Here is a 72,089-nt window from a genome sequence, read left to right as displayed (position 1 = left end):
GATCCAGCAAATTAATCAGTGTCCGGAGCAGGCGCAATATCACCAAATACAGAGTGGCAGAGCAGACGTCGGCCGACCTCGTGGTGCTACAAGGCTGCGCTCGTCTATTCACTCCTAGCTATCTTGCTCAGTACACAGCTGAACCAAAACTTCCTATCTCCAAGCTCAATCGTTCCATTTGCGAAGTCCTAAACTGCAGAGATGCTCACTCTTTCTCAGGCAAGCTGAGTAAAGAACGACACGGCCGCACTCTAGGCAAGCTGGCAACGGAAGTCCTCTAGGAAGACTTCTCACAGTCCGCTCTTCGCCTCAGTTTCCCCTCTAGCAAAATCACTTACGCCAATTGCAGCACAAGTCGCGTTAATTATGTGTCGCTTCCCAGCCTGCTCTGGGAGGTGAACAAATTCCCACAAAATTTCCCTTCCTCTCAACTTCTGCTATTTCGCTCCTCCCAGGCCATCCATCAAGGTTAGCATCTGCACAAACACCAATTTTTTCGGAATTCTGACTCCCAGTAGAGTACTTCAAATTCCATGGTCCTACGTTCCCATCGGAAGCCGGTATATTTCATGCTGTCGCTCTTCACCTGATTTACTTCAGGCTCTGTTGACCGTGAATTCAGCGTGAAGTTGCTATAGTCACGAACACACATATTTTGACCTTTGTTGACCACTCCACTGTTGCTTTGCGTGACTTTCTCGCATGTTTCACAGAAAACGGGACGATGGACATTTATCAACAGACGTACAAGTTCTCCGTCTGTTTCCTGGTACACCAGCATGGAGTCGGGGTCAACCCCTCAATCACTGCCACTCATCTTAAGGCGGCTGGAGGCTGCGCCACGTTACCGCTTTCTCAGAGCTTGAGCCGCCCTAAGCTGCCTATTGTCGCTTCCCTTCGCCGTTCCCCAGCCGGCCACAGTCAACTCTAAATGCTTCCCTGGGGTAAACTAGCGTCCAGTAAATCGACTCGTTTCCACAAAGTTTTCATGTCATGTGAATTACTTTAAAACCATCACCCGACATTAATTATTCCAATACGTCCATACTATACCCTCTACAAGATGCATTGGGCCTTGTCAGTCATTTTGTTTGTTCAGCCCTACTGTTCACTCAACGTGAATTAGGTGATCTTTAATGACTTCATGTAAGGGGCATAGTTCTTGCCATCTTACAACTCATATCAATGAGTTTTATTACAACAAGACAATTACAATACTTAATTTTGATAGATGTGTCTCAAGCAAAGGGCGACATACAAATAATGTCTTCTTCAGAACAGACAAACACAAGTCTGTGCCACACAGGGATGGCTAGCGAGGTGGCTAACACTGCAGCTGCTATCGAAGTGGACCGCCACCAGTCGGCTGCGGTGTTTATGTCCTCTTCTCCTAGGGGTCGCTGCTATCGCGTTGTCGTGCGATTAGCTGACCTATTCTCACAGCTGTGTCCTCTCTGTCGTTCCTGACTGGCGTGCCAGCGCTGACTTGACCCCGTAACAATTTTCGTGTGTCGAATAACATCACAAATTATGTGACCTTCCTTCTGAATCACCCTGTATACCTATATTCTTTCTTCTTATACACAATTTTAAAAACAATTGTATACTCAACTATCGCCATATGATTAGAATACAGCCACAGAAACTTTGTATTCATACCCTTTGGAGATCACAAAAATGCGAAATACTGTCACTGAAGCTACTATCCTCAAAGATCCATCAGCAGAAGACGTCTCTCATACCACCAATGCCAATGATCTCAATCTATTTACCCATTTATATTAATGGATTTCAGTTTCCAATCAAGTTTCTGTTAGTGATAGCAGTGAGCAAGACTCACGATCAGGGAGAGAGAGGGGGGGGGAGAGGGAGAGAGAGGGGGAGAGAGAGAGAAGATGTACAGAAAAGATGGAGGGGGGAGGGAAGGAAATGGGCAGAAAGGGGAGAGAGGTGGATTAGGACGTATAGCCAATTACTACACGTATTTAGGAAGTGCGAAACGTTCCCGGGTTAGATAATTAAATTATAAATGTAAAAAAAAACCTTAGCTCCCGATTCTCTACGAGTCACCGAAACGAGAGAGACTCGGAAATAACATCTCATCATTCCTTCTGTACGGGAAAAATTTTGGGTTAGGTTAATTTTAATTCAAGGCCTTTCAACTGCAAGCAAGATGGTGGTGACAGAGACGCTCCTCGGTTAGAAGAACGCCAAGAGTGCAGAGGTGCCTTCCTTGGGATTGGGGGAAGGAGAGTTGGCAGTTTGGACCAGCCAGGTAAAGGCAAGGATACGCCCATTTTGTAGCAACGGCCGTTTAGAGTGGCATTAGAAAATAGTCCCTACCCTGATAGTCTGCTGCTTTCTTGCTTGCCTAGTTTTTAAATAAGACTCAGCACCGTCACTAAGTCTCACTTCTGTCGGTGTCAGTCAAGACGCAGCGCCCACGTACTCATTGTCCATCAGAGAGGACATCTGGTGGCCAAAGTCTGCCTCTAAGGCCATACACACAGACACACATAAGATTAGTGAGGGCCTTTGCAAATATAACATTCCGTACCTGCGAGACGCAAATGATTTACGGAGTTCAAGCTGTCATACGACGTTGTGTGTGTGTGATGTTCGCGGAGGAGTCTGTCTAGTCGCTTGTGGTGTAACAGCCCTGACTTCATAGCCGCAGCTGCAGCTCGTAAAAACGTAAGTGCTGGTAAGTAAACGAAATGGCTTCTTGAGTCTTGCTACGTAACACCATGAAGTGCTCTGTGTATTTCTGAATCGTGTATTGCATAATGGTAACAACAGAAAAGTCGCGAAAAGCCGGTTGCTAGTATATTTTCCGTTCTGTATCTTATCATCAAATAATGCAAAGAAACGATCGGGGCTCCTTGGACGTGTGAACAAAATTAACGCACACCGCCTAATGTCACACGCACTATGGCAGAATTACACCCAGAATGATTACTTTTGCACACAGAAATGGCGTAAATTTTTGTGAGTTTGAGAAATTTCTCTGAATTTTTTAGGCATAGTTGTGCTCGTCTCTGGCAGGCATTTGTCTCGAGCGCCTGATGTAGTCTCACGCGTTGTTTGGTCACGTGAACCGATTAGAATCGTTACGTTACAGTTGGCTGCCAGTCGCTAAACTGTGTATTTGACGACGCGCGCTCGAGTTTGACGTGCTGTCGAGAACGAAGCCGTAACTAATGGAGCACGTACATGCTGCCATTAAAACTGCATCACCATGAAGACGGCATGCAAAAAACATCACATAGGTATGAAGGTATCAACACCCTTAGATATGGAAATAAACAATACTTCAGTGACAACCTTACGAAGTGGGTAGCAGCAACCAGTGCTTTAACTTCTAAAATGTTCGATGCCAGAATGCAACTCTTCAATGATAGAAACCTCTCCCCCGTCCTGGCCATAAAAATCGCAAGTTTGGTTCTTTGAAAAGTTGTGATAAAACCTACATTGAGAAATCATATTTTTTCACAATAATTTTCTGAACTTCGGTGCCGCGCGTGATTAGCCGAGCGGTCTCAGGCGCTGCAGTCATGGAATGTGCGGCTGGTCCCGGCAAAGGTTCGAGTCCTACCTGGGGCATGGGTGTGTGTGTTCGTCCTTAAGTAGGTTAATTAGTGTGTAAGCTTAGGGACTGATGACCTTAGCAGTTAAGTTACATAAGATTTCGCACACATTTGAACATTTTTGTTTAAAATCCGGTACTTAAAACATAATTTTCTATAATCAAAACAGCAAAGCCACAAATTTAATACGAACAACAGATGCTACCGTCTGCCTCGTAGCAGTGTCACTTTGCTCCCTATTCTGCTCGACACGTATCGGCACAGGTCGGTAGTCTTCGTGACTATGACGTCATGTCTTCAGCTGTTGCCAGTCGCAACGTTCAAACAGGTAACAGAAGATTTAGCAATTAGCGATTGGCGTCACGTACAGTTCCGAGCCGGCCAGTCCGGGACCGCTCGACCGCTACGGTCGCAGGTTCGAATCCTGCCTCGGGCATGGATGTGTGTGACGTCCTTAGGTTAGTTAGGTTTAAGTAGTTCTACGTTCTAGGGGACTGATGACCTCAGAAGTTAAGTCCCATAGTGCTTAGAGCCATTATAGTTACGTTGTGGTGTGCCAGACGTGTACTATTTTAAATCTTCTGCGAGTTAAAAAACGCGTTGTGGTGCGATCTAGCTAACATTAAGCCCTGAGAGTAACGCCATCTACATTCTGTATATAATAAATGATAACGTAGCGACTTTCCCATTCAGAAACCGTAGTTGGATGTATTTTGTTTTTGAGAAGATAGTGCTAGGAAGGAGAAACGTTCATTAGCACACGTCGAAATTCTACAGTGGGAGGATCACGCGTATCGAGTCTGTGGTTTATCGTTCCTATTAGTTTGTTTGTTTGATTGATTTGGGCAAGGGGTCAAACAGCGAGGTCATCGGTCTCATCAGATAGGGGAAGGATGGGGAAGGAAGTCGGCCGTGCCCTTTCAAAGGCACCATCCCGGCTTTTGCCAGAAGCAATGTAGGGAAATCACAGACAACTGAAATCAGGATGGCGGGAAACGGGTTTGAACCATCGTCCTTCCGAATGGAAGTCCAGTGTGCTAACCAACAACTGCACCATATCTCTCGGTATATCGTTCCGGGATATTGCTGTTCTTATTGGCCTGGATACCACGAGCGACGGGTTCAGGAGGGCAATAACGTCGTGCAGGATTTCAGAGACCTCGTGTGACTAGCACTCGAGAGGAGAGAGGATAAAGTGGGTGATAATTAACTACCTATTAAAAATTATTAATAACTTTCTAATACTTATCCAGTTGCCCTGAAATAAACATTTTGTTCCATATAATGGTGGAATTGTTACGTATTCCTAGAATTCAACATAAGCACCGCCACTATCTACCAATTTCCGTAAACGGATGAGGTTGTTTACGACAGACTTCTGCAGATAATGTTTGCAAGAACTTGGCGAATTCGCTCCTGCATTTCATGAAGACACTCAGGTTTTCTGCGACAAACTTTATCGTTTGCGAGCGAGCTGGAATACCAAAACCAATCTTCAGCAATGCAAATGTCCGTAACAGGAAAACGTGGCGCCGATGCCATAAAACCTAGACTGTGGAGAAACGGAAGAAACTCATTTGCTCGGATGAGTCTGTTTTCCAACTTCTGGCCGAGATTACGTCCTAAGAGCGAATCATGAAGGGTATTCGGTGATGGTTTGGACAACCATATCGTAGTATTCCATGGACTCTATGGTTTTACTGCCAAGGATTATGTGACTATTCTGGATGAAGTGGCCCATCTCACTGTTTGTCCCCTAATGGTGATTCTGTATTCCAAGTTACGTGACCATTTTTGTCGAACTGGTCCATCCCACTGTACCATGCCTTGCTCCCCACAAGTGATTCTCTATACCAAGGGCGGTTATTCCCACAGGTAGCGTCGTCCATGATTGGTTCCGTGACTAAGAGGATGAGTTGTCGCATCAGAGTCCCTGAATCATAATATTTTTGAACCTATGGAGAGAAGGGTGCGTGATCCACCGACCTCAGTGTTACCTGAGATTGCCACAATTTTGCAGGAAGAATGAGGAAGAATGTGTAACTATCCTGTTTAGGTTTTTATGTTGGTAACGCCACGTAGTGCTCTGTATGAAAATCGGTGTCTGCGATGTGTGCAGTCTGTGGCTGGTTGGATTCACTGTTGGAATATTCGCTGTTCTAGTGTTGTGCAGTTGGATGTGAACAGCGCGTAGCGTTGGGCAGTTGGAGGTGAGCCGCCGGCAGTGGTGGATGTGGAGAGAGGTAAGCGGACAATCTGGAAGTGTGTCCGCCAGAGAAAGGAAATTTGTAAAGATGGATGTCATGAAATAGTATATATATGACTTTTGAACATTATTACGGTAAATACATTGTTTGTTCTCTATTAAATTCTTTCATTTGCTAACTATGCCTATCAGTAGTTAGTGCCTTCAGTAATTAGATTCTTTTATTAAGCTGGCAGTATTGGCGCTCGCTCTATTGCAGTAGTTCGAGTAACGAAAGTTTTTGTGAGGTAAGTGATTCACGAAAGATATAGGTTATTGTTAGTCGGGGCCATTTTTTTGTAGGAATTATTGAAAGTCAGATTGCGTTGCGCTAAAAATATTGTGTATCAGTGTAGTGAAGTAAAGGGAAAACTGTTTGAGTACGTTGAGTTTTGCTCAGCTGTTTGAAACTAAGATAACGTTAGAGTTTTTCAAGTACTATCATTCATAATTTTTCAAAGGGAACGTTTCATAAATGGTATAAGATTCCCTTGAAAACTATACAGCTGTATTTACCCGTTCCGAGACGCCTGTTTTTGTTTTTCCGTGGTTTTGTTTACGTCCTATACATAGATGTAAATTGGATCCAACACAATCCTCAAAGTCGCTGACCCATAAAACCAGCACAGTGCCCTGCTAAAGAGGCCGCCGCTACCGACTGGTAGAGCGATTGCGTCCGAGACAGGCGCCACGGAGCTGGTGCGACCCATGTCTGCGGCAGCGACACAGCCTGCTGGCCGCGAAATGTCAAGGCGGCCGTGGCGGGCCCGTAGCATTATGTTGCAACCTCGTGGCTTACAGCTTCGGCACGAGGCGCTGGCTACTGTGTACGCTGCGGCACGCCGCTCGTGATTCTAACACACGCGTCTTGAGATAGCAGTCACGCTGTTTACGCAGAGACTTCAGAAAGTAAGTTACTCATATCTGCCAACGCTAAGACCACTGCACAACAAGAACGGCGCATTGTCAGAAGAGAGTACATTATGCGTGTTGCATGCAAACAAAATTAACAGATGTACCACGGCAGGTGGGATAGTACGATTCTTGTGCGCAAAATGCCTAAATCACACACAGACTCGCCGTGAAATTCCGGAGGCATATGAATCAAATGGAATGACGTTTTCAGCCGTAGTGAAATGGTGTCAGCAATTTGAGCAAGGCCGACAGACGTGAGTGATGCTGTTCAGGAAGGAAGGCCGTCGTCGTCGATCACACACGACAAAGTCCACGCAATTGAGAAACTGACCACCAGTACTTATTTTTGGCACTGTCTGAAGAAACAGATGTTGGCGACGATGTTGCAGCTCAAGTACATTTACAAAATTTATTCTTAATTGATTTCTCTGACGTTATTTGCATTAGGAATGAAGATATTAGCTGTTTGTGCGAGTCCCAGATTCGAACTACGATTTCCAGCTTTTCGGTAGCAGTTGCGTTAACAATTTCAGCTATCCGACCATGCTTCCAGGACTGACTGAAACTTACATATGTCACACCGTCCACGAATTCATCACTCGGAGCCGGCCGTGGTGGCCGTGCGGTTCTAGGCGCTACAGTCCGGAACCGTGGTACTGCTACGGTCACAGGTTCGAATCCTGCCTCCGGCATGGATGATGTGATGTCCTTAGGTTAGTTACGGTTAAGTAGTTTTAAGTTCTAGGGGACTGATGACCTAAGATGTTAAGTCCCATAGTGCTCAGAGCCATTTGAACCATTTTCCATCACTCGGAAATTTACTTGGATTCCCGCCACATGTTTTTAAGGACGCAAACCTATTCCGTTACGCCAAACATTTTCAGTTGTCATCAATAGGTGCTTCAAAACTAATGCCAGAAGGATTCCGTAATAAACAACAAGTTTCATAAATTTAGTACAACTGCAATGTCGTCACCAAGGGCTGGCTCTACAGACATTGTTAAAAATAAGTACAATGTTACGAGCCTCGACGCCCGCAACCACGATCGTAATAGTAACGTTAAAATTAAATACAAATGTCGTGTGGCTAGGGCCTCCCGTCGGGTAGATCGTTCGCCGGGTTCCAGTCCTTCGATTTGACGCCACTTCGGCGACTTACGCGTCGATGGGGTGAAATGATGATAATTAGGACAACACCCAGTCCCTGAGCGGAGAAAATCTCACTCCCAGCGGGGAATCGAACCCTGAGCCTTGGGATTGACATTCTGTCTCGCTAACCACTCAGCTACCGGGGGCGGACATAGTAACGTTGAATACACGAGTCTCCTTCAAACCCTATGCCAAGATCCAAGTGAAGTGGCGAGTGATGAGGTCGTAGACAGCATGACATGGAAGTTTGGATCGGTTCTGTAAGCGTGCACGGACAGCCGGAGTGGTTAAGGCGACCGCTCACGACGAGTTGGAAATCCAGATTGGAGTCCTGCTTTCGCAAAACTTTTCGAGTGTCACCAATAGAAAATACCTTCATTTCTAATGTAGCTGTCCGCCCCCGGTAGCTGAGTGGTCAGCGCGACAGAATGTCAATCCTTAGGCCCTCGGTTCGATTTCCGGCTGGGTCGGAGATTTTCTCCTGTCAGGGACTGGGTGTTGTGTTGTCCTAATCATTATCATTTCACCCCTACGGAGTGGCGTCAAATCGAAAGACTTGCACTCGGCGAACGGCCTGCGCGACGGGAGACCTTAGTCACACCTAATGTAGCTAATGTCAGAAGGATTCCGCGAATAAATTTCATACAGATATCAAGGATATCTATCGTGGACATCGCTCAGCAGACGCCCATCTCAACAACCAGTCCTCAGTCCATCGTCCGAGAAGGTCTACAGCACTGAAAATGGTGATCATCCTGACTTCCACTGTCACTTGCACACAAAGGCGCAAGATTTGTGGCGTCTCTGGACTTCCCTTAGAGTTACTCTGAGGAAGACAGCAAATCCCTAAGCCAATCCTTACTGGCGATGAGACATAGGCCCACTATTTCACCCATCCAAGAAAGAGAGCATGTGTGAAATGGAAGACACGTGCTCGCCAGCCCCTGCCCCGGTGTAAGGAATGGGAAGTTCATGGCCACGGTTTTCTTCGGCTGAGAAGGAGTTGTGTACACATACTTTATGGCAAAGGGCACAGCCATTAATTCCGATTCGTACTGTACAACATTGTGCAGAGCCATAAAGAGCAAGTGATGTGAAAAATTAAGGAAACGCGTTCTTCACCTACACGATAATGCAACACCCCACGCGGAGCGCACAACACAAGCTTCATTTCATTGCTCCAACGTTTTCGAAGGGAGATTTGTGAGCACCTGCCTCACAAGGCAGTTCTTGCACCGTGCAGCTTACATCTGTGCGGCAAGATGAAAGAAGAGTTGGGTGGAAAGAGATTTCGAAACAATGAGGATGTTCACATAGCGGGTCTCGAATGGCTCCGTAAATGAGAAGCGGGTTTCTATCGTCGCGGAAGTGCACGATTGGTAGAGCGCTGCGACTGTTGTTTACAGTGACTTGGTAACTAATATGAAAATTGTGGTCCTGTATCTGCGTCACTTTGAAGTGTAGCACACCGTCTGGAACCGCGTGACCGCTACGGTCGCAGGTTCGAATCCTGCCTCGGGCATGGGTGTGTGTGATGTCCTTAGGTTAGTTAGGTTTAAGTAGTTATACGTTCTAGAGGACTGATGACCACAGATGTTAAGTCCCATAGTGCTTCGAGCCATTTATGAAGTGTAGCACAGCATGCAATAATAGTTAATTGGCCTGCCTAAGTAGTGTGTAACTTACTTTTCGAAGTCCTCTCGTACAATAATTACGGCATCGCAATCATCGGATCTGTTTACAAGCAAATCACGTAGTCAGATTTGGAGTCGGCGATGCCAAAACACGTCGGAATGAAAGATGCATAGGCCTTGCGGTGATACGAATTGATCAAATTTTCTCTACTTTCCTGCTGTGGCAAATGGTTACATCACCATCTAAGTGATTACTCCGTATTTCACACTTCACTGATTGGCATAGGGTTCATACATACACTTGCACACTGTTTCTTGACACTTCCACTCTCGAATGGCACTTAGGGAAAATTAACATATAAATATTTCCTTGTGAACTCTGATCTCTCTTTTTTTTGCAACGGATATTTCTCCCTATGTAGGTGGGAGTCAACAAAATAATTCGTCATTTGGGGAAGAAAGACGGCGACTAAAATTTCTTGAAAAGAAAAAAAGTATTGTTTTGATGATAATCACCCCAGTTTTCTTATCATATATGTGAAACAGGTTCCCCTATTTCTCAGTAGTACAAATCGAGCTGCCCTACTTCGAACTGTTTCGGTGCCCTTTGTCAGTCCAATCTGGTAAGGATCTCATACCCCAAAACAGTACTTTGGAAGAGAATGGGCAACCGCTTATGTAGACCGTCTCTACAGTATATTTGTAACACATTCCAAGTCTTCTGCTAATACATACTGCCTTTGGTTCGCCTTCTCCAAAATTTGCTCTATTTGATGGTTCCAGTTTGAGTTATTCATAGCTGTAATCGCTCGATATCAAGTCGAATCGACAATCTTTCAATTTGTGTGATTTATCGTGTAACCGGAAGTTAATGGAATTTAATTGGTACTCAGATGGAGGATCTTACATTCTTTATTGTTAAGGATCAATTGCCGTTTTCGCTCCATGAAGACAAGTAGTCTAAATCATTTGCGATTTATTTTGATCTTAAGATGACTTTATTAGTCGGTAAACGACATCTTCAGCTGGCCTCCTGAGAAATCTGTTAAGAGGTCTCCGAAATCATTCATCTAGACTAAGAAGAGAAGAGGGCATATAATAAGTCCTTAGGGAGCCCTAGATAACACTTCCGTTTCTCTAGATGCCTCTATGCTTAAAAAAAAATCACACATCCAGTCACACAAATGAAATGATAATCTATAGGCACGGAAACTGATTAGAAGCCGCTTGTTTGTCAAAGGCCTTCAGGAAATCTAGCACAATGGAATCAATTAGCGATCCCTTGTGTGTAGGAGTCACTATTTCATGTAATAAGGAGACAGTTCTGTTTCACAAGCATGACGTTGTCTAATCTGTCGTGGTTACTTGTGAATATATATATATATATATATATATATATATATATATATATATATATATATATTCACAAGTAACCACGACAGATTAGACAACGTCATGCTTTCACACGTCACACCAATACACAAGACAGGAAATAGAAGAAATCTACTGAATTATAGACCCGCATCATTGACAAAGATTTGTAATAGGATACTAGAACAAGCCCCGTGCACCAGCGTTATGAAATACCTCGTAGAAATATATATATATATATATATATATTGTAGTATGGGATGGGAGTCTCATGCCGACTGGCTGCAAGTCATCTAGTGTTTCTTCTGTGTGTTATCGTTTTTTTAATATTTGTATGTCGTATTTTCTGAGGTAGGTATTGGGGACCAACCCAGAATTCCTCAAAACGAGCGCGGAAAACCACCTAAAAACCACACTCAGGCTGAGGGCTGTAAAGGCCAATCAACATTAAACCGGCACACAAATTTGATCCAGTCTCCCACTCAAGCAAGCTAGCGCGCGGCTTTTCGAGCCATAAGACCCGGTCGTAGACAGAACTCGAAAGAAAACAGTTATATAAAATATCACAGCCCCATTGACCTTCCACTGACACAGCTATCATTATACGAAATCTAAACACTAGACCTTATTTTGCCTCAGTTACGAAACGCTGTAATTGACTGCGGCGGCCTCATCTGTTGGCTAAACACACACCGAGTTAAAGCAAACAGTCCGTGCTACAGTAATTCTGCCCAATGAGCGAAAGTGGGCCGCGATGAGACGCTGTGTGTGTGTGTGTGTGTGTGTGTGTGTGTGGGTCGCGCTTAGGCCTGCTCATGGCGTTGCGAAGGCCGGCGTTACTGGTCGGCGCAGCTACTGCAGTTTAATGGGGCCGGCGGAGAAGCTGCAGTCAAGTGCGACAAGGCCTGCGGAGCAGCAGCTCAAAGTACTGCTGTGTGCTGGAGCAGGACTCACGTGGCTCGGGAAATCTTGTGCTCTGATCGAGCTTCCGATCGCCTCGTGATCTAGTGACATCCCATGGTACTATCTCGACGATGCTGGTAAGTGCAATATTACATTGACGTGACAAATGCCATAGGATAAGGATATTCACATATACAGAAACAATAGTATCTCGTACACAGGTATAAAAGGGCGGCGCATTAGCGGATCTATCAATCGGTCTCAGGTGATTCATTTGAAAAGGTTTTTAACATGACGACGGGCACATGATGGGAATTAAAAGACTTTCAATGCAGAACAGTAGTTGGTACTAGGCGCGTGGGACATTCCATTCCGGAAACCATTAGAGAGTTTAATATTCCGACGTCCTCACTGTCAAAAGTGCGCTGTGTATACCAGATTTCAGACACTACCTCTCACCCCGGACAACGCAGTGGCCGACGGCCGAGGGCAGAGGCGTTTGCGTACAGTTGTCAGTGCTAACAGACAAGCAACCCTGAGTGAAATATCCGCTAAAGTCAATGAGGAAGGTACCAAGAACGTATCCTTTATGGCAGTGCACTAGGCGCTGCAGTCCGGAACCGCGGGACTGCTACTGTCGCAGGTTCGAACCCTGCCTTGGCATGGATATGTGTGATGTTCTTAGGTTAGTTAGATTTAAGTAGTTCTAAGTTCTAGGGGACTGATGACCTAAGATGTTAAGTCCCATAGTGCTCAGAGCCATTTGAACCATTTTTTTTATGGCAGTGCAGCGAAATTTGGCGTTAATGGGCCATGGTAGGAGACGATGGACGCGAGTGCTTTTGCTAACAGCGTGACATCGGCTGCAGCGCGTCTCCTTGGCTCGCTACCATGTCGGTTGGGCCTTCGACGGCTACAAAACCGAGGCCTGGTCATATGAGTTCTGTTCTCAGTTGGTACGACCTGATGGTAGGCTTCTAATGATTCTGAGCACTATGGGACTTAACTTCGGAGGTCATCAGTCCCCTAGAACACATAACTACTTAAACGTAACTAACCTAAGGACATCACACATATCCATGCCCGAGGCAGGATTCGAACATGCGACAGTAGCGGTCGCGCGGTTCCAGACTGTAGTGCCTAGAACCGCTGATGGTAGGGTTCGAGTGAGGCGCAGACCACACGAAGCCATGGACCCAAGTTGTCGACAAGTCACTGCACTGGCAACTTAATGAGGGGGGTTTGTTTACATGGAATGGTTGGTTACTTGGAGACCATTTGTAGCCATTCATGGAATTCATGTTCCCAGATAACAATGGAATTTTAATGGGTGATAATGCCTCACGTAATGGGGCCACGGTTGTTCACGACTGGTTTGAACAACATTGTGGGCAGTTCGAGCGAACGATACAGCCACTCAGATCGCTCGGCAGGAATCCCATCCCATCAGACCATTATGGGACATAATCGAGAGGTCAGTTAGTGCACAAAGTCCTGCACCGGCAATAATTTCAAATTATGGACGGCTATACAGGCAGCATGGTTCAGTTTTTTTGTTTTTTTCTTTTCAGAAGACTTCAGACGACTTGTTGAGTCCTTGCCACGTCCTGTTGCTGCACAAGGGCGGGCAAAAGGAGGTCCAACACTGCATTATGAGTTATCTCATGACTTGTCGCCTCTGTGTATATTCTCGTGATCGTAATTGGATTCGGAGCTGCTTAGTCCACTATTTGTGAGACAAGGAAGCAAATGCACAAGGGGCGATCAAAAAAATCCATTTGATGGCGTTGCTGCAGTCTATATGCAACGTAGCACGACTCCAGTGTGGGTATATAGGCACCGACATACACTCATGTGATCAAAAGTATCCGTACACCCCGAAAAACATACGTTTTCCATATTAGGTGCACTGTGCAGCCACCTACTGCCAGGTACTCCTCAGTAGTCATTAGACATCGTGAGAGAGCAGACTAGAGCACTCCACGGAACTGACGAACTTCGAACTGGGTCAGCTGATTGGGTGTCACTTGTGTCATACGTCTGTATGCGAGATTTCCACACTCCTAAACATCCCTAGGTCCACTGTTTCCGTTGTAATAGTGAAGTGGAAACGTAAAGTGACACGCACAGCACGAAAGCGTTCAGGCCGACCTCGTCTGTTGACTGACAGAGACCGCCGACAGCTGGAGAGGGTCGTAATGTGCAATAGGCAGACATCTTTCCAGACCATCACACAGGAATTCCAAACTGCATCAGGATGACTGTTAGGTGGGAGCTGGCAAAACTTGGATTTCATGGTCGAGCGGCTGCTCATAAGCCAGACATCACGCCGGTAAATGCCAAATGACGTCTCGCTTGGTGTAAAAAGCTTAAACATTGGACGATTGAACAGTGGAGAAACGTTGCGTGGAGTGAAGAATCACGGTACACAATGTAGCGATCCAAAGACAGGCTGTGGGTATGGTGAGTGCCCGGCGAACGTCATCTGCCAGCGTGTGTAGTGCCAACAGTAAAATTCGGAAGTGGTGTTGTTATGGTGTGGTCGTGTTTTACGTGAGGGGGCTTGTACCCCTTGTTTTGCGTGGCACTATCACAGCACAAGGCTACATTGATGTTTTAAGCATCTTAATGCTTCCAACTGTTGAAGAGCAATTCGGGGATGACGAGTGCAACTTTCAACACGATCGAGCACCTGTCCACAATACACGGCCTGTGGCGGAGTGGTTTCACGACAATAACATCCATGTAATGGACTGGGCTGCACAGAGTCCTGACCATAATCGTATAGTACACCTTTGGGATGTTTTGCAACGCTGACTTGGTGCCAGGCCTCACCGCCCTACATCGATACCTCTCCTGCAGCACTCAGTGAAGAATGGGCTGCCATTCTTCAAGAAATCTTCCAGCACCTGACTGAACGTAAGCCTGCGAGAGTGGAAGCTGTCATCAAGGCTAATAGTGGACCAACACCATATTGAATTCCTGCGTTACCGGTGGAGGGCGCCACGAACTTTTGAGTTATTTACATGCAGGTGTTCGGATACTTCAAGGGACGAGTGTGGTATTCATGTCTTCCTGACGCCTGTGTGGTAAATACCGAAACGTGAACAGTACCGATGTTGCAAAAGGGCCAACTTATTTGTAACGTATGTCTTGTATTCGCTACACGCGATTCACATGTCACGTGACTGTGTCCAGTGGTGCTGTGTATGGGAAATTTTGGGCCCGTTCGAACGCGAGTATCGTCTGACCAGTCCTACTCCAAATGCAGCGCAGGAACCGGAGAGAGCCTGCCGCTTTATAATGTCGCGCGTGGACAGATCTTGCGTCTTCTGGCTGCTGCGGTCGAAGGTCGTTTGCACGCTACGCTGGCGGCCGGAGAAAATGCAACCGCAACGATGGTAATGTCGGCTGTGTCTAGGACTGCCCCGGAGACCTGAACCCATATTTTTTTTTGCGCAACCAAATTCGTGCCGTGAAACCTGAAACATAAATGGCGAAATATCTGGCGATGTTGAGCAGTATCCGCTCTCTATAAGCGATGTAATTCCAGGCAGTCTTCAAGAAAGAAGAAGGTAGCTTGGGCCACACAGTATAACTAAAAGCCCACACATACTGAAGGTTACTTACACTTGGATTTAAATCATTACCCACAACAAAAGTGAGGTGCAATACAAACGTTAGCGGACAGAGCGAGGAACATATGGGAAGCGGAACTTCGGGACGCGGAGCTGGTATATCTCGCCATTGCGTTCCTGAAGAATAAATATTCATTTGCTGAGATAAAGTGAGCATTAAGACAGCCACGAGAAGATCATAACGATGTACTGGCGTCTGAAAAATCCAAAATTTTCCTGCCATTGATTAAAAGTGTTAATTTAGTGCACAGGAAAGACCTTGTATCAGAATATCGCTATAATCTACAAAGCAATCCCGAAGATAGAAGAACATCTGACGTCGGCCTAGGGTGCTCTCGAACCGCTAGAGAAAGCAGGAATTTTGAAGATACCTCTTAGTTATGGGTACTACTAAAACAATGGTCGGAAAATGGCAACACCAAGGCACCTGTACAAGAGGTGAAAGCGGCGTATCAGCTGCAGCGGAACATGCTTTGCACCCGGAAGACTAGGATACAACTCAGGTACTGGCAGCCACAAGCGTGTGCTATGGAGGGTACACAGAGAAGCCATATACACTAGTGACTTAAATCGGAAGGCAGAAAGGGTGAAACTAAATGGTATCTGCTTTCCGGTGCCGAAAAAGACTTGTAGCAGTCTTCCACCATAGAAAGATGTAAAGATAATTTCTGAAGTATCCCACGGAAGCGTGACGGGATCGTTACTGTTTACTATATATATAAGTCATCTAGTAGGAAGCGTTGGAAGATCTTTAAGACTGTTTCCAGATGATGATGTTGTCGCTAAGAAAGGTCTATAATAAAGTAGAAACGAAGGAGAACAGAAAAAAAACAATACTCTGTTAATATACTTTGTAAATGATTTCTTGTAATAAGAAGTGCTTGTGTATTAGGATGTATGTTAAGAAAGTAGTCTTAGATAGAAGTATGGTTTCAGGGACAACGTTGCATGTAAGCCTTGGAAGGACAGATGTGTGGAGGATGGAGGAATGTTATGGAAGCTACAATGCCATAATTAAAAACCAGGAGGAGGAGGAGGAGGAAATTAGTGTTTAACGTCCCGTCGACAACGAGGTCATTAGAGACGGAGCGCAAGCTCGGGTGAAGAAAGGATGGGGAAGGAATTCGGCCGTGCCCTTTCAAAGGAACCATCCCGGCATTTGCCTGAAGCGATTTAGGGAAATCACGGAAAACCTAAATCAGGATGGCCGGAGACGGGATTGAACCATCGTCCTCCCGTCCCGAATGCGAGTCCAGTGTGCTAACCACTGCGCCATCTCGCTCGGTTAAAAACCAGGGAAATGTAGGTGATGAAAAGAGAACAATGATGTGCTGGTGCTAAGGTAGGATAAAATACCATTATTAAATGGAAGGACACAAATCGCAGTGGCTTTTAAAAAAAAAAAAAAAAAAGGTGAGTAAGTAGTTCACTTCGAAAGACCTCCATGAAACATGAATTTAGAAGTTGAAAAAGTTATTAAAATACTGAATTTTTTTACAAAATTTGCGTCAATTTTGTCAAGTAAGAAATGATTTTTCGGAAAGAAATTACAAGATTAGACTAGGTTAGTTGTAGACTGCCAAGTCTGGAGTAAGAAATATGTAATTTTAGTTTATAAGAATGAGAATTTTTTTGCAAGATTTAAAATTTGAAGCCAGGCTCGATAATTTTTATAGTTCTAACATTTTTGGAAAAAAACTTTATAATCATATGGGGTGTGAGACATGGCACCCTGCATCGCTTCTGTCTAGAGCTTGTGTATCGAGAGAATGACTCATGCGTGCACACTGACAGATGGTCTGAATCGGGTTCAGCCGAGTACGTAGTTCTAATTTTCATCTTCTAGAGGACAGTAGTGCATCGAGACAGTCAAGAAACAGGTCAAAAGAATGTTTTTGTGAAGAGTTTCGTTTATTTCTTGAAGTCTTTTTTGTTTATTTATGTTTGTACAGTTCTGTATATGCTTTTAGTAGCGTGAATGATGCACGATTGTGGTCTAAAGTAAATATGTAGATCACTGTTCGACTGATAACTGCTGTACGAACTAGCGTTAGAAATTTTTAAGACAGTGTGAATGCAGACGACAGGGAATTTTGCATCATAATATGTCAAGTAAATTTATGGTAATAGGAAAGCTAATTCGAGGCCAAATGAAAATAGTTAATAACGTAAAGTATAAACAAAATATCAGAATGTTAAATATTTATTTCGAGAAAAAGTACAGTGAGAAAGTGTGTTATTTGTTGATTGGCTAGTCATGAAAAGCGCAGAATAACGCGGGAGAGTAATGTTTTTTTATTGTCCTTAAAGAAAACTGACCAATCAGAACGGAGAATTCTTTGCGCGTCTTTTCTCTTGGAGATATAGAATGTTTACAGCAGTCTAAAGTAGTCGGAGCCCAGTCCGTCAAAGGTACAGTCGTGTGTTGTATGAGCTCCGAAGGAAGTTATAATTTGCCGGTTTTAGTTTGTATACATGTTTCAAAAGTGTTTTAAAGTAAAGGCATATTTATTCTGGTGTGTTTCTTATAGAGTACGGATTTTTAAGTACTTTGCAGAATGACCTGCAGACGATTGACGAATGGTGCAGGCTCTGTACGTAAATAAATGTAACGTCTTGCGTATACAGTACACTTCTATACAATCACACTATTGATGACAAGTTGGTGGGGACCGAATATTCCGCAAAATAATTGGCCACACCAACCTTAAGTGAATGACCACATAAAACAAATAGTAGGGAAATGAGATGCTAGACTGAGATTCATATGAAGAATCTTGAGGAAATTTAGGTCATCCACGAAGGAGGTGGGTTACAAGGCGCTTTCAATCACTATGTTTACACGGGGCTCCAAAAATCGGATTTCGTAAACAGATTTCACAATACCGTTTCTGTTTGGTCATGAAAATATTTCAAAACTGATTCTGGAAATCAGTTTCTAGCTGCCGGTTTCCCACTTCCACAGCCGAGTTTCGCTCCTATCTAAACGCACAACCGCTTTTGAAACGTGCTTTGAGTGACATAGTGTGCTTTCAAAATATTCGACTAATACGGACTGGGCGACTTATAGCACGGAGGAGGAGAAGCAGAAATATTATAATGAGCGTGAAACTCTCTATCTCTAATATTTAAGTAAAGAAAAGTAGTGGTTGTGTTGACTAATTCAGAAACTGGAATAGTTGTTTTCCAGACGCCTTATTTAACCGGGCTAGCAAATCCGCTTCAAACCTTAACATGTGAACACGATAGCGAAATCCGGTTTCAGAAACTCTGTTTCCGTCGTTCGGAAGATGGGTTGCACTTAAACGTAGTCACTAAGAGCGAGGTGTGCCGCAGGAACGGCGCACTACAAACAATTCACTGTCGCTATGAGACGATGCTCATAAAGTGAACCATTAGCAAACAGTCTCTGGGTACGTATTTCAATTCATTAAAATTTCAGGAGGGAAGTAAATTTCTCAATTAGCCACGCCACTCCCTATCCCCCAGTCTACATTAACGGTATTTTCTCAAGTTCCTCTTTCCCGCTTTCTACACCCTTTCTCTCATGACGATTTATGATGATGAAGAAAGAAGGGAGAGGGTAAAACTGGTGATGGCTCACGTCACCATTCGAAGTACGGATACTGCATCAATTTTGTCACATGCCCTCATTTCATGAGACACTGTGGAGAGGTGCGAGGACTCTTGGTCAGGGACTTCATGCCACCACCTCTTCTCTCCTCCACCGTAAAGTACTGGAAGGGTAAATTTCATAAAGGATTTCGAATCAGATTACTTCAAAATCAGGCGTTACAACACAGGCGTGCGTTGACGACTTTGCCCACTGAGTATAGTGTGACTGGAACAGTAGTTAATGTAGTCAGCAAAACAACTGTCGATGGCCGAAGCAGAGAGGATATAAAATGCAGACTGCTATAGCACGAAAAGTACCGGGTGATCAAAAAGTCCGTATAAGTTTCAAAACTGAATAAATCACAGAATAATGTAGATAGAGAGGTACAAACTGACGCACATGCTTCGAATGACATGGCGTTTTATTAGAACAAAAAAAAAAAAAATACAAAAGATCAAAAAATGTCCGACAGATGGCGCTTCATCTGATCAGAATAGCTATAATTGGCATAACAAAGTAATACAAACCAAAGATGATGTTCTTTACAGGAAATGCTCAATATGTCCACCATAATTGCTCAACAATAGCTGTAGTTGAGGAATAATGTTGTGAACATCACTGTAAAGCATGTCCGAAGTAACTTTTGTCGTTCGTAGGCGCCGAATGACGATACCGTCTTTGTGTTTCTTATAAGAGTAATACAGCAAGCTAACATGTATGTGACATGATTTGGTCAAATAGTATCAAGATAACAGCGCCGCAAACCATTGTACTGCAGTCAGGAGAAGAGGTCCACAAAAGTCTGCCTTGTCATGCCAAATGTAAGAGAACCAGTATCTCTGCGATGGTTCTTGTATCTACACTCCTGGAAATTGAAATAAGAACACCGTGAATTCATTGTCCCAGGAAGGGGAAACTTTATTGACACATTCCTGGGGTCAGATACATCACATGATCACACTGACAGAACCACAGGCACATAGAGACAGGCAACAGAGCATGGACAATGTCGGCACTAGTACAGTGTATATCCACCTTTCGCAGCAATGCAGGCTGCTATTCTCCCATGGAGACGATCGTAGAGATGCTGGATGTAGTCCTGTGAAACGGCTTGCCATGCCATTTCCACCTGGCGCCTCAGTTGGACCAGCGTTCGTGCTGGACGTGCAGACCGCGTGAGACGACGCTTCATCCAGTCCCAAACATGTCAATGGGGGACAGATCCGGAGATCTTGCTGGCCAGGGTAGTTGACTTACACCTTCTAGAGCACGTTGGGTGGCACGGGATACATGCGGACGTGCATTGTCCTGTTGGAACAGGAAGTTCCCTTGCCGGTCTAGGAATGGTAGAACGATGGGTTCGATGACGGTTTGGATGTACCGTGCACTATTCAGTGTCCCCTCGACGGTCACCAGAGGTGTACGGCCAGTGTAGGAGATCGCTCCCCACACCATGATGCCGGGTGTTGGCCCTGTGTGCCTCGGTCGTATGCAGTCCTGATTGGGGCGCTCACCTGCACGGCGCCAAACACGCATACGACCATCATTGGCACCAAGGCAGAAGCGACTCTCATCGCTGAAGACGATCGTCTCCATTCGTCCCTCCATTCACGCCTGTCGCGACACCACTGGAGGCGGGCTGCACGATGTTGGGGCGTGAGCGGAAGACGGCCTAACGGTGTGCGGGACCGTAGCCCAGCTTCATGGAGACGTTTGCGAATGGTCCTCGCCGATACCCCAGGAGCAACAGTGTCCCTAATTTGCTGGGAAGTGGCGGTGCGGTCCCCTACGGCACTGCGTAGGTTCCTACGGTCTTGGCGTGCATCCGTGCGTCGCTGCGGTCCGGTCCCAGGTCGACGGGCACGTGCACCTTCCGCCGACCACTGGCGACAACATCGATGTACTGTGGAGACCTCACGCCCCACGTGTTGAGGAATTCGGCGGTACGTCCACCCGGCCTCCCGCATGCCCACTATACGCCCTCGCTCAAAGTCCGTCAACTGCACATACGGTTCACGTCCACGCTGTCGTGGCATGCTACCAGTGTTAAAGACTGCGATGGAGCTCCGTATGCCACGGCAAACTGGCTGACACTGACGGCGGCGTTGCACAAATGCTGCGCAGCTAGCGCCATTCGACGGCCAACACCGCGGTTCCTGGTGTGTCCGCTGTGCCGTGCGTGTGATCATTGCTTGTACAGCCCTCTCGCAGTGTCCGGAGCAAGTATGGTGGGTCTGACACACCGGTGTCAATGTGTTCTTTTTTCCATTTCCAGGAGTGTAACATATAATTTTCGTTCAGCTACAACAACGGCTGCGAGAAACTGATACATTCACTACTAGCAAGGGTTGACCGTGGTGCTCCACAGATGCGCCTCACTCTAGACTGACAAGACAAGAGACTATGACGCGGAAGAGAACTCGACAAGTACTCCAAAAATTGCCCCAAAAATTGCCGTACTATGGTCTCCCATAGTGCACAGGTATCAAGGTCATTTATTTACCTGTGTGCGTATGGTGAAACGGCACAAACCTATTTTTTATCCAAACGTTACATTTCCCGACATGGGTTCCTTATCAAAACTTCATCTGCTAAGTAAGAATGAATGTTCTCGTGGCGACATCCATTAATAAAGTGCTCTTGGGTTTTAAGTCGCGTCAAGTGATTAACTGCCCATGTGCTTTCGATAGAGATTTCCTCTGCCGTTGTCAAGTGGTTCACTGTCGCCTGAATGCCGCTGCCGAGCCCTGCCGTCCCCAGTGACGTCACTGCTGCCAAGTTCAAGAAATGGCTCTGAGCACTGTGGGACTTAACATCTATGGTCATCAGTCCCATAGAACTTAGGACTACTTAAACCTAACTAACCTAAGGACATCACACAACACCCGTCATCACAGGGCAGAGAATATCCCTAACCCCGACGGGAATCGAACCCGGGAACCCGGGCGCGGGAAGCGAGAACGCTACCGCACGACCACGAGCTGCGGATTACTGCCAAGTCCTGCGCTATATATGGCAATGTTTTGCTCGAGTCAGCTGTAGCAGAGCGTGGACTTTATTATCAAAAAGACGTAATACATGAAGCAATAGATATCAAAATATCGGACAACACTCTAAATAAAGACTGTGGACTGCGGCTGAGTACAGCCCGGGGTCCTGTGGTCTGGGAGTTGACGCAGGCGCGGCGGTCGTGCCACCAAAACATTGCCGTATATGGGGCGGGCCTGGACACCAGTGACGTTACTGGCGGCAGCGCGGCTATATAAGTACTTCACAATGGCGGAGGAGATCTTTGCCGAAAGCTCGTGGACAGTTCCCACCTGACGCGGCTTGAAATCCGGGAGTATTTTATTCGTCTGATAAATTCGCTTTACAACCCCTAGAACCCAGTAACAGGATTTTGAAACACCCTATATAATTTTCGTTGATAGCGATCATTTAACCTCGAATTCTGACATAATTTCGCAAGATGAAGCCGTAAATACGAGTGCTGTTCAATAAAGAACGATCAAAAATGTTTTTTGAAAACATGCCTTCACTCATCCCCATAATTTTGATGCTAGTTCTCAAAATAGTTTCCTTCGGATGTGATGCAGTTATTCCAGCGTTTTTGCGAGTCTACAAAGACATGCTGGAAACTATTTTTGGAAAGGTCCTCCAGAATCGCCTCTGCAGCCTTCACTATTGTTTCTGATGGTGGAAAATGCCTCTCACGAAGTTGTTTCTTCATATTAGGGAATAGAAAAAGGCCACAAGGGGCTAAATTCCGACTGTAGATAAGAGTGAGGTATGCACGTCACATTGATTTTCGCAAATTATTCCGTAACAACATCTGCAGCATGCGGCCATGCATTATCATGGTGCAGGACGTAGCCAGTGCACGGATAGGTGGTCTTTTGTGGCTGATATGGACTTGTAAAGTTCTCGAGACATCTCTGTAATACTGACCAGTTACTGATATGTGTGCAGATACAACATGTTGAAAAACCATTCCGTGAATATTTAAAAAATGAGACGACTGTAACTTCCACAGCAGAGGCAACCACAGTTGCTTATTTGGGAGTTGGTGATGAGGGAGCTTTCCACAGTGAGCTGTCCGCAGCTCGTGGTCGTGAGGTAGCGTTCTCGCTTCTCGCGCCCGGGTTACCGGGTTCGATTCCCGGCGGGGTCAGGGATTTTCTCTGCCTCGTGATGACTGGGTGTTGTGTAATGTCCTTAGGTTAGTTAGGTTTAAGTATTTCTAAGTTCTAGGGGACTGATGACCATAGATGTTAAGTCCCATAGTGCTCAGAGCCATTTGAACCACAGTGAGCTATGCTGTTAAAGTGATGGAGCTGTTTCATTAGCAGTGATATGTTGCTTCTTGTAACGCAACGTTACTCAACCTTTCAGTATCTGTGACCCAATTTTCATTCGTAATTTTCATGGTCCTCCCTGCTACCCTTTCGTCATACGAAAAAATATGTATGATGTTAGGGCTACTAGTGCAGATATTTTTATTGGTGACTGAGGACAGTGTACTGAACAACATTACATCAATATTTACTTCATTCGCAGACTAACAATTATAGCAGTTAGGAGTAGAATGTTTTTAGATTAATTAGTATTTCCCGGTACATGTGGCAAGTGCAAGCAATTGATGATTTTTTTCCGCTGGCCAGCAGGTGAGGTTGGGTTGGGTTGTTTTGGGGAAGAGACCAAACAGCGAGGTCATCGGTAGCAGGTGAGGTGTTGAGGTGTGAAAGTCTGTATGCAAAACTTTTCGGCTATATAGATAGGAGCAGAAAACATCAGATAGTGAATTATATCGACGTTTTTGTGGGAAGTCTGTTAGCCTAAGAGAAAAAGCAACTAACACACTGAACTGGGTGCATATTAAGATACCAATGATTACAATCCTAACGCCTTGTACACACACACACACACACACACACACACACACACACACACACACACACACACACACACACACATCTCTCTCTCTCTCTCTCTCTCTCTCTCTCTCTATATATATATATATATATATATATATATATATATGAATTCTTCTTCAGCAATATATATATATATATATATATATATATATATATATATATATATATATATATAGAGAGAGAGAGAGAGAGAGAGAGAGAGAGAGAGGAAGGATCCACTACAATGACAAAACCTGAGAGAGAGAGAGAGAGAGAGAGAGAGAGAGAGAGAGAGAAATAACAAATCGCTCTTTGAATTTTGACTACAATGGACTGTTGACTTTTTTCACTGAGAGTAAGATATTTCGTATACTACTGTGATTTTGAACATCCTACCTTTGACAAACCAGATTTTCTGCTTTGAATCCTTCGAAGACAAGACAAACAGGGAAAAGGGAGTCACTAATAATTACAAATCTTGCTTTAACTTAGTATTGAAAAGTTAATTATTTAACGAGTTGTGAACTACTGATACAGTCTTTTAGTGCATTATATTAGTGTAAACATCAATTTAATTTTCTTAGTACGGCGGAACATACTTAGCTTTTCTTTTCTTTCAGTAAATTGATCAGTTTTTGAATTCATGTTTTTTCCTTTTCGATAAGCTCGCACCTCATACCCCCCTCTGCTCCATCCCACCCCGTTTGAAGTTGTAACTCCGCCTTAGGGGAGACGCGGCCCGCAGGTTGAGAATCACTGCTCTAACATCGGCTTCACCTCCACTGTTGCGGTAGGTGATCCGAACGTCTCTCACTTTGCCCGCCTCTCACAAGTGGGGACCAGGAATGTTAACAGTGAAACAAGGGCGTTGTTTTTGTTTCACGTAAAACTAACAGAATATAATACGATTAAATCCTAGCACGAGAAATTATGCTGTCTCGAGATGGTTTATCAGTGCAACCGAGTCGGTAAGGTAAATGATTGCTTTGGTCTTCGGTTTGGAGGTCTGGCTCGCTTGTTAAAGCAAGATCTGTTACACCTTCATCACAGAAGAAGAGACGTGATACCATCCCTGTAATTGAGTGGTGGCCTTCGCTGCGCGTCGTTCTCCTAATCCGCTTAACCACAACTGGGAGCGGGCGGTGCCGAAATGATTGCTCAATCCGTCAATGCAGAGAGCCGCTTCCACGCTCGGCGAGCACAGCCCCGCGTTTCGCAAGACTGCGGCACAGTTCTGTCAGCTCGGTGACCGGAACGGCCGCAACCGTGTCACACACCATTTCGCCTGTTCACACCAACTTAGCTGCGACTTCTGTGTGCTGCTTACTTCTGTAACTACATTTTTTTTTTCTCACAAACGTGCCAAACAGATCCCTGGGGAGTGCCAACGTATTCATCGTATTCATTCGGCAGTCAGATGAAACACTTAGTCTCTAAGATTGAGGAAGGGAGGCCCGAAATTGGATGTGTTGAACACAATCACATTAACGTTTTTAACATGGCTGTCACTCAGCGACTGTTGTATAATACAAAGTTTGAAAAGCACAGCCCTCAGTAACGAACACAATGAATATGTGACCTAGGTTTCGGTGTCACAAGGGACACTTTCTTCGGACGAAATTGAAACTACATGTTACAGCATAACGTACCAAAAACAATCACACTAGGTGTCGGTATTGGCCTGTGACGTAATGTTTTTGTGGAATGTGTATTCTAATAACAAGCTGATAAGTAGCGTAACTCGAGATTTAGACTAGGTTGGAAGGTGATGATTTAGTTTTGAGTTGGCAAAGACAATAAGTGTGCAAATCCTTAATGTGAAGATATGCTAACTTGTAGGGTAAAGCGAGATTTAAGTCCTGTTTGAAAAGTGACAATATGATTATGAGTTAGCTAATATAACGAATTTTATCACACGAGAATGACTGTAGTTCCTGGTACGAGGCGTATTTTACGCATATTGGATTTTAATTAGACGTTAATCTGTACCTTCTTATGACATCGTGGGTCAGTGGTTTAGTATTTACCCCTTTTGATCTAAAGCTAATTACTGTGAGAGTGGAAACTGATATTTCGGAAAATTGTTGGATTGTCATGGCAGACTATTGTCCTGCAATAATTTCAAGAAAATACTCAACCTGCCGATACCACTTGCTAGATTTTACTTAAGTCATCGTCAAAATGGCATACGCAAAACACCCACAGAAATACTATATGGTTAAATTATGCACCATAACAAGGATTATGGCTGTTTTCACGAAATCAAAATCGTTGGTGTTGCCATTTAACAGGTCAGCTTGCAACTTATCCTATACTTCATCCTGCACTAAAGCTCGTTATATCACCGCAAGATTTGGTGTTAACAATCGAAAAATCACAAGCAGACCATCACGTTTCAATCGAACGTATAGACCTCGGCAACGCTATCGTTTAGTCTGTCACAGCAATCTATATTCCGTATAGTAATATACTTGCAAAATAAATATTGTCAGTGTTCCCCTCTTTCTCTCTTTACGCAAAAATGACGTGACATGTCACAACATCGCTACGTCACATGTAAAAGCCGACGTCCTGTGCCGATAGGTTCATACCAAGGCAAAAAGATCGCTGCAAAATGAAATTCATTTAAACGCTTAGTTTAAGATGACAGTTTGCTCGCACATGGTTAGTAAGAGTAGATAAGGTAGTTCAGTTTCTCCACCTAGACAGTCATATTACTCTCGCTCTGTATGTGAATGCAATAGGAAATAAATTCAGTAATGTTACCTCTCTACAGTGGATGAAGAAGAAGACTAGTGCGGCGACAAAAACATGCAGTCGCATCCATATCCCGCCTCGAGGATGTTGGTCCGACTGTGGAGAGCGGGAAATATGACAATAAAACGTGACAAGGCTTGTCCAAGTTGTTGGGGCCATGACAGGCCTTGACAGGGCTGTTCAAGGCTTGTCAATGCTTGTTAGTCCATAGCATCCTTGAATCGCTCATCCATCTACGTTGTGCGATAGCAGCGCACGACAAGAGCGGTTGGTTGGTTGATTTGCTGGAAGAGACCAAACAGCGAGGTCATCGGTCTCATCGGATTAGGGAAGGATGGGGAAGGAAGTCAGCCGTGCCCTTTCATTGGAACCATCCCAGCATTTGCCTGAAACGATGTAGGGAAACCACGGAAAATCTAAATCAGGATGGCCGGACGCGGGATTGAATCGTCGTCCTCCCGAATGCGAGTCCAGTGTCTAACCACTGCGCCACCTCGCTCGGTAGAGATGAGTGGTACTCAATTTAGCTGATCTCTTAATTGCTTGTTTCGCAGTGACAATGATGATTTATCTCAAACAGAAACGGAAACACGCACATACAACAACTCAACTACTTACCCATCCTTTCATTCTCGAATGGAGCATGGAAGTAATTACTGTCTGTACTGTCTGTACGACTATGTGCGACCTATTATTTGCCTAATTTCTTCTCAAAGATATCCATAGAGTAGAATCATAGGAAGTTGAAGATTTTTCGTAGCATCTGTCATGAAAGACGGTCTTTGAAGTTTTCTAATCAGATTAACAAGACATTTTCGATGGATTTCTTCGCGTGTCTGGCAATTTTCAACACTTCCGCTTGTCTCTTCGTAGTCAAACATGTCTTTGACCATTAAAATTACTCTTCTTTGCATGAATTTGATGTCCTCTGTTAGACCAGCCTGATATGATCATTCTTGAAGTAGGGACCTTTGATGATGAGAACAGATTTCCTACGTCCTTCAGCACGTAAACGCTGGAAGCCACTGAGCGGATCCTCGACTTGTTGCTATGCTGTTGCTTCCCTTGAATGTTCGTACGCTACGCTCGCTAGTGAGCCACAAAACCATAAGAATTTTTGAAAAAAAAATCATGATTTTACGCTATAGCTGTGTGTGACTTCACTAAAACTAAGCAGCAGAACGTCCTAGAGTATAAAAACGACATTAATCACGGAGAATGCGTCCAGTGGTGATCTTTTATACCTACACTGACGTTAAAAATTAGCTGAACCAAAATTTTGGTGTTAACTGCCTTACATACAAACTAAATGGTTAAAACAGTCGTAGAAGACACTAGGTCATCCGATTTCAGTCCCACGTTGCCTATCTAACGAATTCTACGACCAACAAAAATTTATTCATTTTCAGTATTTCGTACACTACTGGCCATTAAAACTGCTACACTAAGAAGAAATGCAGATGATAAACGGATATTCATTGGCCAAATATATAATACTAGAACTAACATGTGATTATATTTTTTGTTACTCATGAAAACCACACATTACATGCCGGCTGTTGTGGCCGAGCGGTTCTAGGCGCTTCAGTCGGAACCGCGCGACCGCTACGGTCACAGGTTCGAATCCTGCCTTGGGCATGGATGTGTGTGATGTCCTTAGGTTAGTTAGGTTTAAGCTGTTCTAAGTTCTAGGGGACTGATGACATCAGATGTTAAGTGCCATAGTCCTCAGTGCCATTTGAACCATTTGAGCCACACATTACATGTAGTACCACCATACAGCGAGACCTTCAGAGGTGGTGGTCCAGACTGCTGTCCACACCGGTACCTCTAATACCAAGTAGCACGTTCTCTTGCGTTGATGCATGCCTGTATTCGTCGTGGCATACTATCCACAAGGTCATCAAGGCACTGTTGATCCAGAGTGGTTGGTGGGACACGTCATCCATAAGCAGCCCTTTTCAATCTATCAAAGGCATGATCGATAGGGTTCATGTCTGGAGAACATGCTGGCCACTCTAGTCGAGCGATGTCGTTATCCTGAAGGAAGTCATTCACAAGATGTCCATGAAGACGAATGCCTCGCCAATATGCTGCCGATATGGTTGCACTATCTGTCGGAGGATGGCATTCACGTATCGTACAGCCGTTACGGCGCCTTCCATGACCACCAGAGACGTACGTCGGCTCCACATAATGCCACCCCAAAACAGCAGGGAAATTCCACCTTGGTGCTGGACAGTGTGTCTAAGGCGTTTAGCCTGACCGGGTTGCCTCCAAACACGTCTCTGACCATTGTCTGGTTGAAGGCATATGCGACACTCATCGGGAAAGACATCCTGAGAAACCAGTGTCCGGAACAACCACCTCTGGCCGTAATAACGGCCTTGATACGCCTGGGCATTGTGTCAAACAGAGCTTGGATGGCGTATACAGGTACAGCTATTTGGTTTCACTTAAATACATTGTTGTTATTATGTTCTTTCACTGAACAGTACAGAAAACTAACTCTTTTCAAGGTTTGGAAACGACTGAAACAACTCACTAACGGTTGCCAACAAGAACACGTTTCTACATTCTTAATGGAAAGCAAGCATGTTTATTTATGTAATAATCTTTGCTTCTCCGGATGTTCTAGAAAACTACTGCAGATACACGTCTGGGACATGTTTTATTAGGTTCACCAGACCAATAACAACAAAACAAATGCCAATCGTGCTTTAACCTCGTACAGTTTTGCGATGCCTTCATTTGAGCGAAGTTTCAAAATCTTTTATTAGCCGTAGCTCCGTAACTAAACATTTGCGGACCTACGTTTATATGAACTTTTATCCTTAGTTTTACTTGTAGAATAACATTGAAAGATTTGCATATCTTCGTGAATCACACTGTATAAAATAACAACGCTGCAGAGCAGACGAGCGGTCGATTGCGTACAGGTAATCGGTAAATTTCGTTATTATTGTAGTTCATATTCAGATTCAGGCACAGCGATTGTCAGAATGAATTTCCGAGAATAATATCAGCATAAGTTCAGAGCTTTAATGGGAGTGAAATATTTTATAAAAGTGCTACATTGTGATGTTAAACAAGTCATTTTGTCACTGAGTCACACAGGGAACGTCCATTTTATTCAGAACGGATTTCTTCCTCGCAGTCGTATTGCCTGATCGTCCGGTTACTCCGGATTCCACACCGTGTAGCGTGGGCTTAACATATTTCCATTTCAGATAAGCAAATAAGCTACAGATATTTTCAGCAAACATTTCTGTTACTCAGCTTTGCATATTTTACCCTCTGACTCCACAGTTACACGAGTATTAAAACATGTCAAAGGATACTTTCAACTTCAGTTTGAGGCACGGTGTTTTAATTTATTAATCCTTTACTACAAACTCTGTTTGCATCAAGTTTTGCAGACTGTATCCGTACGACACATATTTCAGGATGTATGGCGTCATAAACGTTGACGTGCGTGAAAATTTTGTTTTACCTGAAACGGAGCGCAAATTACGAGACTGTACTCATTCAGTGATAATTAGAGCACTAGTGACTTCCAATAAACTTTGAACGTAATTTCAGACCTTTTCTAAGCTTTTAAATTAATCATTGAACGAATAATCAGAAAATAATGAAAAAATCGTAATTAGGGTATTGCATCTTCAGCGACGTTTTAAGCTGTTTCGATTCTTTAAAGAATTGTGGTGCCGAGGGAATTACTAGTTTATACCTACACGAACGTCAAAAATAAGTTGCATCAATTATGGTATTAACGTATTGTCTTATGTATAAATCGGTTATTTCCCTGCATTGTAGAGAGCGGTCGAAAATAGTCTGAAAAACGTACAGGTGGTTTTGGGGGAGGTTGTGCTGAGAAATAATTGTTAAGGTAAAATCTGGATACGTTGCGCCGTTTCCGAGTAATCTGGGACTGAAGTTAATCAATTAGATCGTTGCGCGCAGAAACTGAACCACTTGCACGCGCTAAAATGCACAGACATCTGTGAGTCCGTGAGTTACCAGTTGTACAGATAATCAGTGCCTGTTAAAATGTGCCTTTTTATCGAAGTGATTAATTTGGATTAGGTGAACGAAAGTTTGTGCCGTGTCAAAACGCACGGGGTACGTTCGCCCTTGCTGGTGCTGAGCGTCCTGCGTGGTAAAACAATGATAACACCTGGTGGTCACGACAATATACGTGTATGATGTGGTAAAACCAAAATCAAATTGCGTTATAGATGATATGAGAGCGTCTATCACATGCGAGCATGCGCGACTGCAGCGATATACCATATCGCCCTCGCTGTGGCCAGAGATGCCGTCTGAGCGACGCGCAGCACCCGGCCGCTATTGCGAAGAGTCGACAGCATCGATGATTATTACATTAATTGTCGAAAGTTGGCGTGGCGTTGCGTGTTTGGTCGTTTTAAATGGTTCCTATTGTACAACGAAAAGGGTTAGTTAGTTCCCGGATAGACCTCTCACCGACCAAGTGGTGGTAGTGGTGTATATCAGGTCCGATCTTATAGCGTTTCAATGCGTGGTGTAGTGACGCTACTCAGTTGACACCTAAGTCTTGGGAGAGTGCACGGAATTTTGTTGATTATAGTTGTGGGAACAGTTTCGTTCGTAAAATTTGCTGGGGTGAGACCTGCGTGAGCCTGATTTAATTGAGAGATAGCTTTGTTAGGTGCTGAGTTTTGTGGAATCGGTGAATCGATATACCGTCTGCATTGTATGTTGAGTGGTCGCGACGCGCCCAGAGGTAATTGGGTTGCTTGTCGTTTTTATTGAGGTAGTTTGGGTATTGTGCGTGTGTGCATCGAGAAGGGAAAGTCTCGAACACGTGTTGGTAGTTGTATTTTCAGGACCACTAGCTTGCAGCAGACAGCAAATTGGCTCATAGAACGACGAACTACTTCACTATACGGTGATGGCGTGCACGTATCACTGAGTAGACAAGCGATAGTAAATTGGAGGAACCATTTAACGAGCTACACGTAGCTAAACCAAAACTAGATTCATCAAGGTGACGAGTGGCCGATTTGAATGTTAGGGAACTAGCGGGTCGCGTGTGGTCAACGCCTGAAAAGGTCAAGATTTGCTTTTAAATTGTACCTTAAGGTTAGTTGAAAAGTGGCAGCGACATTTAGGATTTTTTTTATTACTTGTCTCCGTATTGTGGGGACTGATAATATATTTGCTGGCACTCGTTCACTGGTGATAACCAACGGGTATTGAAATACCTAGAAGGAAAATAAATCCAATTTTATTGGGGTTAAAGGAAACTTCCCAGTCTATTCAATTGGTATCTAGTGTGAATATATCTGTATCATTTTCGGAAGTATAAAAGAGTGTAATTTAGAGATATTGATACAGTGGAGTCGATATCACGTATAATGTGGTGTTTTTAAATGTGTTTGGTAAAAGGTTCTTGAACGAATGAAATTATAAATAAGCTACTGAAAGTAGATCTTCTCAATATTAAAGAAAAGATTTCAATTAAGGGAAAAAGTTTTCAAAATGATGAATAAGTTTAATTGAAGTAACTGAATTATTTACGGAAAGGCCAAAGATTTAGCTACTAACAAAGATTCGTTATTCTGTGACGCATTCGAAGTCTCATCACTTACATATTATCTCTGCGTCGAGTTGCGATAATATTTAAGGGAGAATTAAATTTTTTTAATTCCTAACAGTGGTGATGGAAGTGTCCATAAACAGAACAATCATTTCAATACGGTAGACAGATTGGTATTTTAGTACAATAATAAAATAGTTCCGAGTTTATGTCAGAGAGTACGAACTGCGTTGTGAAAAGCTCGTTGCGGAATATATCATCACGCAAGATAATCAGGTACAGAAATTAAAGTAATTTGTTGCTCTGACGAGATCAGTATCGTAGACAACGAGTGGGGTTCATTAAATAGGCCTATTTATTCACTACTGCTTAACTTCAGTAATCATTGGCGTGTGAATATTGTTAAGTGATTATTCGCAGTTCTGTCGTGGCTTGGTACGATTTCGGCGCCGTGTCTAGGCAGGGTGTTGTTCCCCTTATTTGGCAGACACGCTGTTTGCATGGTCAATGGTTGAGGTGGCTGCAATATTAATTGTACTAAGACTGATTTCGTGTCCGATTGGTTCATTGCCAGTGTGATTGCGGCGCGGGCTAGATACTTGTCGTCATCAGAGGCTCCTCTCCAACTGGATTCTTCTGAAATTAGATAGCGTTCTGCAATCTTAACATCTAGTTAAAAATAAGAAACTGTGCCTAATTAAAGGTGTAGTGGTCGACTGGTGGCCTAAGTACTTTGCGCAACAGGATACTCTGCAGTAACGGCAGAGAGACGTTGGTACACTACGATCCCTTGTCGTTCTCAATCGATCTCTGGTACTGCCAGTCACGGACCAGTACAATTTATATTTACTCGATTTGAAGAAACCAAACGGAGAACAACAATTATTTCTCAGCACAACGTCTCCTGCAATATCCTTACAAGCTTTTCAGACTGTTTCTGACCATTCCGGATATGCGACGTAGATCTGTGGATAAAGGAAAATGAACTGGCACTTGTCTGGTAATTAATGTCATTTTTCATAACTGAGGATCATCTCTTGTTTAACTGAAACTGGTAGTTCTTTCGCAAATGGATTTTCTTAAATATTAAGATGTAGATCAACGCCTCTTTGAAATAATGTGAACCTTTACAGAATTTGCACACCTTATTGAGATAATATTAGTGACACAGGGCCGTCCCTATATTTTTTAGGCAGGCAGCTATGAAACAGGGCCTAACACGAGACGCTGAAGCACTTGGGCCGTAATGTGAAACAATCGACGAAACAGGGCACCGAGCGTTCTCTACTGCGAGGGAGGGCCAGTAAGCGCGGTAAAAACCTCAACCTTTAGCAGCGGCTCCGCCGGAGGGCCAGATGTCACGGGAGGGGTTGCACAGCCTTAATGTCGAGCTCTGCTATCGCGTGTCAGAGAAACAGCCGGTAGATAGCAAAAAGCGCGTCCCACACTCGGGTTCTGCGAGCCCGGGGCTGGGAGCTGGTAGCTGGGAAGCGGACGCCCGCCTGTTGCCGAGGGTCCTGTGTGCCGCTCTGCTCAGCTGCTGCCCGCCCAATCGATACGCGACGCTAAGCCCGGGGACACGTTTTGCGCCTGGCACGAGCGGGCGGTCTCGCTGCGCCACCGCCGCCCCTGTCACGCTATTAGGGGCGGGCGGGAAATAACGCAACAAGTAACAAGTTACTGAGGAGCCACAGTTATAGTAATGACAAGGTATCAGCATCCGGCCGTGATTTCAGTAACAACTAAAGTTGTATGCCTTCTGTTTTATGGTTTTCATACTGCTATGGATGTCATCTACATCTACATCTACATCCATACTCCGCAAGCCCCCTGACGGTGTGTGGCGCAGGGTACCTTGAGTACCTCTGTCGGTTCTCCCTTCTATTCCAGTCTCGTATTGTTCATGGAAAGAAATATTGTCGGTATGCCTCTGTGTGGGCTCTAATCTCTCCGATTGTATCCTCATGATCTCTGCGCCAGATATACGCAGGAGGGAGAAATATACTGCTTGACTCGTCGGTGAAGGTATGTTCTCGAAACTTCAACGAAAGCCCGCACCGAGCTACTGAGCGTCTCTCTTGCAGAGTCTTCCACTGGTGTTTATCTATCATCTCAGTAACGCTTTCGCGATTGCTAAATGATCCTATAACGAAGCGCGCTGCCATCGGTTGGATCTTCCCTATCTCCTCTATCAACCCTATCTGGTACGGATCCGACACTGGTGAGCAATATTCAAGCAGTGGGCGAACAAGAGTACTGTAACCTACTTCCTTCGTTTTCGGATTGCATTTCCGTAGGATTCTTCCAATGAATCTCAGTCTGGCATCTGTTTTACCGACGATCAACTTTATATCGTCATTCCATTTTAAATCACTCCTAATGCCTACTCCCAGATAATTTATGGAATTAACTGCTTCCAGTTGCTGACCTGCTATATTGTAGGTAAATGATAAAGAATCTTTCTTTCTATATATTCCCAGCACATTACACTTGTCTACATTGAGATTCAATTGCCATTCCCTGCACCATGCGTCAATTCGTTGCAGATCCTCCTGCATTTCAGTACAATTTTCCATTGTTGCAACCTCTAGATATACTACAGCAACATCCGCGAAAAGCCTCAATGAACTACCGGTGTTATCTACAAGGTCATTTATGTATATGATGAATAGCAACAATCCTACAACACTCCCCTGCGGCACACCTGAAATCATTCTTACTTCGAAAGACCTCTCTCCATTGAGAATGACATGCTGCGATCTGTTATCTAGGAACTCTTCCATCCAATCACACAATTGGTCTGACAGTCCATGCGGAAGTTAAGAAACACGACATCTACCTTGGAACCCGTGTCTATGGCCCTCTGAGTCTCTTGGACGAATAGCGCGAGCTGGGTTTCACATGATTGTCTTTTTCGAAACCCACGCTGATTCCTACAGAGTAGATTTCTAGTCTCCAGAAAAGTCATTTTACTCGAATATAATGCGTGTTCCAAAATACTACAACCGATCGACGTTAGAGATATAGGTCTATAGTTCTGCACATCCGTTCGACGTCCCTTCTTGAAAACGGGGATAACCTGTGCCCTTTTCCAATCCTTTGGAACGCTACGCTCTTATAGAGACCTACGATACACCGCTGCAAAAACGGGTGCAAGTTCCATCGCGTGCTCTCTGTAAAAGCGAACTGGTATCCCATCAGGTCCACCGGCCTTTCCTCTTTTGAGCGATTGTAATTGTTTTTCTATCCCTCTGTCGTCTATTTCGATATCTACCATTTTGTCATCTGTGCGACAATCTAGAGAAGGAACTACAGTGCAGTCTTCCTCTGTGAAACAGCTTTGGAAAAAGACATTTAGTATTTCGGCATTTAGTCTGTAATCCTCTGTTTCAGTACCATTTTGGTCACAGAGTGTCTGGACATTTTGTTTTGATCCACCTACCGCTTTGACGTAAGACCTAAATTTCTTAGGATTTTCTGCTTAGTCAGTACACAGAACTTTACTTTCGAATTCACGAGTCGTTTCCCATGTCATGTTATTTCAGCTGTCCTCAAGAACAGATTGCTAGAAATTGCAATATAGCATTGAATACTGTGTGCCATATACTGGTCTCAGCCCGTATTTCTCTGTAAAAACCTTGTATTTCACACTGTTTGTATAACAAAGGAAATATAAATTTATTGAATGGATTTTGGAACGCTTTGGTTGTAAACTGTAAGTGATATTATGCAATACAGCAGTGACTCCACATTATAATTCCTGACTCTTTAGAGAATCGAACTTCCATGTATCATATGGCTGATAAGTATAGACTGGGCAGCTTGCGCTCGTTTTTGAGAAAAGATAGTTTTTCATACAGTTCAGTGTTTATAACGTGGTACCTACTGAAGTACGTGTCGTGAAACGTATAATTTTGCGCGTAGGTTCAATGAAGTGTGGGGACAGTGTCTGCAGAATGCGTTGCAAACAGTTCCTAACAAAGATGTGATGAATAAAAACATCTTACCTCACACTGCAGTGTTACTGCATTAACATCAAAAATGCAGGAAACGATAACTTTTTTCCTCTCATTATTTTGCGCGGGTGTTAGTGAGGAAAAGTTGCGGAAAGGCTTGAAATTACGTGTAAAGTTTGTTGTACGTCGCTAAGTGCTCTTAGTCTCAAGTATTGGATGAACATAATCCGGGGAAATTTGCGAGCCTTGAGTTACTCTGTCTCAAGACGTTTCACAGTTTCTAACTTCAGTACTTGACTTACTGCCTAAAACCGTTAACGTAAAATTATACCTTTTAATGAGTATATTAGGATAGCATTTAAAATTTTTAAATTTGGTCAATAATTATATGAAGTACTGAAAAAGAAATTTATTTTACTCGTGGAAGTACGAAGGAAGGAAGATTGAGGTTTAACGTCCCGTCGACATCGATGTCATTTGAGACGGAGCACAAGCTCGGATTGTTTCAAGGATGCTGAGTGAATTCGGCTGTACACTTTCAAAAGTAGTGCCCTCCATTTTAGAAAAATTACGGAAAATCTAAACACTGATGGCTGGAAGCAGATTTGAACCCCCCTCCCCCCAAATTCGAATTAAGTTCGCAAACCAGTGCTCAACCTCGCTCGTTCCCCTGGATGTCATTAAACAGGCAACCAGAAACTGGCTCTGGATGACCGTTTTACCCGTTTAGTAATATAGGTGATGTACACTGCGCAACAGAATTACAGGGTCACTTTTTCGAACTGTCACCCATAGCGACACAGAAGTTCGATATTTCGCTCAAAGCTGCCTTCAGCCTTCCTCTGTAATGGCGCAAAATCAGGGTGCCCTACGACGTCACCATGGGGCTCCATGACGCTTCATACACAAAGCAGGGTGTCGACAGGTGCGAAGAAATAGCGTCCATTAAACAACCTTTACTGGGGGCGTTCATTCCCACACCACACACTACGCCGCCGAAAAGGACAGTTCGAAATGCGATAAGCAACAGCATGATTCATTTATTTATTTTTTACTTTCGGAACGTGCCCATAAAGCCACCTCAACACTGGAAATGATACATTACGGATTAGAGTTTGTTCTGACATTTCAGAGTAGACATCAGAGTAAGTCATTCCCTGGTACGATACGTGCTTAATGAAGAGTTAATTCCGACACAGAATAAGTTGTACAACCACGGTATACTGAAGCGAGTAACCAGGACGAAAGTGAGAGATACTATGAAAATACTACTGATAACACAATAAGAAATGACAAACTGCCGTTGATACAAATTTCCGATATTGCTAATTCAGTCCATATTAATGACTATATATCTAAATTGACAGCAAAATGTTGTTTTGAATGCTCTGCAAGAATTGTTTCAAAAGCTACGGATAGAGAGTTGAAAATTTGTGCAGGTCTGTAAGTAGTATCTAGACACAATAGGAGAACAGTTTACAAAAATTAGATTTGGGTATTACATCCATATTCAGACACATACATATAGGAGGTACATTGCGATATTCATTTAGAAGCTCAGCGTTACATATTCTCCTGAATGGTAAGATAGTTAATTGAGTTTTCGGCTTCTGGCATTCTAATTCCCAAGAGCATTCGATTAGCAGCTCAGGAACTTTCGCTGTTCTGACGATCTCATACATGTGGTTATAAGCTGCTATATCGTTGGATGCTAAACGAGGTTTGGAGGCTGCTTGGGAACTGATGAACAACAGCCCGAAGATTATTTCCAACTACGTTTGTGTGATACGTCTTCCGAGGACGTTATAGAAGCTATTTCAAATGTTCAAATGTGTGTGAATTCCTAAAGAACCAAACTGCTGAATTCATCGGTCCCTAGACTTACACAGTACTTAAACTAACGTTCGCTAAGAACAACACACACATCAATGCCCGAGGGAGGACTCGAACCTCCGGCGGGAGGCACCGTGTAGTTCGTATCATGGCACCTCAAACCGCGCGGCCTCTCAACGCGGCAGCTATTTCGTGTTTATGTTCAAATGGTTCAAATGGCTCTGAGCACTATGGGACTTAACATCTGAGGTTATCAGTCCCCTCGAACTTAGAACTACTTAAACCTAACTAACCTAAGGACATCACACACATCCATGCCCGAGGTAGGATTCGAACCTGCGACCGTAGCGGTTGCGTGGTTCCAGACTGTAGCGCCTAGAACCGCTCGGGCACTTCGGCCGGCTATACCATGGTACTCTCGGAATCGTGCGATGAATTAGTGCGTGGTGACTGCATTTGATTTTAGACGTCCACGAGTTTATCATATTTAATAGCTCCATGCAGAGATGCCTGATTTGCTGGAGCTTCGATTTGTTCAGAGCGGCCTTTAATCCATACCATTACGATACTGCTGCAGTTCCTTTGCACCCGAAGAAAGGAGCTTACGGGAGCTCATCGCCGAAGTTACCAGCGCCTCTGCACCAGAAGCACAACGTCGACAATTGCTGCAACTATAGGGCTGGTAGAACTGTTATGTGTTCTTCTGAGCGAATAGTAGGGCTTCCTAAATTGCAATCAGCTCGCCTGTTATAGTAGTGGAGTGTGGATCAAGCTTTTAGAGTCCTTGTTGTTTCCTTCGGCGTTCCCAATAAGCTCTACAAGCGCCTTCAATAGACTTGGGCCCATCTGTACTCATATACCACGCTCACATTGTGATAGTGAGACAGGAAGTCCAAGGCCGTTGCGTGAGTTAGTGAGTTAGGTTCCGGTTTTGAAATGTTAAACTGGTCCTGACATCAATCTGCAGAGTTGCTGACTTTTCCACATCTTTTGACTTAACGCCTGCATCTCCATATAATTCAGCCACGAAGGGTGGAAGTTGTTTATTTATCTAATATCGGCGTCTCATACATTAGGATGTTAATTCCAGTGTTTTGTCGTCAAGGGGCCCATATTCTTCGAGAAAGAACCGCAGGAGGAATTTCCTGCAGAGGAATATTCGTAGCAGCTTTAACGGTGGTTCATTCGCTTCAACCAGTGATGCATTCATGGTTAACATGAACGTCCCAGTAACTATACGTAAGTATAGTTAGGTTCGAATTTTTGATTCGTGCCGTTCTGATGTTGATCAGTAGTACAGGCTCAGGACGACATTCTCGTCAACAGTTGACACTGCTGACACTTGAGTCGCCCAGGAGATGTCAACAGTGTGAAAGCTTGTAAAGAACGTCGTGCCGTTGCTCATAGCAATGCGAACTGTGGTTTCGTGTGGGAATCAACGCCCTATGGTAACTAGTGGTTTTATTGACGCCCTTCACGCCACTCCCTGAGGCCTTTTCGTGTCGCTTTTGAACTGCGGTGAGTCCGAAATGTGCTCATAAGAAAACCGTGTGATTTCATCACTGACCCCCATCGCCGAGGCGCCGAAAGAAAGGGTGAAATATGGGTAAAGGGTGCCGTGACCATCTCACCATCGTATGAGATGTACATGGTAGCATTGGCCAGAATTGTGGTAGAAATTGGTGCCAATGTGACGTCATCAACCCACCTTACAGGTCACATGACCTTCTGTGCAAGGGACTTTCTTTCGAATGTATCGACGACTTGCTGTTTGAGGCCTCATCGAGCCAGAGGGTCAGGACACATGGCGCCACGCTTTTGCACCATTATGGAGGAAAGTTGTACGCACCTTAGAGCCAAATTTCAAACTTCTTCATCGCAATGGGTGACAGTTACGGGGTTCCGAAAAAAGTGTGGCGCACTGTCAATTGCAGTTTTCATTGACAGCAACTGGGTTGTACGCATCTTCCGAGAAATACATCTTAAAATTCCCATTTTATTTTACGTTTATTATCCGTATAATTACGTTGTAAGTATCATAACTATGTTTTTTTTACGATCTTGACGTGATGTTGTTGTTGAATCTTGTTTCAGTTTTTTGTAAACCTGGTCATTTGTGCAATATCACACACTTTGTCTCTCTTAAAAAAAAATTCAAATGTGTGGGGAATCTTATGGGATCTAACTGCTAAGGTCGTTAGTCCCTAAGCTTACACACTACTTAACCTAAATTATCGTAGGGACAAACACACACACTCATGCCCGAGGGAGGACTCGAACCTGCGCCGGGACCAGCCGCACGGTCCACATTCTCTCACTTTCCCAGATTTATCCCGTCATATGGAGTCAGCTGATTCTTTTCCTTGAGCTGACAAATTTATTTTTATTTCAACTTTGCGGGAAGGTGCCCTTTTTGTCAGCACACTCGTCAGTTAACTTCAGTGGGTGAAGCTGTATGCACAACCTGTCTGTGAACAGTGTAAACTTCCCTATAAAAATTAATTTCATCTAGCTGCCGAAAGGTTTAATTATTCTATATGATAGGCTTATTTTCTAGTGCAACTTACAATTAATCCTAACAGTATGGATATCGTGTACTTGGTGGCAATTTCAGTAAAAGATGTCTGGTAGTCTTACTTGCGTCTAGGTTTTCTTGATGTCATATATGTTTCAGTTGTACTACCGCCAAGCAGACGATATATGCACCGTTCGTATTAATTACAGGTTTTACTAGAAAATGGCACTAATGCTGAAATATGTCTATTGTACAGATTCAGTAAACCTTTAATTTTTGTGTAAAATGTCACACTGTGTCATATACAGTCTACGAAAAAGACAACGACGACGACGGCGCACCACGGATGAATTATCCGGATGGGACGGAAATCGATAGATATGAGGTACATGAACAGTCAAACAAATGATTATAGTTTCAGAAAAATTTGAAGATTTATTCAGGAGAAAGAGCTTTACGAACTGAGCAAGTCAATAACGCGTTGGTACAAATGGTTCAAATGGCTCTGAGCACTATGGGATTTAACTTCTGAGGTCATCAGTACCCTAGAACTTAGAACTACTTAAACCTAACTAACCTAAGGACATCACACACACCCATGACCGAGGCAGGATTCGAACCTGCGACCGTAGCGGTCGCGCGGTTCCAGACTGTAGAGCCTAGAACCGCTCGGCCACTCCGGTTGGCGCGTTGGTACACCTCTGCACGATATGCAAGCAGTTATTCGGCTTTTCATTGACAGAACTGTTGGAAGTCCACCTGGGATATATCGTATCAAATTCTGTCCATATGGCGCGTTAGATCGTCAAGATCCCGATCTGGTTGGAAAGCCCTGCCCGTACTGCTCCCGAATTTCTCATTTGGGGAGAGAGCTGGCGACCTTGCTGGACAAAGTAGGGTTTGGCAAGAACGAAGACAAGTAGTAGAAACTCTCGCAGCGTGCAGGCGGGCATTATCGTGCTCAAATGTTAGCACAGGATGACCTGCCATGAAGGGCAACAAAACGCCGTATAGAATATCGTCGACGTACAGCTGTGCTATAAGGATGCCGCTGATGACAAACAAATGAAAGGTCGCCCCAGACCATCACTCACAGTTTTCGGGCCGTATAGCGGGCGACAATGAGACTGGTATCCCATCACTGTCTGGGGCGTCTCCAGACAAGTCTTGGCTGGTCATAGGGACTCACTTCGAAGCGGGACTCATCACTGAAGACAATTCTATACCAGTCAATGAGATTCTAGAGTGTGGAGAACCGGCTAAAAACCACACTCAGGCTGGCTGGCATGTCAGAGGACGGGCAATTATCCGCCTCACGAATTCGATCTCGGTCAGGCTAACCTCCGAGAATCGCAGGCTAATTTGTGCTAATTTGCTGCGCGTTAAGATATACCAGGAGATCCAATATTCTATACCTTAGGGTGATGTAATATTCACACAAATTTCAATTCAGTCACGTATAATCCTCAGGATGACGTAATTGTCACAAATATTGCAACAAATTATTTTTAAGAATCTCATCTTGCGATCACTGATAAATGTGGTAATGCAACAACAGTGAAGTTTCCTGGTAGCGGCAGCGCCCCGTGCCAGACAGCGGTTTACGTGTGTGTATGAGTGTACGTGTGCGTGTGGGGGATCCGGTGTGTGGGTGTGGGTGTTTGTACACGAGCGTGCACGTGCCCGCGTATCGACCGCTAGCGTCTCGGGGGGACGCGCACAGACGAGGGGGTTGCTAGGCGGCCGTTTACGCAAATCAGCGACGCCGTGTCGGGGGCGGAGGCACAAACAGGTGGGCGAGGAGGCGGGGGTGGCAGTGGCGGAAGGGAGGCCCAGGCATGCAGAGAATTCTGGCGCGGGTTCACGCTAGTGACGGCCACAGCCAAGGACTTCAAGGAATCCAGAATTCTGTTCTCAGAACGAATTTCCACTCTGAAGTGGAGTGTGCTCTGATGTGAAGTGTCTTTGCAGATTAAAACTGTGTGCCTAACCGCGACTCGAACGCAGGACCTTTTTCTTAAGCGGGCAAATTCTCTACCGACTGAGCTATCCAAGCACGACCCGTGGTCCATCCTCACAGCCTTACTTGGGTCAGTACCTCGTCTTATACTTTCCAAACATGAGTCGTGCTTGGGTAGCTCAGTTGACAGAACAAATGTCCACAGAAAAGAAACATACCGCGTTCGAGTCACATACTGGCAATTGTTTTATTCTCACACGAGGTTTCAGAACTCTCTGAAAGATATAACCGCCATTTGGCTGTACATCACGTTTTTATTACAGAACTTAGATTTCAGATTTAGGTCATTATCAAGTGTATGAAGTATTATAAATCATTAGACTTGAGTAGAACCCAAGTCATAGCCACAACATGTATCTTCGTTTATATAAGCCAATGCTGTCAAAAGTATGTGCTAGAATATTTGTGTGATATGCTAATTTACTGGAAATTAGCGTGACTCACTTGATATGGTTGTGGAATAAAGTAAATGACCAAATCACAGATTTTAAACTTTGTTACACTGTGGTTAAGCAGTCACTGACACATCCCGTGTCGATAGCACTGATTATTACGTGCGAGTATGGAGACTGTTGCGTTTCATAAGAGCGATATTTTCTGAATCCGTGCTCGTTATGTGTCACTAGATTGTTTTGTTCGACGTATTTTGTATTTTTCGAACACACAACTTGTTAAATCCTATTACAATGTGCACCCTGGACTGGCATTCGGGAGGACGAAGGTTCAATCGCGCGTTCGGCCATCCTGATTTAGGTTTTGCGTGATTTCCCTAAATTGCTCCAGGCAAATTTCGGGATGGTTCCTTTGAAGGGGCACGGCCGACTCCCTTCTCCGTCCTTCCCTAATCCGATGAGATCGGTGACCTCGCTGTTTCGTCTCCTCCCCCAAACAACCCAACCCACCCTATTACAATGTAAATCACCCTTTTCATTCCTGATATACAAAAATTGGAAGGAAAACTTTTTCATTTTTTAGCAAACTAATAAAGAAGCATCACACAAATGCAGATGAAATATTTTTTTGTTGTTTCGCTAAGGCGTAAATGGTAGTTCACACACGTGGACTTCATGTCCTACTTATTGTGAAAAAGTAATAGTCTTTACTTTGTAGTTTCTTTCCTTCTCGTTTCATCAGTAAAAATGTATTATTAGACAGTATAAAATAGTGTCCAGAATTAAAACAAGAAACCGCTGTTTCCCCGTCCTGTGTCTATTTCACAATCTAATCATACAAACTGTCAACAGATGTCCGTACGACCGTGTTCTGAATGGAAGATGACATTCTTGTCACCGGACAACTACGCCAGCGGTAACGTCAGAGTGCATATGAAACGACGAAGTTTTTGCAGGGTACTCTCACATCCAAAATGGCTGTGTGCCCTGCTACAGACGGTGCAGTATGGTAGAGAGAAGACACTAGAAGAATGGAAGCAGGACAGTCGCAAACTGATGTTTCTCGTTGGCTTAATGTGAATCGTTATGTTGTTTCTCGGACGAGGAGACGGGTTATAGAGACCGAACCTCTACCCCATGGACCAGGGAAGGGCCGACCATATGTGACATCAGAAAGAATGGACCGTTATTTTCCTGTAAGGACACGAAGGTACCGCCTTAGTACTCTTCATCAACTGGCATCTGACCTCGCACCTTCCAATGGAAGTGTTGCATCGGAACAAACGGTGTAGAGAAGGCTTGGACAGAGCGGCCTTTATTGATGGACACCTACTGTATGTGTACCTCTGACGCGTCTTCACAGAAGGGAACGTCTTAAGTGGAGTCGTCAACATGCCACCAGGACGGTCGAACAATGGACCAATGTTCTTTTCACAGATGAGTGCCGATTTGGTCTGGAGAAAGATTTTCGATGGATTCGAATCTGGTGGGAACGTCGTACACGATTTCGGGACCCAGACGTTGTGGAGAGAGACCGGTATTGAGAAGGATCCCTAATGGTGTAGGCAATGCTTATGTTGGGCACTCGAATACCTCTTCATGAAATTGTCGTGTGAATCGGCAATGTTTAACTGCTATCAGACATCGTGACCAGATCTTGGGACCTCATGTGCGGTTGTTGCGACGTGCTATGGCCCAGACCTCGTATTGATGGACGATAATGCTCGACATCTTAGAAAACAGATGGTTGATGTTTTCTTGGAAACGAAGGTATTAGACGCAAGACGTGTACTGCTCGCTTTTCCGATTTCAATCTCATAGAGCATGTTTAGGATGCACTAAGGAAACGGGTTGCATCACGTCAGCATCCACCATCCACTTTCCAAGACTAGCGAGCCATTATGCAGGAAGAATGGATGTTATTGCCTCAACAATAGATTGTTGACGTCATTCACAGACTGACCCGTCGTTGTCAGGCCTGTATTGCTGCCAGAGGTGGTCACGTCCCATACTGAGCAAATTAACCAGTTGTCGGAATGTGTGTGCAAATCCGTTAAGATAGCAGAAATGAAGAACGCTTTTGCCTACCTTTATGCATGTTGCAGTTGTGTACGTTCTGTGTTCTTTACATTGTTTCTATTTTACTATCACGTGTTTAGACTATTTTGTGGCAAAATAAACGCACCCTTGCAAAATTTCCGTTTGTTGCTTTAATTTTGAGCAAGAGTGTATACATTTTATTCGAAACAGTAAACTGAATATCCTAACGCACCCAGAATATAGGATTATGAATGCTAATATTTTTGAAATATATGATTTCCGATACAGATTTTTGTTGATACTTTAGAAATACTTCATAAACGTAAAAGAACGATAATCATGGAATAAGTTCTGCCAATTACTAACTTGCTACTGCCAGTAAATAAATCTTTACATTTTATGATAAGCTTCAAAACAATTATTTTTTCTACTGCATACATACATTCCTCATTTGACGCATATGTGTCTCATGTTGGAATTTCAGCCAGGTTTCCTGCCCTTGAAGCGTTCCTTGTTTCCGTAAATTTTGGTCGTTAGTCAACACTGTAAAACCTTTCTGAAATTGATTTAACAGAGGTCTTCTTGGCTTATTATTCGTGTTTCCTCTATCATTTACATCTTTGCTGTCAGAGGAATTCACTGTGTAAGAACGTTCTCGTCTCCCACCTGCTGACACGACGTCTTAACGTTCCTATTGTTTCATCGAGCTAAACAGGCCAGTCTTCAGTCAAAAACGAGAATTCGTCATTATTCCAATCCGATAATTCTGCACTGCTATCGTTAAGAAGAGCTTCTAATTGGTCATCGGTTAATATTTCAAGCATTGGTGTAGACTGCAGGAATATTGGTTATTTCAGTATTCCATCATAAAAGACCAAATTGAAACTAGGAGATTCGCGATGTGACCTAAGGAGCACATACGAGGACATTCAGAAAAGTCTTATTTCACAGTAACGAACAAATATACAATTCTGAACTAATTATCAACATCTAGAATAAGTAGTGAACGTTAGGTAAAAAACACCGAGTCTCAATACAATATTCAAGCATAATAATTATTTACATACGTATTAGATTTTTAGGAATAACCGTTTTCTGTGTATGACCAGCTGTAAACTAAAACAGAAATTGTTCCTGCGCCCTGGTATTAAAAGTAAGAACCAGAAGGCTCACACTCATGAACGATCGGTCTATAAGCCGAAAAACACCGCTGCTCACGGAGATAAAAATCATCAAACGAATGTCCACATGTGTGGAATGATGCAACGAAGAGATTAAACATGTCAGCGGATTACTTGTATTTCCCTTCTTGTGTGTTGGTGTGAAGTATTCAACTTTCCAGTCATTAGGTACGGAGCGAGTGGTTGTTTGTGATTGCTGAAAACGGTGATATTCCATGAGTTTACTCTGAAAGGAACCTAACTGGTATACAGTCTGAATCAAAAGATTTTTTTTAATCTAATGATTTAATATGCTTTAATACAACAATGATTTTCACACTGATGAGGGAAAACATCGTGACCACTGTCCATCGCGGTACTAAATGCCGCTTGATGACGATACAGAAGATTGACACGGTAAAGAAATGTAGAAAAGCGGAGCAGAGACGAGAGGAGAATCATTGTATCGACGATACGCGTGCCAAGTGGGGACAACCACCGATATAAGCGTCCTTGTCAAAGGGTGGACTGTTGTGGTCTGCCGCCTGTGCACGAGCATCTCGGAAACCTGAAGCTGATCGGCTGTTCTCGTGCTATCGTCGTGAACGTTTGTGCAAAATGGCTGAATGGCGGTGCAACCATGAGTATCCGACAAGTTACTGGCGTCGGACGTTCATGCCTCATCGCAGAACACGGAGGTCGGGTGTTGGCCCATTCTGGAATGCAGGATAGACGCCGGTATGTGGTAGATCTGTCGACAGAGTACCAATCTGGTGCAGGCACAAGTGTTTCAGACCTCACCACTGTTGAGCGTGGAGGCCGGCAGCAGATGCCCCGTACCTGTTCCCAAGTTGAGCCAACGACATAGTCAATTATAGTGGGAGTGGGCATGAGAGAATGGACCTTGCATCAATAGAACCGTGGCCGGATGAACACGTTTCTTGTTACATCAGGTCTGTAGTCGTGACCAAAGCCGTCATCTAGACGAAGAGCTGCTGGAAACGTGCACCCCAACGGAGAGGCAGCTCGGCTGGGACAGTTTGACGTTATGGTGATCATTCATATGGCTTCCGTGGAACCTGTGGTATGAATGAAAGGCACCATCATAGCCGTGGACTTCCTGCAACGGTTCGTGCTTGATTCTCCTCCAGTGTCGATGGCATCTTCCAGCAGGATAACTGTCGGTCTTAAAAGGACAAAATCGTACATTGGTGCTTTGAGTGAACTCTCGCTGATGTATTGTCCACCAGATTTGTTATTTTATTTTATCTTATTTACATGTCAAGTTCCGTAGGACCGAGGAGCAAATCTCCACGGGCATGGAACGTGTCAGTACACGAAATTACAACGTAAAAGTAATACCAGATAAAAATGAAAGTTTAATGAACCCGAAAAAACCAAGCCATAAGTTTAAGTAAACGCAATCAACAATACTACAAGAATCAGCTCTATTTTTTAAGGAACTCATGACGGAATAGAAGGATTGACCCTTGAGGAAACTCTTCATTTTCGATTTGAAAGCTTGTGGATTACTGCTAAGATTTTTGAATTATGCTAGTTTATTGAAAATGGATGCAGCAGTATACTGCACACCTTTCTGCACAAGAGTTAAGGAAGTCCGATGCAAATTCAGGTTGGATTTCTGCCTAGTGGGAGCTGCTTATTCTTGGGAATAAGCTGATATTGTTAAAAGGAAACGAGAGTAAATAATATACACAATGAGAGGCCAATGTCAAAATATCCAAACTAGTGAACAGGGATCGACAAGAGGTTCGTGAACTTACACCACTTATTGCCCGAACCGCCTTTTTCTGAGCCAAAAATATTCTCCTAGAATGGGAAGAGCTACTCCAAAATATACCATACGACATAAGCGAATGAAAATAAGTAAAGTAGACTAAGTTTCGTGTCGAACTATGACTTACTTCAGTTACCGTTCGAATAGTAAAAATGGCAGCATTAAGCCTTTGAACAAGATCCTGAACGTGGGCTTTCCACGACAGTTTACTATCAATCTGAACACCTAGAACTTTGAACTGTTCAGTTTCACTAATCGTATGCCCATTCTGTGAAACTAAAACATCGGGTTTTGTTGAATTGCGTGTTAGAAACTGTAAAAACTGCGTCTAACTGTGATTTAGCGGGTTTATTTTCTACAAGCCATGAGGTTATGTCATGAACTGTACTATTTGAAACCGAGCCATTGTTGCACACGACATCCTTTACTACCAAGCTAGTGTTATCAGCAAACACAAATATTTTAGAGTTACCCTTAATACTAGAGGGCATATCATTTATATAAAAAAGGAACAGGAGTGGACCCAACATTGATCCCTGGGACACGCCTCATTTGACTGTATCCCACTCAGGCCTCATATCACAGCCATTCCCAACACTGTGAATAATGACCTTTTGTTGCTGAAGTAAGAGGTGAACCAATTGTCAGCTACTCCCCTTATTCAGTAATGGTCCAACTTCTGGAGCAATATTTTATGATCAACACAATGAAACGCCTTAGTTAAATAAAAAAAATAGGCCTAGCGTCCGATACCTTTTGTTTAACCCACCCAGTACCTCTCAGAAAAGAGAGAGTATAGCATTTTAAGTTGTCAAACGACTTCTAAAGCCGAACTATACATTTGATAGAATATCGTGTGATATAAAATGATCAATTATCCTTACATACACAGCCTTTTCAATAACTTTATACAAACACTGATGACATAGAAATAGGTCTAAAACTGTCTACTTTATCCATTTCTTCCTTTTTATAAAGCGGATGTACTACTGAGTACTTCAATCGTTTAAGAAACTGACCATTCCTGAAGGAAAAATTACAAATATGGCTAAATACAGGGCTAACATGTGTAGGACAGTACTTCAATATTCTGCTTGGCGCTCTATCATGCCCGTGAGAGTCCTTGGTCTTCAGTGATTTAATTATTGACTTAATCTCCCCCTTGTCTGCATCGCAGATGAGTATTTCAGACATCAATCTCGGAAAGGCATTGGCCAAGAGAGTTATGTAATTCCCTTTAGAAACTAAATTTGTATTTAACTGACCAGCAATGCTCATAAAATGATTGTTAACTACTGTACATGTATCTCATTTATCAGTAACAGAAATATTTTTACTACGAACTGACTTTCTATCGTCGACCTTGTGCTGCTGACCAGACACTTCCTTCACAACTAACCATATGGTTTTAATTGTATCCTGTGAATTAGTTATTCTATTTGCGTATCACATGCTCTTTGCCTTTCTAATAACATTTTTAAGCACCTTACAATACTGTTTGTAATGGCCTACTGTAGCTTTATTGTGACTACTTCTAACATTTTGATGTAATTTTCGTTTTGTTCTACATGGCATCCTTATGCTACTAGTCGGCCACTCAGGCTGCCTTTTACTGTTAGTACCCCGTTTAGAACGTTCTAATGGAAAGCAACTCTCAAAGAGGGTGGGAAATATATTAAGGAAAGCATTATATTTGTCATATATGTTATCTACACTATAAACTTCCTGCCACTCTTGTTCCTTAAAGAAGTTTAAAAACCTCTCTATTGCTGTCAGATTAGCTATCCTACATAGTTTCTAATTATATGTGACATTTGTTTGAGTAGAACGCCTTTTAGTGTTAAAATTTGTGCCTCATGGTGCGAAAGGCATTCACCCTTTTACTAACAAAATGACCATATAGTAATGAAGAATGAATACAAATATTGTCTATGGCTGAGCTACTGTTCCCTTGCACCCTTGTTAGAAAAAGTCTGCATCAGATCATATGAATTTAGGAGATCTACGAACATCCTTTTCCTTGCACCATCACATACAAAATTAATATTGAAGTCACCACATATAACTACTTTCTGGTACTTCCTATAAAGTGAATCAAGGGCCCTCTCTAACCTGAGCAGAAATGCCCTGACGTCAGAGTTAGGGGACCTATAAACAGCAACAATTAGATGTTTAGGTTCACTAAACTTGTCTGTCTGCAGTCGATGGAACGTCGAACATGCGCCCGCTCTTGTGAGATTGTTCTTCCAGAACAAACTGTCAATTCAGTGTTTTATAAAGATGCCCCTGACAGGCACAGGAAAAGGGCGAATCGAGTAAGCCGGCCATTGTATGACAACACCCTATGTCACAGGGTCACTTCATCATTTTTGACATCAAAAGGCATTCCCATTGTCCCGAAGCCGTCCTATTCGCCTGGTCTGAGTCCTTGTGACTTTTTTCTTTTCCCGAAGCTCAAAAATGTCTTAAAAGGACGTCGTTTTCGGACTCTGGAGAACATTGAAAGGAATGTGATCGAGATGTTAAGGGCACTATCAGTTGAAGCATTTCAGCACAATGCTTGTGGTCGCCAGCTTCACGCTCGCAAACAATTTAGTGTAGCTGTGTGTCTTGTGTGTAGGCATCTGGTGTCACACACCTCCAAAATTCGACCAGGGACTTGTTGGATCCATGGCAAGCAGAATTTCTGCTGTTTTGCGTTCCAAAGGTGGTCCAACGAGCTATTAACTCTTTGAGTCCCAACAATATAAGAAAATATTTTTCTAACTTTTCACAGAATTGATCTTTATCATATTAATGAGCAACCAACATAGGAACAAAATAACAAAAAGTAAACGATCTATTATTTTAAGAAGGTAATTTCATTTTTTAATATAATTTCAAAATTTTCGCAAAATGATCTTTGTTGTCACACTAAGCAACGAGTAGAAGAAGAAATTTGCCAAAAGCAAATTGTCAATTGTTTTACAGTTGTACTTTCACTTTAGAACTGTAGGGGCACAGTTTTCTAGCATCCGCCATTTCAAAAGATATATTTGGAAGAAATTTCTCAAGTTTCCTAGACACAGACCCGCGTCTTGAGACTTCCATGAACTCATTAGGCCAAAAAAAAAAAATTATAGTCCTGAATAACAATCAAGGAAGGATCTAAAATTTAATGAATTTATACCATAAGTACTTATTTCTCCAGTGGTTTCACTTCTAAACCACTTATAACGCTTGTAACTCAAATTTACGTTACGACAACTTTAGGTATACCTACTGTCAGTGATCTCCTCATTAGGATCACTCTTAAAAGAAAACACATGTTATAATGTGCTACAGAGACTTAGCACAGTCTCTGCACCGACTGTTGCCTTGAAAGCTGTAAGTGACTGCTACAGCGTACTACTCGTATATTCGTACATCAGTACACCTCTAGATGTCTCTATCTTGCAATGGCGTCGATAGTTTCAAGTGGAAGGCACTGATACTTAAAACAATAATATGAATAAAATAGTGGTTTCAGGCAGATATCACTGATACTTCAAAGAGTTAAGGAAGTGGCTCGTCAGTGCACTTCGAAGTTACTCATGTTCTAGCTTTTGTTGAGTCGAAATATCCATCTTTTGTGGTGAGTAAATCAAGGATCCATGTTTATTTCGGTAAGATTACCATCACTATCACTCCATGAACAATTGGTTGTCATCGTCATCGTAGTAATAAATCGCTGGACATCAATTTTTGGGCATAAGCATCTCTTAGAATTTTCCACTCACTGCCTTCTTCAGAGAGACAGTTCCAGATAATATGGTCTCATTTCGCTACGCGTTTCATGGTTTCTTTGCATCAGAACAGCTTCTCTATTAATTTTCATTCACTCACTGTGATTAGTTCACGGTTTTCCCATTCAAACACTCTGTTGTTAACGCCTTCCAGACGGACACAGGTGAGTGCAGAAAATGCCAAGGCTGCTGAAGACGTTAAAGAGTGATGGTCACTCTGTCGCGAGCATCCAGTGTCGTTTCTCTCAAAGCAACGTACCGCCTCTCAGATGGAACGTCACGTTACTCTCAGCGGCTGCTGACCTGTGGCCTCTGCTGCTTACAGACTGCGTCGGTAGGCTCATTTTGACTACACCGCGGTCGTCTGTCACTACCGCAGCTGATAAAAGGCGTGCAATAAGAATCTGGAGTAATCTGCACAACTTAACACGCACGTCTCAAAGGACGGACACTGTTGACTACCCACAGCTGTACGAAATATTTTGAAATTAACTAGGTGAATGCGAATTCCTTGATATCAGCTGTATTAGCTATAAATCGACTACACAATAGTAGCATAGGAAACTTTGTGGCACACCAGGATTCGAAGCCAGATTTTCCACTTACCGCGAACGGCCTCATTAACCACTTCCGCTATCTGTGCATGCTCCCCAGATCGACCCGAACTTTCACATCTTACACTGTCCACATCTTTACATCGTAGTTTATTAAATTCATCACCCAGCGGTCACAATATTATTTGGATCCCCACAACAGGGAGAATGAAACAACGAACAATAAAGACCAGTGTTGTTCTCCTCGTCTGGCCACATACAGTTGTAATGCGAGGGGCGTTCTAGTAAATAATGCAACAACTTTATTTTATGAAATCAAGTTGGTTTTATTCTGGATTCCAGTACACCATATTTTTCCCCGCTCTTTTGGGAACAAACCCCCAGTTTTCAACGGCATCTCCGTTCAATACGACGGCCTTACGCCGCCTTATTGTGGAGGCCCGTATGCCTACATGCTGTCACTCTAATGGTCGGCGTAGAATCCTACTTCTTGCTGCATCAGTATCCACCGCACCATCCACGTACTGCTTCCCACGGGGAGCATCATTCCTAGTACCAAATACATGGGAGTCGGAAAGTGCGAGACCCAGGCTGCATAGTGAATGAGGGAGAACAGTCCAATGAAGTTTTGTGAGCGTCTCTCGCATGCGCAGACTTGTGTGAGGCCTCGCATTATGATGGAGAAGGAGAAGGCTGTTTGCATGTTTCTGGCAACGGACATACTGAAGTCGTTTCCTCTATTTCCTGAGGGTTGCACAATATACTTCAGAGTTGATCGTTGCATCGTGAGGGAGGACAACAAACAGAATAACCCCTTCAAAGTCCCAACCGACCATCGCCATGACTTTACTGACTGAGAGTGCATTTCTGAACTTTTTCTTCGGTGGAGAGGTGGTGTGGAGCCATTATTTGGATCACGTTTTTGTTTCTGGTTCGAAGTGATGAACCCATGTTTCATCGCCTGTGACGATGTTTGACAAAAAATTGTCACGTTCGGCCTCGTAACCACGTGGACTCTTCTTCGTTGATCTTTATGATCTTCTGTTAGGCGCCGAGGAACCCAGCGGGCACACACCTTTGAGTGCCCCAGCTGGTGGACGAGTACATCAGCACTACCAACAGAGACGTCCAGCTGTGCAGCGATTTGTTTGATTGTAGTCCGTCGATCACTTCGAATGAGTGTCCGCACGTTCTAACACTGCAGGATTCAACGCTGTGTGCTGCTCGCCAGCCCGCGGAAGACCAGATAGGTTAGTGCAACCTTGTTACAATGATGAGAGATGCCTCGCCAATGACTCATCGTCTTTTTGTTCACTGTCAGGTCTCCTTAGACATTCTGCATGTGCTTATAAATATCCGTTCTGCTTTGGTTTTCCCCAAAAGGATCACATAGCTAGCTTGTAAGGTGGCAGAATAAATGAAGGTCATATTCGCACCTTAGATGAGAGCTTTATATATCGCAATGGGAAGGTGAATATGGCACGTAACTCAAGTCAGTGGTAATGAGCAAATCTGCCTAGCAGTATGTAACGCAAACAGGGATGACATTCAATTGACAGTAATTAACACACCATTCCTATAACGCATGTTTGAGTGGTAGGTGAAACACGCAGCGAGAGGCGTTTTAGTTTGGAATTCAGAGGGACGACATAGAGGCAAGGCCGCGCTACAGGTTGTACAATTGAAACCACCTAAAGGGGTGTCCTAGGCGGAAAGTCACCGACCGACCAGGTGACTCGGACGGGGAGAGCGAGTATAACGGCCCATCTGAGAGAGGACAGGAAAGAAAGCTTTCAGAAACTGGGTTTCGGAATTCCAAATGGATACGAAACAAGACCAGTGACTCATTTTCGATCACGTGTCCAGCAAGTGGTACACATGTGCGACAGTCAATGTACGCATTTAGTCGTCTGGAAAGGGCACAAAGCGTCCGAATGGCGGAAACGCCCTAGGAAGGAGGAAAGAGCCAAAGTTTCGCCACAATTTAATGGTAGGGACCTTGCTGTTGGTAGAGAGAGTTTCCACAAAATAAGAGGAACGCTCCTATTGGTCGAAAAAAGCCGTGACATGAAGAACGAAAGAACCCAGGTGGGGAGACAGTTCAGCTATGAGTAAGACAAGACGGAAATTTTTGGGGACTCTTCTCTGAACTGGTGTCAAGTGCAGAATGGAGCGCATAACGCTCTGTACGACACAGAGAAGTATTTTGTGTGAACACAGCGTTCACACCAGCTGATAACCAGCTAGAAATTAGCTGTATCAGCGTTTAGCTACAACTGTGGAGAAACGAACCAGCTAATTAGTTATTTGTTCTTGCAAGAACTGAGAGGACATTATAATATGCACGCTGCTCCAACCACGTGAGTGTATATCGCCACATTCTAAGGCTAGGGATGAGTACATGTTCTCTCGCATAACGAGAAACACAGGGAAAATTTCTGGTGGAAAATTCAGCAAAGGTGTAATTAGTTTTATGGGAATTTCAGCGGAAGAGAGAGGCTTAGCAGACGACAGCTCATTGCAGTTTAAGGCAAATACCGTGTGCAGAGGCATAAACTTGTTGGTCCAACAGCTTGCGTCCACTGTAAAGTCGAGGGATCTTGGAAATCTTTTGCTCAATTTGTCACATAACTAATCATTCACAGTGGACTTGATTGTCATCCTGTAAATAGTACCGAACTTTGAACATCATGACGTAAGTGTAGAAATGATTTTGTAAATAAATTTCTAGTTAAACTTTAATATTGTCGTGCTTAGGATAATTTAACCTTCTGAGGGTTAATATTTAATATTGTTGTGTTTAGGATTATTTCACTTTTTGATGTTGACGAGATGCGTTATCCTACAAGTGTTTTTTGTTGTCACATTGAAAACTGTGTAAAAGCGGGTGTTTTTGTGCGACATTAAACATGTCATTTCAACTTACACAGTTGTCTTCAAACCTAGAATAAGAAAACCAAAAGTATTGTACCTTAAAAGTTCTCTGCCTGGAACGTACCTCCGTTACAGACGCCACTGTAAAGGCTACATATAGCGCTGCCACCTGTCGGAACTTCATGAAAATATGGGGACTGAATCGAGAATATTTCACAATGTCCGCCAAAAAATTCCGCATTTTTTCAACCGCATTTTTTCAATGGAGCAAGAAGAAAGTTGTGTTGTTTTAATTACTGAACGCCGCTCGTACTTACATACGTCTCTGAAAGAACAAACTCTATTGAGCTTCCGCACTTGTCCGAAAACATTGCGTGGATCTGAGCAACGTGCACGGATAGCCGAAGTGGTGAAGGCGACCGCTCACGATAAACCGGAGATCCGGGCTCGACTACTGACACGGCATAAATTCTCATTGCGGGTAGTACATATACATCTGAAACAGCTCAAGTCAAGGAACTCGCAGTCAGCAAATTAATTTCGTAATCTGCAGAAATAGTGGCGTGACAGCAACAACAGGAAATCAACCGAGTATGGAGACATTAAGTTGATGTGGAGCAATAAGATCGCGGGTGGAACGACTCGCGTTTAGCAGGAGCAAATATGAAACTCGTCTGCTCACCACGTCTTCTAGCAAGAGGAAGCAAAAGATGATGAAGCCGTACCGTGTGGCTTTGCAAGCACCTTGTTTACAGCTGTGAATCAAGCAGTCAATTTAAACAACGATTAGTGATTATCATGAGGTTGCAGGTGTCCAGAAAGAGCCATACTATAATCCTAACAATGGCAAGAGCCCAAATTTGACTAATCGAAATTCTTTCTGCATTTACTATTTACAGACAAACAGGGAAACGAGCACTAAGCATGAAATCAGTAAGAGGCAACGCAATGGCGTGCGGTTTCAGGTTTGGTTTGTGAGCAAGCATCAGTTAAAAATAAAAGTCGAAAAATGGTGCCAAGGAAGCCCCTATAGACGAGCGAGGAGGAGTCGTGGTAGCCATGAGAAGCCGCAGTGGAACATGATGGCGAGCTACCTAGCTTGTAGGCCGTAGCATCTCGCTGTGTTACTCGGCGGTAACCGCTGGTTGTCTTCCAGTTGCACGTGCCACGTAGATCATTTACGCCTCACCGATAGTAAACGCCTAATTCGATTTGCAGAGACTCTCGCTGGTCCTACAAGTGACTGAAGACTTACAGCACGACTGTCGCCAACATGGCGGCTACCGCAAGTTCCTCTGGGGTTAACACTAACTACACTGATAGGCTAGAACTTTATGACCACTGCACACCGCAACTTTGGAGGCCACCTGGTCGCGTTGTGGTGGAAACGTGACGAAGTAACAAAAGTATGTAAGCGGAGCTCCATTGAGGTAAGCGATTTTGACAAAGGGCGGATTATTATTACGGAGAGACTGAGTTCGAGTACTCCAGAACGGCGAAGATGATCATCTGTTCACCTGCTTCCGTCATTAGCATCTACTGAGAAAGGTAGCAGGACAGTGAAACTACCGCTAAGCGCTAAATGGTTGGACGTCCACGAATGTTCACAAAACGCGGCTTTCGGAGGCATGTCTGCTCTGTGAAGTAGGATAGATGGTGATCTGTGGCATTTCTGCCGAAAGAGAACAATGCTAGTGCATGCACAAGTACTTCGGAGCAGATCGTTCATCGTACGTTGTGGAACATGGAGCTCCACAGACGACCATCCGTACGTGTTCACATTTTGCCCCAACGACATCGTCAAGCCGGCCGGGGTGGCCGAGCGGTTCTAGGCGCTACAGTCTGGAACCGCGCCACCACTATGGTAGCAGGTTAGAATCCTGCCTCGGGCATGGACGTGTGTGATGTCCTTAGGTTGGTTAGGTTTAAGTAGTTCTCAGTTCTAGGGGACTGATGACCTCAGACGTTAAGTCCCATAGTGCTCAGAGCCATTTGAACCATTTTTTTTGGCATCGTCAAATACAATTGCAGAGCTTACGGAACCATAGGAATTCGACCGTCGATCAATGGAAATGTGTCTGCTCTTCGGTTGAGCCACATTTTTGATACATAGGTCGATGGTCGTCTCCACAAGCGTCATCATGGAGGTGACCGGCGGCTCAAACGTGCAACGCGCCATGGACGCAGGTTGATGGAAGCAGCACTACGCTATGGGAGACATTGTCCTGCGCTTGCATGGGAGCTGTGGTAGTAATCGAAGACACGCCGACAGCTGCAAACCACCTGTATCGCTTCATGCTTGATGTCTTCCCCAATGGCGATGTCTTCTTTGAGCAGCACAACTGTCCGTGTCTCGGAGACGGAACCATGCTACGGTGGTTTGAGGAGCATTATAATGAACACACGTTGATGTCTCGGCGATCAAATTCTTCTGATGCACATCCTATGAAATGTAAGTCGGTCGCAATTGCGCACACCACCGCGGATGCAGATTAGCAGCCTGTTATTTATGCAAATGACACAGCCTGCGCGCAGACATCTTATTGCCACAAACCTTCACAAGCCGACTAATAAACTGTCGGATTCCTGATACGTAGAATCAGTGATATATTTCGTTCCAAAGACGGACAAACAAGGTATTGAGCAGGTGGTCATAATGTTTTGGCTCATCAGTGTACGCGTGCGCTACGTGATGATTGTTCAAAATGGCTCTGAGCACTATGAGACATCTGAGGTCACCAGTCCCGTAGAACTTAGAATTACTTAAACCTAACTAACCTAAGGACATAAGACACGTCCATGCCCGAGGCAGGATTCGAGCCTGCGACGGTAGCGGTCGCGCGGTTCCAGACTGAAGCGCCGAGAACCGCTAAGCCACAGTTGACGGCTTATGATTGTTCCCGGACGCCGACAAAAGTGAGCGTGAGTGACCCTGCTGAGCCCTGTTTAAAACCACCACACCAGCAAGAAAAGGTAGGCACTATTTTCTATTGACAACCTCAATTTCCGTTCCTACAAAAAGCTGTGGCCCTCTTAGAAACGAGTTCTGAGGAAACTCACCAAATCTGTCGTTACCTGTCTGATCTTAACTGCCAGCTACCTCCCACGTACGTACGCCTGCTCCCTTGGCGTCCTTCCTCAAACACAAGTGCCTCTAATGGACAATACCATCTTGGTGACCACCATCACTAACAGCTACAGTTCGAAAGGCGTTGTATTAAAATTAACCTGCCCATAAATGACTCCAGTACCGAGGCAATGACGTCACGTAGTTTCCGAAACACTCTAGTCGCGGGGACTCATAGGAAATCGAGAGTCGTGGTTTTTTATTTTAATTTACAACTTGATTCTCTAACAAATTAACTGTAGTGTGATAGTATCAATAACGGTGAACTCAATGAAGAAGTCCTCCAACAAGTCAGCGAGGAAAAAATCCCAATAAAGAACATAATTAATCGAAGAGGCTGAATTATTTGGCTCTACTTTTAACAGTGTTGCTGAAAACTATATTTGAAGTGATGGTGGAGGGAAGAATAGCAGGTGTCCATTTACAAATGAGTGTGCAGCGCAGTTCGTTGATGACATGGGATGCAGCATTTATGCTGAAATGAACACGATAGCTGGTAACGGGCATGAACAGAGAGATGCATCAAATCAACCTTAACCCTTTAATTGGGAAAGATGGCTTGCTCGTTTGTTAGTTAGACGGATATAGACATACGCACCATTTTGTGACTTGTAGCTAAAGGGAAAGACTAGATTCAGGTCGGCAGGTGTTAGAATGCTATTAATTAATGCTGCCTCCACTATATGGCAACTCTCGTTAGTCAAGATAATGTAGTCTCGCCCAGTTTTAATGTTTTTCATTGTTTTATACTGGTAAGAACACGGGTTTTGGCAGTAATTATCCTGAATGGAAAATAATTTCTCGTGTTGCTTTGGAATGTGCTCGTGATTTGCTCTATGTATGAGGGCTATTTTTATCATCAACTTCTGATCTGCCGCGAAATGGAAACCACAGCGAAAATCAATAACGTTTCATTTGCAGCGTTTAGCTACACCTTTCAGTTACTTTTCTAGATAGTTGTTGCTCCGACTTAGATATCTGTCGTAGCGTGGTACCTAATTTCCAACACCTTCATAACAGAGGGCAACTGCCTGTGAATTCTGCCAATTCCCTACACTGGTTTGCAGCCTTTGTCTGTCCAAAATGCTGTCTTCATAGCCAGCTGCTCCTGCGAACAAAGAGATGAAAATCAGGGAGAGCCAAGTCCAGGCTGTATCGCGGGTGATCAAGTACTTCCCATCGTCCCGTCGAAAACGCTGTAGGAGCGTGTTCATTTCACCTGTAGTATGCGGCTGAGAATTGTCGCGAAGAAAGAAACGCATGACACATTATGTGAACTGCATGAAATCACGCGAAACCGCTCGGCAGGACTTCAAATTTGATGAGAGACACTACTATCCATGTATCTTTACGTGCTCACTGTGAGCTTTAGACTGACGAAAGTGCGACCTGACGCGATAAGCAGGCATACTGTAAGTTATTATAAAACATTGTTTGCATAAGAGGAAACTGAATACATTGATTTCGACAACTTTCTCCTCATGTAACATGTACCTTATATAACGTACTCAACTGCTGGGAAAAACGGACTACTGGTTGGCCCTGTATTGCGAGTATGAGCAGTGTCGCGAAATAAAACTTAACTTCATGAAATGCAAAATTTGGAATAAAAGAAACTGACTCTAATTAAATGCCAAAAGAACCTTATTGTGTGGTCAGTGAAAACTATATAACCAAAACTCAGTATCGATGTAAGTTATGAACGTTGCGTGATATGAAGTGTAATGATTGACTTGGAATATCCGCCAAAATAAATTACTACACTACATGGAAGAAAACAACTGTTTGAAATTACCAGTACATTTTAATGAAAATTAATATACTTGCTAGCGTTACATCAGACAATCGCGTCTATACACCATTTGCTCAAGAATGCAAGGTGAGACCTGCCCTGAAATAAAAGTGACTCACCTTTTGCTCAGAGTGCTGTTTTTGTGTCTGGAGTACTGTCGTTCTCGATAGCAAATACAAATCATCAGATGCAGCAGCTAAAGGAAAATAAGCTGCTCACTACTAATTTCTTACTTTTTGCTTGTTAGAGACAATCTGCGACTTTATGTGGCGTAAAGCGCACACGACACAACACAAAACTTTACTATGAATCATGGAGGTAGGTTTTATTTTAAAGAAATCGTTTTTTAAGAAATGAAATTCTGATTTTCACAAAATCACAGCGGAACATAAGAAGCCTCTAAGGATTACAAAATTCTGTTATTACAACAATTACAAATATACCTTTAAAATTCCTCCAAAATCTTCTCCATCAGTATAAAGAACAAGAAGGTGTTACAAATGAGGTTTCATCTCCATAACAAAGTATTACAAGTTGTTTCTCCCAGATTCAGAAATAACTCAACTGATCGCTACTACGTCTTCGATACGAATACCCCGTGGCTGCACAACTGACTGATTAGCACGTCAGTCAAAGCTGGAACTAAACACAGAGTCAACGTTCTTATTCGCTACTCATGTAGTACGGTCATTAATCTTTGTGCCAGCACAGTAAAGATGAATTATTTACAATGACGCAAAACACATGAGAACCTTCCAATACCAGAGACACAGCGCAATACATCCGCGCAAAGCTTCATCGGATTTTCACTGTGCTTTTAACTTCGCAAGCGATCAGAGGATGGAAAGAAAAGCAGCCCTCATATTTATCTGTACAAGTGGTACACTTGTTCAGATTTGGCCGACAGACTAAGAAGGACATAAGAATTTGGGAGACGTGGATAGCACCGTTTCCTAGTTGCAATGATAAAGATTGAAATACTGTCGGCTACTGTGGGAATCAGCACCGACACAAACAATGTGAGAAACTGCGATGACCGGTGGCGGGAATCCAAAATGATCTGTACATCTGACTAATAGAATTATTTATTTCTAAAAATTAAGCCGGCCCGTGTGGCCGTGCAGTTCTAGGCGCTTCAGTCTGGAACTGTGTGACCGCTACGGTCGCAGGTTCGAATCCTGCCTCGGGCATGGATGTGTGTGACGTCCTTAGCTTAGTTAGGTTTAATTAGTTCTAAGTTCTAGGTGGCTGATGACCTCAGAAGTCGCATAGTGCTCAGAGCCATTTGAACCATTTTTCTAAAAATTAAAGGAACATAAGTTGTCGTTATGGGGTGGGTTGATGTGCTACCCGTGCCTCCTACAAGCAGTTACCTTACCCACTAGTACTAGTCGCAGAATGCAGGCCAAGTATAGTCTTTCTATTACTCACAAGGGGACCTCCCCATCGCACCCCCTCAGATTTAGTTATAAGTTGGCACAGTGGATAGGCCTTGAAAAACTGAACACAGATCAATCAAGAAAACAGGAAGAAGTTGTATGGAACTATGAAAAAAATAAGCAAAATATACAAACAGAGTAGTCCATGCGCAAGATAGGCAACATCAAGGTTCATATGATCTTACGAGCGCCGTGGCCCCGTGGTTGGCGTGAGCAGCTGTGAGGTGGTGGGTCCTTGGTTCAATTCTATCTTGAAGTGAAAAGTTTAACTTTTTATTTTCAGACAATTATCAAAGTTCAGGCACTCACACATAAACAATTTCGCTCTGCAAAATTCTAGGACATGTTCAGATTTGCTTGGACATATGCAGGATTTGACGGTTTACACACAGAAAAATTTGAATACGTTAAAAACAAATGTTTTGACAGAGCACAGGGAAAACTGTGCGACTCAAACTGTTGCATTCATTTGTTGCAGTTTATGTGAGAAACTCTTATGATTTCATCACTTTTTGGGAGTGATTATCACATCCACAAGAAAACCTAAATCGGACAAAGTAGAAGAATCTTTTTACCCATTCGCCAAGTGTAAAAGTTAGGTGGGTCGACAAAATATTCCTGTCATGTGACGCACATGCCGTCACCAGTGTCGTATAGAATATAGACGTGTTTTCCTGTGGAGGAATCGGTTAACCTATGACCTTGCGATCAAATGTTTTCGGTTCCCATTGGAGAGGCACGTACTTTCGTCTACTAATCGCACGGTTTTGCGGTGCGGTCGCAAAACACAGACACTAAACGTATTAAATTAACAGAGACGTCAATGAACGAACGGACAAATCATAACTTTGTCAAAATAAAGAAAGTAAAGTTTTCACTCAAGGGAAGACAGGAACCAAGGTCCTCTCGGTCCGCCGCTGCTCACGCTAACCAAGTGACCATGGCGCTCCTGAGTTCGTATTATCCTTGATATTGCCTATGTTGCGCATGGACTACTCAGTTTGTGTATTTTGCGTATTTTTTTCATAGTTCCACACAACTTCTTCCTGTTTTCTCGATTGATCTGTGTTCAGTTTTTCAAGGTCTATCCACTGTGCCAAATTATAACTAAATCTGAGGGGGGGGGGGGTGCGATGGGGAGGTTCCCTTCTCAGTACTGATGCTCCAGAAGTCTGCGGCCGACCTGGGCTCGACCAACGATGGGCGGGTGGTTAAGTCAGCGTTGACAGGGGGCGCTGAACTCTGTCTCCATGGAGGTGTGGCGCTGACCTTCTTTTCACTGGTGCCCGGATCAGCGCCTTCTTGATGCCGTTCCGCGGCGCTGCGCTGGTCAGTGTGCAGTCGATGCTTTATGATGGCAGAATTAGTCTCGGGAAACAGTCCGCGCGCTCTCCACAACCAACGTTATCGGTTGTACGTCCACCTCGAACACCAAGAGTGACTCGTCTCATAGTCATCTGTCTCCAGAATTGTTGCCAAGAACGACGAAAAAAGAGACCATCGAAGATGTGCGGAGTATGCATGACAAGAGAGCTCACAAAAGAGACACATTGTTGTGTGTAATGTCGAAGTCGTTTATGTTAAAGCTGATCACACAGAAAAAGGACAGTTATTTAATTCTCTTTTTCAATACATACTGTTCTTTCAGTGTGTACCACCAAGTCTTGGTTGAAAGTAAAGTAGCAAGTGTTTTTAACCCCTTCGTGGGATGTTACATATGTGATCAAATCGTCAGGTGGGTACAGACTCCTTTCGTAGACGACCGCTTCGGTAACAGAATCAAATGATTTCTGCAGTCGCCATCAACACATTGACAGATACGACCATGTAGCTGCTTGTTGCAAGTCATTCCACACAAAAATAAATACTAGATAACAGTAATTAAACCGGTAGCAGTTGACAGCTGTGGGTGCTTAACACTGAAAAAAGAGAACAAGAAGAAAATAAAGAAAGGAAAAAGAAAAACTGTAGGACCACAAAAGAACAAAAATAACAACTGGACGAAGGTGAGAAATGAAATCTTTTTAGAAACGTAGAAACACTCACAGGCACTATAAGAAAGAGGAGATTAACGTTTTAGGTCATTTTTACGTAATGAATCGCCTAAGACTAACGAAAAAAAATTAAATTTCATTTTCAAATTGAAGAAATCGGCCATGTAGGAATAGGACTCACGCTCTGACGGTTCATTACAGACTTAGTTATGTACACCACAGACAGTTCATCGAGAATCTCGACGATTTTCGCCTGTTATTGACATTGATCCTGGGAGGATAGGGGTCCCTGGAATTCCAAGAGTTTCGAGAGTGGTTTAGTTTTAGGACTGAAGTAGGATAAAAAATAACAATGACATAAATAAATGATTCTTTCTGTGATATAATTATTAATTAATAATTTTCGGGTCTTTTCTTTTACTTGTACTATTAAATCTTGCTTCTTGCCAAATTTCATGATTCTAAGTAAACCTGAAGTACCCTATAGGTTTTGATGAGTGAGTTCGCAAGCATCAAAATATGTGACGTAAATGGCCGTACCTTTTGACTGCATTGACATAGAAGCTTTAATTTCTTATACTGCAAAGAGACTATAGACTTTAATATGTGACGTGAATTCCAACTTTATACGTCTACTCCTTCCTGAGAAAAAGGATTTTCGTTGGAGAAACAGATAGACAGACAGAAAGTCAGACGGACAACATCGTGATCCTTTAAGATTTCCGTTTACACCGAGTGAACTGCGTAACGCCGAAAACACTGCTGGATTGCTGGAACAGAAAGAAGGGATTCGAGAAAACTTAACTTCAAAGAAGAGGAAAATTTCAGGCTACTGATCAGCAACGAAAAATTTACTGTCAACAACAAAAACCACAACGCAGAAGGGTGATGTCAAATGAACAGAGGCAGGTAATCATCCAATGCATGAAGAAGTGCCCGGAACATAAGAAGAAAAACGCTGAAACTTAGTCCTATGTTCTAAACGGTCTAACGATCCTAACTCACTTAAGTTACGGTCCATAAATCGAAGTCAACGAAGAAATGTTTTAGCGAGCAACCGAGGCACGTAGCACGCTTGCGTCAGCCAGCACTGACGGAAATTACCTACCGAGGCAGTGGAGCGCGCGCGAGAAATACCCACTTAACAGGTTAGGTTCGGTGACCGTAATAACAACAGATGTCAATAGAGAATCAGACCGTCGCGGAGAGCTGCCTGGCTACGGCAGCAGGTGGCCGCCCGAATCTCGCGGGCCGCGTCCCGGCCGCCATTAGGCTGTTAATTGGCGGTGCCGGGTTACTGGCAGCAGGAAGCGGCGGACAAGTGCCGCTAATTGGACGCGGCCCTTCTTGTTCTCGGCGACCTCTCCCCCCCTCTTAAGCCCTCGCATTATGCATCTGGCGCCCGGCGCCGCCAGACGGACGCGGGGGACGGGGTATGCAGCGGCGCCACCACTCGACGTCGCGCCGCTTAAGCTGCAGCTTCCGGAATCGCTCGGCGGGCGCCGGCGCTCAGTCGATATCGCTGCGAGGGGCGCGGGGCGGCTCCCAGCGTCTGCGTTCACTCCCTGCGCTAGATCTACGTAAATACTCCGCAGGCCACTGTGCAGCAGTGGCGGAGGGTGCTTCGTGACAATAAAAACACGCAATCCAGTCACATTCCCGAATAACCTCCTTTTGCAGTGCGGCCCCACGGATGACGGTTATCGCTGAAACAACCGGTTTCCGATCGTAGCGTTTTTCTTAACGCCACTTTAACCGGACTACTAAAACCCCTCAAAATAATCTGTTTATGAAATAACCGATTTATTATTCCTACTATTTCCTAACGTAGAAATCGAAGAAAGATTGAAAATTTTCGAGTCCCTCAGTTTTAAGATACGCATACTCAAAATATTAAATAAATAGGCAAATAAAAGAAAACGTACTCCGTCCACAGTATGATGATTTTCTCGAAAAATGTTAAATCGTTGACTACAAGAAAAAATCACCAGTGTTCTCCTACTGATATTAATTTTTTGAAACTCTGCTCAAAAATCATGTAATAATCGGGGATCTTACGACTATCTGGACATTAGAATGATCATTCCTAAACTGTGTACACTGAGGTTCAAGAACTTTGTTAATTTGTCCATTCTCAAGAGGTACAAGCAGATAAAGCCATTCTGACACCAGCAGCTCATCAGCTGTTTTCAATGATAAGCTATGAAGAAGTTTCTCCTTATATTATGCCACAGATTCATTGTGGCTCCTCTCTTTTCTAATATTTCAAAGCAAATGGAGCACTATACTTCATTGATACTGCACTTCCAAACGGGGATGGTGCCATTCTGTAATACAGTTGACTTCCGAAGACAATAGTGAGAAACTAACGTATATACCAGTCAGGCAAGTCTTGCACGCTACATGTACCATCTAATAGGCTACCCCATATCGGATTAGGAACATTATTGTGTAAGCAATGCTATATCAATTCTTATGCTATGTGTTTGTTGCTCATTTTCGTCGGCACTGTTATTATAATAGCACTGTTCAGTTTCCCACTTACTATAATAACGCAATATGAGTATATCAAACCACTGTAAATTTTCGGAAAAAAATTGCACGTTCTCTAAATAATGTTTATTTAACAAAAAAAATTAGCACTGCCACAACGATTAATTGATTTTTTAACCGTTTATTAGTGAGAAATAAAAACACCTGTGATACTTGAGAGTAGAGAAATGCCTAAAAATACCGATTATTCAGAACTAAAATATCGGTACCGGTTTCAACTGGTCGTTTTTTGACATCCCTACGCAGACCGCTGAGAGACGTGACGTTCTGCAAGATACCGACAGGGATGTGGAGCCATGCCGACTCTAGGTTTCCCAACTGTGGATGCATGGCGCGAACAGCCCGTTCGAGGTCGTGTAACACCTTGCATTGTCCTACTGGTAGATGCCACCGTGCCGAGCATAACAAACTGCATGTAGGGGTCGACATGAACCTCAGGGACACTTGCATACTTGTGCTGATCCAGTGTGCCTTCCAGGATGAAGAGATCACCTAGGGAATGCCACGAAACCTTTCCCCCAAACCATAACGCTTCCTTCTGAGGCCAGGACAAATGTTCAAATGTGTGTGAGTTCCTAAGGGACCAAACTGCTTACGTCATCGGTCCCTAGACTTACACACTACTTAAACTAAATTTAACTAAGTTATGCTAAGAACAACACACACACCTTTGCCCGAGGGATGACTCGAACATCCGGCGGGAGGGGCCGCGCAGTCCGTGACATGGCGCCTTAAACCGCGCAATAGAACTACGCTTTTTCTTTTCTTTTTTTCTTCTGACTAGTTTGAGGTAGTTCACCACGATTGCCCCTTCATCATAGAGCAACGTACTCAACTTCCTCAGTTATTTGCTGTCTACACCGTTGTTATTGCGGTCGTCAGTCTGAAGACTGGTTTGAAGCAGCTCTCCATGCTGCTCTATCCTGTGCAAGCTTCTCCATCTCGAAATACCTACTGCTACCTACATCCTTCTGGATCTGCTTGATGTATTCATCTCTTTCACTCCCTCTACGATTTTTATTCCCACACTCCCTTGCGATATTAAACTGGTGGTCCCTTGATGTCTCGGAATGTGTACTATCAATAGATCCCCTCTTTAATCAAGTTGTGCCACAAATTTATTGTCTCCCCACTTCCCTTCAGTAACTCCTCGTCATTTACGCGATCTACCCATTTAATCTTCAGCATTTTTCTGTAGCATCACATTTGAAAAGCTTCTCTTCTGGTCTTAACTGTTTATCATCCATGTTTCGCTTCCATACATGGCTACACTCCATGTAAATAGTTTCAGAAAAGACATCTTAGCGCTCAAATCTCTATTAGATGTTAACAAATTTTTCTTCCGTAGAAATGTTTTTCTTGTCATTGCTTGTCTACATTTTAAATCCTCTCTACTTCGGCCATCATCAGTTATTTTGTTGGACGAATAGTAAACCTCATCTGCTACATTAAGTATGTCGTTTCCTAGTCTAATTCCGTGAGCGTCACCTGATTCGATTCGGCTAAATTCCATTATTTTTGTTTTGCTTTCGTTTGTGTTCATCTTATATGCTTCTATTAAGGCACTGTCCACTGCGTTCAGCTGCTCTTCCAAGTCCGTTGTTGCCTCTGAAGGAATTACAATTTCATCGGCAAACCTCAAAACATTTTTTTCTCTCCCTGAAAATTAATGGCTATTCCAATTTTTTCTTCGGTTTCTTTACTTCTTCCTTAATATACAGATTGACTAACACAGGATATAGGCTACAACCTTTGCTCACTGCCTCCTCAACCAGTGCTTCCCTTATATGAAACTCGACTGTTATCACAGCCGCCTGGTTTCTGCACAAGTTGCGAATAGACTTTCACTCCCTGTGACCTTCAGAATTTCAAAGACAGTATTCCACTTAACATTGTCAGAAGACTGCTCTAAGTCTAGAAATGCTATTAACGTAGGTTTGCATTTCTTGAACCTATCTTCTGAGATAGGTTGTAGAGTGAGTATTGCCTCGCGTATTACTGCTTTTCTACGGAATCCAAACTGATCTTCCCCGAGATCGTCGTTTTTATAGTTTTTCCATTCTTCTGTAAAGAATCCGTGTCAGCATTTTGCAGCCATGGCTTTTTAAACTGCTAGTTCGGTAATTTTCATACCTGTCAGCAACCGCTTTCTTTGGGATTGGAGCTGTGACCTTCTCTGTCAAGTATGACAGTATTTGGTGTGTCTCATACATCTTGCACACCAGATGAAACAATTTTGTCAGGCCTGGCTGATCCAAGTCTATCAGTAGTTCTGAAGGAATGTCGCGTACTCTAGGGGCCTTTTTTCGATTTAAGCCTTTCAGTGCACTGTCACATTCTTCTCGCAGTATCGTATCTCCCATCTCATCTTCATCTACATGCTCTTTCCTCACTTATAAGCCAAAATATTATTACCAACTTGTTAACAGCGCGTTGATCCCCCTTCGGAACTCAATACTACAGCGATTCTGCGTGTCATCGATTCGACAAGTCCTTGGATGGTTTACGGCTGTACGTGGCGCCAATTACCGTAAATTATGAGCCGATAGTTTGTGTGTGTTGTATGCACAGGAATCGCAACGCTGGGAAACAATAGCGAAATGAAGAAAGACTGAAGGGATACACGGTTAATGCAGTGTCCGACAGTTGACTCTGAACGTAACTAAGTATAACATACTGCGCACAGATAGGCTGATAGACGTGTTATTATTTGATTACACGTTGAAAAACGAGCACTAGAGGGGTCACATCCACTAGATATCTGGGTGTGTGCGAAACGAAGGATTTAAAGTGAAACAACCACATAAAGCTAGTCGTGAGAAAGGCAGATGCCACACTGACGTTCATTGGGAACAATTCTAAGCACGTATGATGATTCACCCACGAAGGATGTAGCTTTAATTGTAAAACTCCTTTTCAACCGATAGTTGAAATTGCTCGTCATTGTGGAACCACTACGATAACGGATCCAGAGAGGAAATAGAGAATATCGAAAGAGGGTCAGCGCGTTTAGTCATTTAGCAAACGCGAAAGCCTTACGGAGATGCTCATCCAACTCCAGTGGCAGAAGCTACAAGACAGACGTTGTGCATCACGGTGTGGTTTACGGTTGAAATTCCACAAGCGTACATTCATAAAAGAGTCAAACTTCTATGTACATCTAGTGAAATGACAATGAAAGTAAGTTTGGAGACAATCAAGCACAGACGGAGGGTTAGCAACAACCATTCTTCCTATGCACCAACTCGCGGCTGGATCAGGAAAATTAGTAAGAAAGAATAGAGTGCTCTCCACCGCACTTCATAAAGTATGTATAATCTTGAAAGCAATCTGCAGTTGGATATCAGGTTGTAATTGTGTGTACGGACATGGTTGTTAACATATCGAAACTGGTATCGTGTTTCCTTGTGAAGCTTAACGATACTCTCAGCGTATTTCTAACTGTTTTGTTTTGTATAAGGGTCTCCTGTTCATAATTTTCGTACTTGCATGTATTATAATGTGAACGATATTTCAACTGAAGAATGGGTGTGGTACGTTTAAATGATTGCTATCTGCTGGAAGGAGTCGGCAAATCCATCTGAAATTGTGTAACTGTATGCCAGTTAACTTTCAGTAAAAATAATTAAAAAACCTAAAGCTATATAACAAAGAAACTATCGTGTGTAACTCTGTATTATACGGGAAATGAACAGTACTACAATGCGTGATATCACAGTATCTTGCAATTCTAACACAAAAAACTAACAGAGTAAAAAATCCTCCATAAAATTACAAACTGAACTTTGAAAGAATAAATGTCCAAAATTCTTCTGCAAACGTACGCACCCAAAGTAAGTAAAATTCCGAACACTGAATGGCACATACGCCGACATATGACACAGCACTGTAAGAGTAAGACTGTCTGACAAAAGAAATGGGATCTGAACTAAACTTTAAGTGAACAGACCCTGATGATAATTTGTAATCCAGTGCTTGACTGTGAATAATCTTACTGAGTCCTAATAACTATGTTAAATTACATTCGTGACTTACCCTGTAGCAACGGAACTTCCGTACTAAAAAAAAAAAAAAAGCGGCTGTACCAAGCACATCGTACTTCAAGTAACTATATTCCGCCAAGTCCAGTGCGGTGACACTCGATTTCAAACTAAAATGAGAAGGTGGAAGAAATTGAAAGTAATGAATGAAGTAGAAGATACCAGAATTTAAAAAAAATAGTATTATGAAATTGCCTTTCAACGATTAGAACAATCATAACGAAATTTACTTCTTATATAAAAAAATTTAACATCGCCATTTAACTTGTTAATGTAATGGTAAACGAGTGGTGAATCTATGACTGAGTCCAAGCCATGTCTTGTTAATCAAACTAACCGGCCCGATACAAAACAAAACAAAACCGTACCAATCATATGCTTTTCTCAAACTCGTCGTAAATTACGCGCGAGCAAGCAGTGTAGATGTAACATTACCTGAATATCGTAACACTTCTAAAACCAGTCTATAAAAAATCATATTTCCAAAAACCAACACCCTCTGTGTCTGGTTCTCTGTGTTCTGCTAGTTATTTTCCCTAACTGCTCAGCAGCACGACCGACACCAGACTCTTATCAGTTAATACATGCGAATGCTACACTGGCAAAGACAAACTACTGGAACCAAAGATCACATTGGTTGTACTCAGGATCTCTGTGGCGTAACATATCGACTAGCAGAAATATATTTCTGGAAAATATACAGTGGAAACATGAAATGTGATTCGTCGAATAAAAAGAGAATTCACATCAGTGTTATCGACTGCCAAAAATTAGCTAGAGCCCTTACATCACCTTAAACATTCAAATGAAGAAAGTGGCGGCGTACAGTTTTCTCTTTGTGTATATTGGAAGTAAACATCTCATACATCATCTGTTCTTTGAACGAATTCTTTTATCCTATATGATGCACCAGCAGATCGCTTATGGTAGTACACCAGAAGGCATGAACAAATTATCTAAAATGTAAGCCTTAGCTACTAGTTTGGAACGCGTCTAGCGTTCAGGCGTCTTCGGTGGCTGCAAGAGCAGGCCGCACGGCTACCCCGCTCGCTGGCGGTGTGAGCACTTCCGTAGACGAACATTAGGAACCTTCCCAGCTGTGACGCCACAGGCCAGTGCTTTTGTTACGTCTTTCTCCAGAGCAGAAAAGTTACCAACGGCGTGGAAAGTGGAGCAGCTCCGTGCCGCCACACAATGCACTACCTCTCACAGAACTCGCTGAAGTTTTCAGAAAAATCTCAGTCTCCATTGTCATTACTCCGAGCTTTCAGTACGTAGCACTGGAGAGAGGTGCATATTCTTTCACTGGAAGTGTGCTGGTTTAATACGTTTCTTACAGGAGTTTCCTTGCCCTTTAGTCCTCGTTTGCTTATTAGCCGACAGAAAACCTTATTCCGTTAAACCTGTAACACACGAGACTGAGTAGGTGCGTGGCCCAAAGAATCTTCTGCATCTACGCATTCCGCAAGCTACCGTACCGTGCGTGGGGGAGGATACCCTGTGCCAGTACTAGTCTTTCCTTGCCTGTTTCACTGGTAGAGCGGGGCGCAAAACGGCTGTCTAACGCCTCCGTATTAACCCTAATTTCTTGTATCTGATCTTGGCAGTCCTTGCGCGAAATTTATGTTGACGACAGTAGAATCGTTCTGCAGCCAGCTTCAAATGCCGAATCTCTATATTTTCTCAATAGTGTTCGTCGCTAAGACGTCGCCTGAACACTAAGGATTCCCATTTGACTTCTCGAAGCATCTCCGCAAATCTTGTATGCTGCTCGAACCTACCAGTAATAAATTTAGCAGCCCGTTCTCGAATTTCGTCGACGCTTTCCTTTACTCCGACCCAGTACGTGTCTCGGAAGTTCCAGCAGTACTCAATAATAGGTCGCACTATAGATATCTCACTAGGGGAAGATAGATACTGCCTACAGAA

The sequence above is a fragment of the Schistocerca gregaria genome, chromosome 6 (genome assembly GCF_023897955.1).
Source record: "Schistocerca gregaria isolate iqSchGreg1 chromosome 6, iqSchGreg1.2, whole genome shotgun sequence".
Taxonomy (NCBI): Eukaryota; Metazoa; Arthropoda; class Insecta; order Orthoptera; family Acrididae; genus Schistocerca; species Schistocerca gregaria.
Note: the sequence above shows the minus strand (reverse complement) of the source record.